Consider the following 72089-nt stretch of genomic DNA (forward strand, 5'->3'; position numbering starts at 1 on the left):
CTTCCCCTTCTTCCCAGTGCAGAAAGAGCTGATGAGAAAGTCCGAGTCTGGAGAGAGGCACCTGGTAGAAGCAGCAGGGCTACATGGGGCTTGGCTCTAGCAATCTACTCAGCCTCTATATCAAGGGTATGGCGGGGTGGGGACCACTTGCCCCAGGCAGATGGCCAGGTGGGGGGGGGTGGAAGGGCATGCATGGACACCTGAGAACAGGTGTAGGGAAGCAAACTGCACAGCACACACCATGTGAGTCTCAGCATCCAGCGAGGCCAGGTCCTTGTCCCACGTCTGCACTATGGAGACAAAATTGGGGGCACCAGCGAGGGTGCCTGCAGGCCACACCCTGCCCAGGTCCAGCCTGCCCTAAAACAAAGTCTTGAACATAAGACCCAAACATGTAAAACTCTCAGAAAAAAAAGAAAAGAAAAAGGAAAAGCTTCATGACATTAGTCTTGGCGGTGATTTCATAAATAGGATGCTAAAGACAGGGCAACAGAAACAAAAATAAACCAGCAGGACTAAATCAAACTAAGCAATCTAACAAGCAATCAACAGAGTGTAAAGCCAAGCCGTAGGGGCACCTGGGCAGTGCAGTCGGTGAAGCGACAGATTCTTGGTGTCAGCTCAGGTTTATGATCTCAGGTCCTACAATCATGGCCCAGGCTCTGTACTTAGTGGGGAGTTTGCTTGAGGACTCTCTCTCTCTCCCTCTCTCTCCCTCAGCCCCTTCTCAAGCTCCTGTGCTCACTCACTTGATCACTCTCTCTCTCTCTAAAATAATAAATAAATCTTTAAAAAAAATTTTAATAAAGTCAAGCTGTACAATAGGAAAAAATATTTGCCATACATCTCATGGTGAGCTAATCTCCAAATTACATAAGGAGCTTGTACAACTCAATAACAAAGAAAACCCAGTAACTCCCTTAAAAAATAGGCTAAGGACTTGAATTAATAACTCTTCTCCAAAGAAGACGGAGAAGACTCTTTGGAAGACTCTTCTCCAAACGGCCAATGGGAGTATGAGGGAATGCTTGTCATCACTTGCCATCAGGGAAATACAGATCAAAACCACAATGAGATGCCACCCCACACCTGTTAGGATGGTATATATGTATGTGTTTGTAGGTTGCAGAGAAACTGGAGCCCTTGTTCTCTGTTGGTGGGACAGCAAAGTGGTGCAGCTGCTATGGAAAACCGCATGAAGGTTCCTCAAAAAATTAAAAATAAAACTACCAAAAAATATAGAACTACCACATTATCCAGGAATCCTACTTCTAGGTATATATCCAAAATAATCAAAAACATGATCTTAATATTGACATTCACATGTTCATTGCAGCACTAATTACCATAACTAATACATGAGAATAATCTAAATGTCTATTGACAGATGGATGAAGAAAATGTGCTATATATATATAATAGAATACGATTTAGCCTTTAAAAAGAAGGAAATTCTAGGGCACCTGGGTGGCTCAGTGGTTGAGTATCTGCCCTTGGCTTGGGCCCTAACCCCAAGGATCCTGGGATCGAGTCTTGCATCAGGTTCCCCAGAGGGACGCTGCTTCTCCCTCTCCCTCTGCCTGTGTCTCTGTCTCGCTCTCTCTCTCTCTCTCTGTGTGTGTCTCTCATGAAGAAATAAAATTTAAAAAAAAGAAGGAAATTCTATAAAATGTGACAACATGGATGGACCTTGAGGAGATTATGTTAAGTGAAATAAGCCAAACACAGAAAAGAACTGCATGATCCCACTTTCACGATGTATCTAAAATAGTCATATTCATAAAATCAAAGATGGGAATAGTGGTTACCAGGGGCTGGGGAAGGGGGGAAACCATAAGTATTCATCAATAGACAAAGTCTCGGTTAAGCAAGATGAATATGCTCTAGAGATCTGCTACACGACATTGTACCTACAGTCAACAATCAAGTATTCTACCCTTAAAAATTGTTAAGAGGATAGAGCGCAGTGTTCAGGGTTCTTATCACACTAAAGGAAAAGAATACTAAATAATCAAAGTTTGCGAGTATCTTCTAATGAAGATTAGAAATTAGAGTTTAGAAATTAGGATGGAAAGTTAATCGTACAAGTACATCATTCTCCTTTTTTTAAAGATTTTATTTGTTCATTTGAGAGAGAGAACAAGCAGAGGAGCAGAAGGAGAGGGAGAAGCAGACTCCCCGCTAAGCAAGGAGCCAAACTCAGGACTCGATCCCAGGACCCCGGGATCACGATCTGAGCCGAAGGCAGGCATTCAACTGACTGAGCCACCCAGGTGCCCCACAGAACATCATTCTCGTTCATTCCAGTATGCTCTCTGGAGTGGAATGGAAAGGAGAGAGCCCCAGCCAACATGCTGGGAATTACATGTAACTCCGGCTAAAAGCTTAAGTGCATCACTGTAGCAAACACGGTCCGATTACATGCCGAGAGGGGAATGCCAAAACCAGTGAAAACTTGGGCTTATTATCAATTTCATCCCTGGAGAGATCTGCATTGTCTTAGCATCAAGAAACAAGGTACATGGCCTGCACTTGTCCTGCGGTTGGATTGCAAAATGTATATGTTGACATGACACCTTTTCAGAGTTTATTGCCAAAATACTTAGAGTCAAGTTTTCGGCCGTCTAAATATACATTAGGGCCGTGTATGCATTTTGTATGTAATTCCACTCCTGGACCCTACACCCTCTTTCCCCATATCCATGTTCCTCCCCAGTTACGTTGTTCAGTCTGGTATGCGTTTATATAAGCCACCCTAAATTCTCTCTGAAAGGCAGGATAAAAACAAACACTAAGATTTGTTTGAAGGTCACGATTTGTATTGTTATTGTGCATAACCATACGTTTTTCACCTTGAGGTGAGTGTTTAACCTGAGATAACTGGAACTGAGTTTTCCTCCAAGGAATATCTTCCTTTTTATTCCTCCCAGGAAGCTGTGCCACATGGTTCTATGTCAGTGTGAACTTACACACATTATCTTCTCAAAGTTCTAAGAAAAGAAAGGACATACTCGATAAGATACATTACAAAGCTAATTTTAAAGCAGTTATGAGTTTCCATTTTGCATACAAATCCCCCGAGATGTGGTAGGATTGCCAAGCTTAGGGGAGATGGTCTCTTTTCTTTACAGATAACACTGCCTGATTCAGCAAGTAAGCAATCAGCAAGGATTTACGGCTCAATAAGTTAATGAGCAAATTCTTTTGACGGAGTTAAAAATATTAACTGTGAGTAACTGCGGCTTTCTACCCAATCCTTTCAAGGATTTGGAATTGCTAGTCGAGCCAAAGGTGGGGAATAAAATTGGAAGGAACTGAGAAAGACAACAGGACCGAGTGTGCAGCTCATTATGGAACATGATGGAGAGACTAGAGTGGGAGGGCAGGGGGGATGATGGGAATGACGGGGGAGGGGGCTGCAGGGCCCAGGGCCCTGAGGACAGAGGTGCCCAACAAAGAGTTTTAGGAACTTCTTGGTGCTGTGTTATATTTTGTTTGAAAAAAATTCCTTTATCCAGTAGCTCTTCAAGAAACTTTAGGAAAACCCTACTTACGTTTAATAAGGATTTTGATGTTGGCATTGCATGCATTTTCTTTGAAATGTGTCGTAAAAAAGCCAAATTATGGCAAGAGCCCAAATATCCATCAACTGATGAATGGACAAATAAGTAGTATATATACACAATGGAAAATACTCGACCATAAAAAAGAATAAAATCTTGCCATTTGCAATGACATGGATGGAACTAGAGAGCATTATGCTAAGCAAAATAAGTCAAAGAATGACAAATACCAGATGACGTCACTCATTTGTGGAATTTAAGAAACAAAACAGGGACGCCTGGGTGGCTCAGCAGTTGAACGCCTGCCTTCAGCCCAGGGCATGATCCCGGTGTGCCGGGATCGAGTCCCACACCGGGCTCCCTGCAGGGAGCCTGCTTCTCCCTCTGCCTATGTCTCTGCCTCTCTCTCTCTCTCTCTCTCTTTCTCTCTCTCTCTCTCTCGTCTCTCATGAATAAAAAAAAAAAGAAAGAAACAAAACAGATGAACATAGGGGGGAAAAAAGAGAGAGAGAGGCAAACCACAAAACAGACTCAACTATAGAGAACAAACCAAGAGTTGCTGGTGGGGAGGTAGGCCAGAGGATGGGTTAGATGAGTGATGGGGATTAAGTGGGCACTTGTGATGAGCACTGGGTATTATACGTAAGTGATGAAGCCCTAAACTCTACTCCTGAAGCCATTATCACATGTATGTTAACTAACTGGAATTTAAATAAAAACCTGAAGAAAAAAAAAATATATATATATATACATATGCTCTCTACCCAATCCCTAAAAAAATAAACAAAAATAAGTGTGTTGTAAGACAAGCCTTATTTTGCATCGTTTTAGGAGGGGTTTTGGAGAACTCTATTGTGAAAGATCTTTGTGCTTTCCTGAGGAACAATTCTTCTTTATTTTTAAAATATTTTTATTGTGGTAAAATATCTATAACATAAAATTTACCACTTGAGCTATTTTCAAGGGCACAAATCAGTGGCCTTAGTTATGTTCACACTGTTTGTACCACCACAGTCTATTTCCAAACATTTTCATCACCCTAAAAGGAAACTATACCTATTAAGTTCTAGTCAACTTTGTGTCCCTTTGAAGGTACCTATCTAAGGTGTCTCTTAAAAGTGAAATCATACAACATTTGTCCTTTTCTTTCTGGCTTATTTCACTTAACATGAAGTTTTTGAGGTTCATCCATGTTGTAGCATACTATCAATAACTTCATTCCCTTTTACATCTAAATAATATTCCACTACAGGTGTATACCACTATCTGCTTATCCATCCTTCTGTTGATGGACATTTGGGTTGTTTCCACCCTGTGGCTATTGTGAATAATGCTGCTGTCGAAAATTGGTGTACAAGTGTTTGTATCCCTGTTTTCAATTTTCTTGGATATATACCTAAGAGGGGGAATTCCTGGGTCTGGTGTAATTCTATGTTTAACTTTTTGAGGAACTGCCATACTGTCACCTGCACCAGCTCCCCGATTTTATATTCCCACCATAATTCTATCCCATCAGTCTATCCTTATGCCACAACCACACTGTTTTGACTACTGTCACTTTGTAATAAGCTTTGAATTCAGGAAGCGGGAGTGCTCCAGCTTTGTTGTTTTTCAAGATTGTCGAGCTCTTTCGAATCTTTCGAAATTTCATATGAATTTTAGGATGGTCTTTCCATCTCTGTAAAAAACACTGATGGAATTTTTTAGGTCTTTCAGTGAATCTGTAGATCACTTTGGGTAGCATTATAATCTTCCCAATATGAAGTTTTCCAAGTCAGGAACATGGGGTGTCTTTCCACTTATTTATGTCTTCTTTAGTTCCTTTCAGCATTGTTTCATATCCTTCAGTATAAAAATCTTGCACTTGTACACTGACTAAATTTATCCCTAAGGCTTTAGTTACTTTTGATGCTGTGGTAAATTGAATTGCTTCTTTAATTTCCTTTTGGGATTTTTTTTTTTTTTTTTTGCTAGTACACAGAAACAAATTTTTTTTCCATTCTTTTTTTTTTTTTTTTATGATAGTCAGAGAGAGAGAGAGAGAGACAGAGAGACAGAGACACAGGCAGAGGGAGAAGCAGGCTCCATGCACCGGGAGCCCGACGTGGGACTCGATCCCGGGTCTCCAGGATCGCGCCCTGGGCCAAAGGCAGGCGCCAAACCACTGCACCACCCAGGGATCCCCATTCTTTTTTTTTTTAATTGGAGTTCAATTTGCCAACATATAGCCCTCCCGAGCATTAAGTGGTCTATTGTAAGTGTCAGTCACAATCTTTGGCCTCAGACAGCTATGGGGCTTTTGATCATCATATAATGTTTTTAATCAACGTCTAACACTTTTCTTCCCTGAGTGGTTCCCAGGTTTGGTGAAACAGAGATGAGTGCCTTGTGTCATCCTTCAGGTAACCTCCAGATAGAACAGAAAAACACAGTAATTTGTAAATAATATCTGCTGTCTTCTCTCTGGAGCCAGGAACATGGGTCACACACTGGAAACAGGCTGTGATCTTCAAGACTATCACCATGCTGGGGAAGTGGTAGGGTAAGTAAAAATGTCACAAAACTTTCATACCATTTTTAAGTTGCCTTTTTTGTTAATTCAGCACACACTTGGTTGATGTAAACTTTTGATTATTTTCCAGAGTTCTGACAGTTTCTGTCAGTTGTTTTTTCAAGGTTCCTTTGGAATGTTGGGAGCTTGGATCTGCCTATGTCACCATTTTGCTGACATTCACCATTACTCCAATGGAACCCTCTTGACTTCCCTGCTCTCAGAGTGAAACTTAACTCTCAATTAGATGCCTCCTACCTAACATGACCAGAACAGAACTCATAGTATTTCCTTCCAACCTACTTCTTCCTTCTGGGTTCCTTGTCTGGAAATCGTTGGGTCATTTCCTTAGTTACTCAAGCCAGGAAGCTTTATCTTTTCCCACTTATTTGGTAGAGTGGCAGTTAGTCCTGTGGATGTGAGGTAGCTTTCTTTCTTTTTTTTTTTTTTTAATAAATTAATTTTTATTGGTGTTCAATTTACCAACATACAGAATAACACCCAGTGCTCATCCCGTCAAGTGTCCCCCTCCGTGCCCGTCACCCATTCACCCCCACCCCCCGCCCTCCTCCCCTTCCACCACCCCTAGTTCATTTCCCAGAGTTAGAAGTCTTTATGTTCTGTGTCCCTTTCTGATATCTCCCACACATTTCTTCTCCCTTCCCTTATATTCCCCTTCACTATTATTCATATTCCCCAAATGAATGAGAACATACACTGTTTGTCCTTCTCCGATTGACTTACTTCACTCAGCATAATACCCTCCAGTTCCATCCACGTTGAAGCAAATGGTGGGTATTTGTCGTTTCTAATGGCTGAGTAATATTCCATTGTATACATAGACCACATCTTCTTTATCCATTCATCTTTCGATGGGCACCGAGGCTCCTTCCACAGTTTGGCTATTGTGGACATGGCTGCTAAAAACATTGGGGTGCAGGTGTCCCGGCGTTTCATTGCATCTGAATCTTTGGGGTAAATCCCCAGCAGCGCAATTGCTGGGTCGTAGGGCAGGTCTATTTTTAATTCTTTGAGGAACCTCCACACAGTTTTCCAGAGTGGCTGCACCAGTTCACATTCCCACCAACAGTGTAAGAGGGTTCCCTTTTCTCCACATCCTCTCCAACATTTGTTGTTTCCTGCCTTGTTAATTTTCCCCATTCTCACTGGTGTGAGGTGGGATCTCATTGTGGTTTTGATTTGTATTTCCCTGATGGCAAGTGATGCAGAGCATTTTCTCATGTGCATGTTGGCCATGTCTATGTCTTCCTCTGTGAGATTTCTCTTCATGTCTTTTGCCCATTTCATGATTGGATTGTTTGTTTCTTTGGTGTTGAGTTTAATAAGTTCTTTATAGATTTTGGAAACTAGCCCTTTATCTGATATGTTATTTGCAAATATCTTCTCCCATTCTGTAGGTTGTCTTTGAGTTTTGTTGACTGTATCCTTTGCTGTGCAAAAGCTTCTTATCTTGATGAAGTCCCAATAGTTCATTTTTGCTTTTGTTTCTTTTGCTTTCGTGGATGTATCTTGCAAGAAGTTACTGTGGCCAAGTTCAAAAAGGGTGTTGCCTGTGTTCTCCTCTAGGATTTTGATGGAGTCTTGTCTCACATTTAAATCTTTCATCCATTTTGAGTTTATCTTTGTGTATGGTGCAAGAGAGTGGTCTAGTTTCATTCTTCTGCATGTGGATGACCAATTTTCCCAGCACCATTTATTGAAGAGACTGTCTTTCTTCCAGTGGATCGTCTTTCCTCCTTTGTCGAATATTAGTTGACCATAAAGTTCAGGTGAGGTAGCTTTCTAAGAATTCTCTCATCATTCCACTTCTCACTAACTCACCATTTCTGTATTAGTTAAGGTTCCTGTAATCTTTCATTTTTATTTCAATGTCTCCAGCCTGGAGAGTTTGCAACTCATTTTCCTTCTCCATCTCCTATATGCATCTGCTCAAAGCACTCTCTGCTTACCCCTAGGAACCTAAAACACATGTTAATTCTCTATCTCCTACCTTTAGAGTTCTAGAGTTTTAGGACAAGAAACAGTCTTGCAAAAATGGTCAGCATATAGCAAGAGCTGAATAAATGATTCTTAAATGTCTGAAACAGACCAACAATACCTTAAAGTGATATGACAAAGTATAGTAGATATAGTATAGTAGTCTTAGTAGGAAACCAGCAATGTGGGCAACTCGGGTGGCTCAGCGGTTTAGCACCGCCTTCGGCCCAGGGTGTGATCCTGGAGACCCGGGATTGAGTCCCACGTCAGGCTTCCTGCATGGGGCCTGCTTCTCCCTGTGCCTGTGTCTCTGCCTCTCTTTCTCTCTCTCTCTCTCTCTCTCTCTCTCTCTCTCTCTCTCTCTCATGAATAAATAAATAAAATCTTAAAAAAAAAGAAACCAGCAATGTGTCCTTATATATAAGCATCAAGCATATATGTATATGATCATTTAGAAACTTTTAAAAGGACTTCTCTTTCTTGCTTCCTTATCCCTGATTTTGAAAATCCTATTTTTCCAGATTGATTTCATTCCTTACCTTCTCCAGCTCCTAACCATCAAACATACACCTATCAGTTCAGCACTTAATTATACACTAATTTGAAATCCCCTAGATTATTCATAATGCTCCCCATCAAAGAAAGGAAGGATACACAGATGCTAGCATAGATCTACTCCATATTGCTAACTGATGGTATAAACAGAATGTAGTTCCACTCACTTCCCTCCCCACTAGTCATGCATCACTGACATGATTAATAATGTACTGTCTCATACTGATTATAATTACATCTTGCCTCTTTAAGTTTTGTCTTCCCCTTTGATTTGCACTTTTCTGAAGGTAAAAACCACCATTCGGCCATTTTTGTATTCATCAAGAACCTACAGTTCAAGCAGACACAAAATACATATTTTCCCAACATAAATATGTAGATTGGTTTTGCACTCATGCTTTGGTCTATAATTGAGTGAGACTTATGAAATGAGCTGCACTATGCCCAAATTTATCTTTATTTTATGCACCTAATATTTTGGCACAATGTTCTTATACCTGGAGAAATATAGCCTAAGTGAGAATATTAAGGGAACAAGGTACTCTTCTCTCTTCTGGGAACCTGGTTGGATGTAGAGTGGTTTCCCCATTTAATATTGCTTTCTCATTATGCTCTGGATACTGATTCTCAGTTTGGTTCATCCAAGTGGGGACAACACTCCACATGTGAAGAGGCTCTATTCCAGTCAGCCATATACCATACAGGTGCACATTTGTGAGCCTGCTCTTTGAAATAAGGAAGGAAGGTAGGTTTGATGGGAAAAGTCATCTAGCTTATGCTCTGTCTCCCACATTGCCCAGGACAGAAAAGTTTCCAAACTTTCTATCAACAGTTAAGTAAACTCAATCCATATACATATTATGTAGCTTCAAGGCTGGTATGGAACAGCACAGAGTGTCTGGCAGGAAATAGTTTGATTCACAGATATAGATATGGGGAAAGTTCTGGCCTTTCTGGGACAGTCTTGTCCTGGGCTCAGGCTTAGCCACAGTAATAAGCAAAGAAAAGAAAACAACAATTAAACAGGTACTATACTTTAGTTTCCCTCATGATTCTCAGGAATGAAGTCTTCAAACATTCTACTAATGGTCTCCATTGCTTCATAGATAGTAGATGATCCGTGGACAGCATTTTTCAAAGTACTTCTTCCAAAATGGGCTCGGATAGAGTCTGGGGACAGTAGTTTTGCCTCATCTGGGTCTGTGGGACCCATCAATCGTCTCCAGTCCGAAACAGCATTCCACTTAGTCAGAACCATGACCAAAGATGGACCCCTGCAAATAATAATAATTTCAGAAGATTTGGGCTATTTACACCAATAGAGATTACATATCCAGCTAAAGACAGAATGCCATGCTTTGTCTTTATTCTTTGTCCTTATCAATGTGATTTTGTGCTTTCATTTTGTTTTTCCACTTCTCCCCCTTCCATCAGGTTGTTGTGCTAGAAGAGTGCTGTAGTTTAATTCTAAAGATATATGCCAATCACTATTCCAAGTATTTTCAACGTATCAGTTATGTTACCCTCACAACAAACCAAGAGATAGATACTATTATTATCTCCACTTTACAGATAAGGCTACTGAGGCACATATTAAATATGCTGACAGAGCAGGGATCTAAAAGCAGAGATTTGAAACCAGATCATCTCTATATCAATGTGAAGACCTAAAGATATGAAGGGAGGAAGAAAGGAAGGAAGGAGAGGAAGAGAGAAGATAGGGAAGGAAGGAAATAGAAAAGAAATTAACCCCAAATATTAATTGGATGTCTTTCAATGAATGAAGTTAGATGGAATGTTTCAATTACATTTTGTTTTTTTCAGTTTCTATAGTGAATATTTCCTACTTTTATAATGTAGAGAACTATATATCAGAAACTTACTCAGACAACACTTGCAATACATCCTCATAAAAGTCTCTTCCTTTTATTTTTGAATAAATTTTTTCTGCTTCTTCTTCATTTAGGACTACTTCCTTCATCTGTGTTATTTCAAATCCAGTCTCTCTAATAAGTTTCAAGATCTCCTCTAGGGAAAACAGATATGGTAATCTTGTAGCAGGTCTTCACTCTTGTTTCAGATTCAAGTAGATTGAAATAACTAAGGGAAATAATCATTTTACTTGCGTACTGTGGCTTGAAAAGCTAGAACTGGGCAGCCCGGGTGGCTCAGCAGTTTAGTGCCCAGGGTGTGATCCTGGAAACCCAAGATCAAATCCCACGTCAGGCTCCCCGCATGGAGCCTGCTTCTCCCTCTGCCTGTGTCTCTGCCTCTCTCTCTCTGTCTCTCACGAATAAATAAAATCTTAAAAAAAAAAAGCTAAAACTATGCTAAGTGAAATTGAAATGAAAAGCACCAGATTGACATTCAGAACAATGTTAAGATGTGAATGCAGATGTTCAGTCTCTGAGACACAACTTTCTAGAGCCCACCGGAAACATCTCATAAACCATAAGGAAGGTGGCAGGGGTGTGCTTCTGGGCTAAAAGTGAAGGCATGTTTTCATCTCCATGCTGCAAATGTCAAGAAGTCCTTGCTAGATATGGACTGAAGGGGAGAGCCAATCTGGACGCTTCTCCCTTAAGTAGCAAGGCAATATTTGAGGGGATTAAATAAAGTTCATCTTGTAAAAGCTCACCAACAGCCTACACTTTAAAGGCTATATTCAGTGAACCAAATGAGGGATTAGGAGCTTTCTGGTAAAACAGTCTTTTCTTTGGTCCAGATCAATAGTGCTTAGAAGTGTTGTGCTGCCATCCTAGTCCCAAAAGGTGAAGCATAAGCATAACCCATAGAAAGCCTGAAGAAGGCTGGACTTCTCTTCCTATAAAGGGGGCAGCCCAGGCTCTGTCCTACAAGAGGTGCTGTGAGAACAAATGTGCATGGAACATTAAATGCTTCTTCCAGATCTTGTCTGCTCAGGGGGCCTGGCCTAGAAACATAGCTTGAAAAGGTGGTCATTATTATAAAGAGCAATGTAAAAGGTTCCCAGAACCACAGGCAAGTAAACTATTAACTCTCTGGGAAGTTTAGAGATGACTTCCAGAAAAAGGCCAACCTCTGCGTTTGGTACAGAAAAAATAAGATATGATCACCAAGCAGAAAAGTAGAGAAAGACCATTGCAGGCACAGTCAAAATTTCTAAGAACAACAATAATAATATTAATGAAAACACTATGCATTAAAATCTATGGGGTAATCAGAAGAAATTAAAGCAGGAATTGAGGAAAATACACTTCAAAATTTATATTGACAAAAATAAAAGAATGAAATAAATGAATTAAATGTCCAATTTAAAAAGCTGAAAGAACATTTTAAAAACCTACTAGAGGGGCAGCCTCAGTGGTTGAGCATCTGTCTTTGGCTCAGGTCGTGATCTCAGGGTCCTGGGATCAAATCTCGCATCAGGCTCCCCATGGGGAGCCTGCTTCTCCCTCTGCCTATGTCTCTGCCTCTCTCTCTCTCTGTGTGTCTCTCATGAATAAATAAATAAAATCTTTTTTAAAAATTAAATAAATAAATAAACTACTAGAGAATTGAAGGCAAAATTTTTAAAAATACAGAAAGTAATGAGTGTGAAAACAAAATAAAACATAAATAAAACATGTTTTTTTGAAAAACAACAAATGAAGAAATGTCAGGGTGGAAATAACCATTGAAAATGAGTAAATTAAACATGATAATAAGAGACCATGAACTCTATGTAGACGAAATGTATAACATCCTAAGAATACACAACTTAGCAAGATTAACTCTAATTTACTATAGTGGAGGTAAAAAGTTTAAATAGATCAATTTTCATAGAAGAAGCAGAGAAAGTAGTCAAAGAATTGTCCTACCAAAAGATAAAAATAGAAAAGCAACAGGCCCAGATGTTTTCACAGGAAAGCTCTACCAAATCTTCAAATACCAATCCCACTTCTGCTTAAACTCCTCTGAGCACCACAAATGAAGACATGTGCATTCTTTATGAAGTATTACATTGTTATCTAAACCTTGTACCAAAAATGAAAAGGACAGACCAATTTCATTATCTTAATTTTTTAAAAATCCCAAATAAAATACAATCAAATAGAATCCAAAAGCACATTTAAAAAAATACCTCATGACTAAGTGAAGTTTATACAAAAACGGGAGAATTGCTGAATATTAAACATATCATTAGCATGATCTTTCCTATTAATATATCTATGGAAATATTTCTTTTGATTTTTTGAATTTTTAGTGTCAAGAGTTTTATAAAATGTGAAGTGAGTCATTATTTTATTTATGTCTTTATTACTACGGACAAATATTTCATTTATGTGAAAATCCAGAATGCAGTGGAAGAAATTTTGTAACACTGAGAACTTTCAGAGTAAATATTCATTTTTCATTTACTGGTGCATTATATCCATTCAAATATATAACACAAACATGTTTTAATCAACATTAGATCTTTATTTTGTACAGCTGGATATCATTGAAATAAAGATATGAAACACTTTTGACTGAGTTCTTTTTAAATAAATAAATAAATAAATAAATAAATAAATAAATAAATAAATTATCTATGGAGAAAAACATTGTCACCTCCATCAACTCTGAAAAGAACTTCAACAAAACTCAGTTTAATTTTGATTATAAGAGAGACAGAGAGAAGGAAGAAGGGAAGGAGGGTGAGAGAACAATAATGACAGAAGTTCATTGTTAAATCTATATTGAGCCACGTGGGCGTTCATTGCCTTATTCTTCTAACTTTTCCATAGTTTAAAAATTTTCACAAAACCTGAAGGAAATGTACACAACAATTTTTATTTCTAAATATTTACCTCTTTGTTCATGTGTTATGTGAGGCTTAATCAGTGCTAAAGTATCTTGAGAAGGAAAGAAATACTGTATTTCCTTTTCAGCTTCCTCTAATGAGTCACTTCCATACAACTGGTTGACAGGCAAATCTTCCATTGCAAAACGCACGCATAAACTTTGAAAAAGAAGTCAAGAGCTGTTAGAGCATAACGTACTGTAGTATAAACTACTGCAACAGAACACTATATAAATTGTCCAAAAGTCATCAAGCAACTCATTCTTGATCGAGCCATTATGCAAAAGGCAGTAACTATAGAGCAGCTTGGAGCACACTACTTCCTTACTAGGAGGGAATGGTCGTTGGGAAGAAAGAACCATGAAATAATCATGATGTGACCACTGACAGATAACTCTGAAAGAAGGAAAGGTGCCTTGGTGCAGGCAACAAGCAGCCTGTAGAACCCTGTTCACACTGCTTGCTAGCTATGTGTCACCGGGCAATTACTTCATTTCTCTATGCTTTTAATCATCTCAAATATCAATAAGATAATGAAACTGCTCTGGAAGGAGATTTTGAGAATCAGATGATATATTTGAAATATATGGTGCATATTAAGCTCTCAATAAATATTCCTTTCCCGCCCTTCATCACTAAATGTTATTAAGCACTAGAGATGGTATTGGACTCTATGCCAAAGCCTCCAAATTACACTGAATCCAGGAGGCACTGCTATGGAATCCTCCAGCAGAGCAAGTGCTATGATAAAAGAGGAATATGCAGGATGGCTTCATGTAAAGAAGCAGGAATGAGGTTGATGGTACTAGACATGTTCAGTTAGGCAGGCTTCTTTTTAGAAATTTTATTTATTTATTTATTTATTTATTTATTTATTTATTTATTTATTTGGAGTGTGTGTGTATTCGTGTGTGTGTGTGTGTGTGTGTGTGTGTGAGAGAGAGAGAGAGAGAGTAGGGGGAGGGACAGAGGGAAAGGGAGAGATAATCCCAAGCACACTCCATGTTGAATGCAGAGCCCCACACAAGGCTCAAAACCAGGACCCTGAGATCATGACCTGAGCCAAACACACAAGAGTTGGACACTCAACTGGCTGCACCACCCAGTGCCCCTAGGTCAGGCAGTTTATCCTGGTTCTGCTTCCTCTGCAATAGATGAATGCATATACCTAAATCAATTGCTGTTCCTTGATGTTTTTCTTTTTTCAGTTGCCCTTTTTCCTGTCTCGTTATCTACATATATTTCAGTAGAGGATACTCTCTGCTCATTTCATTTTCTACCTTTTACACATAGTCCTGAACTGCCAACCCACAAAATTCAGTCATAGTGAATAACATCCTTTCCTATTAATAAACTGACTTCACTTGGCTTCTGTCCTTACACCGTCTTCTTACCTCTTTGCTTTTGGTGATGCATTCAGATTTCCTTTTTTTGCCTTATCCAATTTGACCTTCCCACTTGACCTTTGGCAGTTCTCACATCCCTGATTTGAAGTCCCTTGGAACCCAATACCCTTGGAGCCTGTGATTACCAGGGGTGGAGGATTTGCACAATTAATGATGAAAAGAGCCTATGGTATCACCAAGCAGCCCCTCTGTGGCGCTACTGGACATAATTATTGGGGAAAGTATGTGTGTGAGGGGAAGGATGGGATAGAGGGAGTAGGTGATGAATGAGGGGTTGCTGTGCTTCTCCCTTCTGCAAGGTGACCATATTTCGGATTAAGCAATGCAGTGCAGAATCTGATACCCGAGTGCAGGGAAGGGCAGAGCTCTGCTGAGTTATTTCAAAAGCAACCCTAAAGAACTGAGTAGAGCCAAGGAAACTAGAAAGGGAGGAACCAATAAAAAAAATAACAGTCAAGACTAGCTGTGAACTTGTACTAACATAGGGATCATAAAGGCTCTGGTTGGAATCCTCACTGTAATAGTGAGGTAGAGAGGGGCAGTCACTGAGTGCCTTCACCTGGAGAAAATGTGTCTGTACTGCTATCTTCACGTTTGAAACCATAATTCTAGAACAGTATGGCTATAAGCATAGGCCTTGTGTCAACAGGAATCTCCATCTCTCAGATGGCATGCCTTGCATTCTATGCTACACTTCATTAAGAGGTTCCATGGCATGCGGCTCATACTACTCACAGACTGTCCAACCTCTCTTATCCTTTATAATAATTGTAGGGCTAAGTAAAGGGTAAAATATGTCCATGCAGAACAAGTCAGATTCCAGATTATTCTACCCCAAAGAAAACATTTCAGTGTTTCTATGTGATACTTCATTAGTACTGCTATTTATTATACCCACATGTATGTCAAGCTTGCTGTATCCAATAGAGCATCTCTGTTCTTGCCCATTTGAAGGGAGGGCTTTTCTTCTGCTGAATCAATTCCTACCAAGGCCAAGAGATGGCCTTGTGGCTGGGCACCCACCAGTAACTTCCCAGCCCCACACCAAGCATCCCACAACCTTCTTCTGCAAAGCCTTGGCCTTACTCAGCTGCCACTGGGCTGGACCTCTGGTCATAATTAGGAAAAGTAGTTTTCCTAAGAGCCTCCCTTAGACTAGAGCTGTGGTTCCTGTATCTGCATCCAAAAAGAAATTAAAGAAGATGTGGTTTATGTATACGATAGAATATTACTCAGCCAATAGAAATGACAAATACCCACATTTGGTTCAACATGGATGGAACTGGAGGGTATTATGCTGAGTGAAGTAAGTCAATCGGAGAAGGACAAACATTATATGTTCTCATTCATTTGGGGAATGTAAATAATAGTGAAAGGGAATAGAAGGGAAGGGAGAAGAAATGTGTGGGAAATAGAAAGGGAGACAGAACATGAAGACTCCTAACTCTGGGAAACGAACTAGGGGTGGTGGAAGGGGAGGAGGGCGGGGGGTGGGGGTGACTGGTTGGCGGGCACTGAGGGGGGCACTTGACGGGATGAGCCCTGGGTGTTATTCTGTATGTTGGCAAATTGAACACCAGTAAAAAAATAAATTTATTATTAAAAAAAAGAAATTAAAATGTCTCCTGTGAAAAGTTTGGGACCTGTCATATCAATCCTACCTCTCTGGCAGATGTTCCTTGGCTTTTTCAACACTACTTGGCCCAATTAAGTTTTTCCAGTGTTGTAAACCACAGTCTCTTAATAAGACAAGGGCTAGAGATGGACCACTGTTAGAACAAAAAAAAAAAAAGTTATGACTCAGTAGCTAAATCCATATATATAATACAAGTAGATCATCCTTTTATCAAGATGAGGGATGCCTGGGCGGCTCAGCAGTTGAACATCTGCCTTCCGCCCAGGGTGTGATCCTGGAGACCCGGGATCAAGTCCCACATCACTCTCCCTGCATAGAGCCCGCTCCTCCCTCTGCCTCTGTCTCTGCCTCTTTCTCTCTGTGTCTCTCATGAATAAATAGATAAAATCTTAAAAAAAAAGAAGAGTCTAAGGTGAATTTCCACTGGTGTTCTCTCAAGAGTACACCGAACATCTTACAAAAGGATGATCCCAGATTCCAGCTAACTTATATACCGTTGGTGTCACGGCTATTTCACTTATTCTTCTAGAAATAACTTCTTTTTTTTTTTAATATATATATATATTTTTTTTAATTTTTATTTATTTATGATAGTCACAGAGAGAGAGAGAGAGAGAGAGAGGCAGAGACCAGGCAGAGGGAGAAGCAGGCTCCATGCACCGGGAGCCTGACGTGGGATTCGATCCTGGGTCTCCAGGATCGCGCCCTGGGCCAAAGGCAGGCGCTAAACCGCTGCGCCACCCAGGGATCCCTAGAAATAACTTCTGACAGAGTTCTAGTATCTCATTCTTTTCCTAGGACTAGTGATCTTCAGGATTACCAAAACCCCTGAGAGTCAGTATGTTCTCTGCTTGGATTTAATGCTATACACCTTTGATTTCTGGCATTAGACTTGATGGACTCCAGTAACTTCACCGGGGCCTTGCTATTGCTCCAGTAACATTCCAGGAGGATGAGAGAAGAAGGGCAGTTGAGCAGAGAATTGAGATAGGAATGAGATTGGCGAAGAAGTAGATTTAGCATATGTTTACAGAACTGAGAGGTGCAGCAACACGACCAGGGCAGGGTCAAAAGAAGATTTAAATGATTCAAGACTAAATCAGACTGTGCCTTCTAAGCCTAAAATCAACTTTACCTGGTCATTTGTTCTATAACATTTTCAAAATAATCCTCATTTTCATATTCCCTGCACAGTGTTTGTGCTTCTTCTTCTGATAATACAATTTGTCTTTGCATCAGTATTTTAAAGCCTTCATCTTCAATAATCTTCAAAACATGCTCTAAATAAAAAGTCACATAAAAAGTGTTAAATCAATAGGTTATTGGCTATACATACCATAGAGAATGTTTTATTATGAAGGCATATAATAGCACTTCATCCTCATTTGAAATTTAGACGTTTGCAAAAATAGCTTACTAGATTTTAAGGTGAGTAATATTCTTAACATACAAATTATGATTTATAATTCTCTTTCCAATTTTCCATTACACAAGAATCATATACATGCAAGGTGTATAAAACTGGAAAACACTACAACTGAAATAAAATATTCACTGGATGGGCTGAATGTCAACAAGGAAATCACAGAATTCCGTTTTACAGCTAACACAATTGAAATGATCCAATTGAACTACATACAGAATATAAATTTAAAAGTGGCCAAAGGGCAGCCCAGGTGGCTCAGCGGTTTAGCGCTGCCTTCAGCCCAGGGCCTGATCCTGGAGACCAGGGATCGAGTCCCACGTCGGGCTCCGTGCATGGAGCCTGCTTCTCCCTCTGCCTGTGTCTCTGCCTCTCTGTGTGTGTGTCTCTCATGAATAAATAAATAAAATCTAAATAAATAAATAAATAAAATAAAAGTGGCCAAAGCCTTGGGAATCTGGGGAACTATGTCAAAATATCTAACACTTATATTTTTGGAGTCCCAGACAGAGTGGAGAAAGAGTTGGCACAGAAGGAATAAAGAAATAATGGTGAGAAATTCCTCAAATTTGGTGAAGGATATTAATTTATGGATTCAAGAAGTTCAAGGAACCGCAAACTCAAAGATAAGCTTAAAGAAAAGTATACTCGGGGTGCCTGGGTAGCACAGTTGGTTGAGCATCTTGTTTTCCAGCTCAGGTGGTGATCTCCATCCTGGGATAAAGCCCTGCATCAGGCTCCACGCACAAGGTAGAGTCTGCTTGAGATTCTCTCTCTCTCTCAGCCTCTGCCCCTCCCACTCACTCTCTGTCTCTCTCTCTCTCTCTCTCTCTCTGTCTCTCTCTCTCCAATAAATACAATAAATCTTAAAAAAAAATAAGGATACTGAGGCACCTGGGTGGCTCAGTCAGATAAGCATCTCCCTTTGGTTCAGGACATGATCCTAGGGTCCTGGGATGGAGCCCCACACTGGGCTCCCTGCTCATCAAGGTGTCTGCTTCTCTCTCTCCCTCTGCCCCTCCCTCTGCTCGTGTTCTCTATCTCTCTCTCTCAAAAAAAATCTAAAAAAAAAAGATATTCATAGAAACAAAATTGCACAAAACCAAAGGTAAGAAAAAAACCTTGAAAGCAACCTCCTCAAATAAATAAACAAATAGGAAGGTACATGACATACAAGGGGAAAAAGGCTTTAAATGACTCTGGATTTTTAATGAGACACTAATAAATCCAGAAGGCAGTGGCACAACATTTTTAGAGCATTAAAGGAAAAAAGTGGCAAACCAGAATTCTCTATCAGTACAATATCCTTCACGAATGAAAATAAAGACATCATTTTTTTCTTAAAGATTTTATTTATTTATTCATGAGAGACACACAGAGAGAGGCAGAGACACAGGCAGAGGGAGAAGCAGGCTCCCTGCGGGGAGCCCGATGTGGGACTTGATCCTGGGACCCCGGGATCATGCCCTGGGCTGAAGACAGGCGCTCAACCGCTGAGCCACCCAGGAGCCCCTAAAGACATTATTTGATGAAAGGAAAATAACTGAGTTTGTTGCCAGCAGATCTGCTCTTTAAAAAAGTACAAAAGGGGACACCTCTTAAGTTTTTAAAAAATTCATCACTGTTGAAAAGCAAAAAATTACAGTATGGTTTGGTGGAGCACTTGATACATGCATCTGTATTAGACATAGTGACTACAATAGGTAGGGAAAAGGGGAAAGGATGTGTGGGGCTATAAGGTGAAGTGGTAAAATAGTAACCTGAAAGAGTTTTAAGTTAGGCATATAGGGCAGCCCCAGTGGCTCAGCAGTTTAGCGCCACCTTCACCCCAGGGCATGATCCTGGAGTCCTGGGATCGAGTCCCCATCAGGCTCCCCTGCATGGAGCCTGCTTCTCCCTCTGTCTGTGTCTCCACCTCTCTCTGTGTGTCCATCATGAATAAATGAATAAAATCTTAAAAAAAAAAACCCAAAAAGTTAGGCACATATATTTTAACCCATAGCACCACTAAAATAAATGGACAAAATACATATAATCAAGAAGTCAACAGAGGGGCACCTGGATGGCTTGGTGGTTGAGTGTCTGCCTTCAGCCCAGGTGGTAATCCTGGGGTCCTGGGATTGATTCCCACATCAGGCTCCCTGCAGGGAGCCTGCTTCTCCCTCTGCCTATGTTCTCTGCCTCTCTCTGTGTCTCTCACAAATAAATAAATAAAACCTTAAAAAAATTCCTTAGAAGAAAACTTCAGGCCCAGGTAGTTTCACTGGTAAATTCTAATAAATATTTCAGAAAGATGCAATATGAATTTTACACTACCTCTTCAGGGAAATAAGAGTGACTACTTCTCATCTCATTTTATAAGGCCTATATGGCCCTGACACACACCAAAACCAGAGAAAGACATTACAATGAAAAGAATACAACAAATATTTCTGATGACTATAGACACAAAAGGCAACAAAATATTAAAAAATCAAACCCAGGAGCAGTAGGATTGTCTGGTGGACAGTGGCAGCAACGATGGGTAATTCAGTGTCTAAGGGGTCCAAAGACTCTCTGCCCATGTCTCATCGCCTCTGGGCTGTTTAAACTCACTGTGCCCAGCATAGATTAGGGCCTTTCTCCTCTACAGAATGACCTTATGAGAGCAATTAGCTGGCATCCTTAGAGAAAGATGAGTTTGTAGCAAAAATATTTTTCACCATAAAACTACTATAAAGAGTAAGAGAAGGAGGGGCAAGATGGCGGAAGAGTAGGGTCCCCAAATCGCCTGTCCCCACCAAATTACCTAGATAACCTTCAAACCATCCTGAAAATCTACGAATTCGGCCTGAGATTTAAAGAGAGACCAGCTGGAACGCTACAGTGAGAAGAGTCCGCGCTTCTATCAAGGTAGGAAGTCGGGGAAAGAGAAATAAAGGAACAAAAGGCCTCCGAGGGGGAGGGGACCCCGCGAGGAGCCGGGCTGAGGCCGGGGCGAGTGTCCCCAGGACAGGAGAGCCCCGTCCCGGAGGAGCAGGAGCTGCACCAACCTTCCCGGGCGGGCGGAAAGGGGCTCGCAGGGAGTTGGAGCAGGACCCAGGAGAGCGGGGATGCCCTCGGGCTCCCGGGGACACTAACAGACACCTGCGCCCGGGAGAGTGCGCCGAGCTCCCTAAGGGCTGCAGCGCGCACGGCGGGACCCGGAGCAGCTCGGAGGGGCTCGGGAGCGGCTCCAGGGAGGGGGCTGCGGGGCGGGAGCGCGAATCCAACAGCGCAGGCCCCGGAGCACAGGGCGCCGGGACACAGCCCAGGATCCGGCCTCCCCCGGGACAGGCAGAGGCCGGGAGGGCCCAGGACAGCAAGGACGCTCCTGCCCGGAGCTGAGCAGATCAGCGGCCCCGCCCCGGAGCCTCCAGGCCCTGCAGATGGAGAACCGAGAGCCCCAAGCCCCGTAGTTCCTGCGGAGGCTGAATCCAGGCTTCCAGAGTTGCCATAGCAACTGCGACTGTTCCTCCTGGGGCCCCACGGGGTAAACAACCCCCGCTGAGCCCTGCAGCAGGCAGGGGCAGAGCAGCTCCCCCAAGTGCTAACACCTGAAAATCAGCGCAACAGGCCCCTCCCCCAGAAGACCAGCTGGACGGACCAGTTCCAGGGGAAGTCAAGGGACTTAAAGTCTACAGAAATACTCCCCCGTGGTTTTTTTTTTTTTCTTTTTTCTTTTCTTTTTGATTTCTGATTGCTTCCCCCACCCCTTTTTTTTCACCTTTCTTTCTTTTTCTTTACCTTTTTCTTCTCTTCTTTCCTTTTACTTTTCTTTTTCTTTTTTCTTTTTCTCTTTTCTTTCCTTCTCTCTCTTTCTCTCCTTTTCCCAATACAACTTGTTTTTGGCCACTCTGCACTGAGCAAAATGACTAGAAGGAAAACCTCACCTCAAAAGAAAGAATCAGAAACAGCCCTCTCTCCCACAGAGCTACAAAATCTGGATTACAATTCAATGTCAGAAAGCCAATTCAGAAGCACTATTATACAGCTACTGGTGGCTCTAGAAAAAAGCATTAAGGACTCACGAGACTTCATGACTGCAGAATTTAGATCCAATCAGGCAGAAATTAAAAATCAACTGAATGAGATGCAATCCAAACTAGAAGTCCTAACGACGAGGGTTAACGAGGTGGAAGAACGAGTGAGTGACATAGAAGACAAGTTAATGGCAAAGAGGGAAACTGAGGAAAAAAGAGATAAACAATTAAAGAACCATGAAGACAGATTAAGGGAAATAAATGACACTCTAAGGAAGAAAAACCTACGTTTAATTGGGGTTCCCGAGGGCGCCGAAAGGGACAGAGGGCCAGAATATGTATTTGAACAAATCCTAGCTGAAAACTTTCCCAATCTGGGAAGGGAAACAGGCATTCAGATCCAGGAAATAGAGAGATCCCCCCCTAAAATCAATAAAAACCGTTCAACACCTCGACATCTAATAGTGAAGCTTGCAAATTCCAAAGATAAAGAGAAGATCCTTAAAGCAGCAAGAGACAAGAAGTCCCTGACTTTCATGGGGAGGAATATTAGGGTAACAGCAGACCTCTCCACAGAGACGTGGCAGGCCAGAAAGGGCTGGCAGGATATATTCAGGGTCCTAAATGAGAAGAACATGCAACCAAGAATACTTTATCCAGCAAGGCTCTCATTCAAAATGGAAGGAGAGATAAAGAGCTTCCAAGACAGGCAGGAACTGAAAGAATATGTGACCTCCAAACCAGCTCTGCAAGAAATTTTAAGGGGGACTCTTAAAACTCCCCTTTAAGAAGAAGTTCAGTGGAACAATCCACAAAAACAAGGACTAAATAGATATCATGATGACACTAAACTCATATCTGTCAATAGTAACTCTGAACGTGAACGGGCTTAATGACCCCATCAAAAGGCGCAGGGTTTCAGACTGGATAAAAAAGCAGGACCCATCTATTTGCTGTCTACAAGAGACTCATTTTAGACAGAAGGACACCTACAACCTGAAAATAAAAGGTTGGAGAACCATTTACCATTCAAATGGTTCTCAAAAGAAAGCAGGGGTAGCCATCCTTATATCAGATAAACTAAAATTCACTCCGAAGACAGTAGTGAGAGACGAAGAGGGACACTATATAATACTTAAAGGATCTATCCAACAAGAGGACTTAACAATCCTCAATATATATGCCCCGAATGTGGGAGCTGCCAAATACTTAAACGAATTATTAACCAAAGTAAAGAAATACTTAGATAATAATACACTTATACTTGGTGACTTCAATCTAGCTCTCTCTACCCTTGATAGGTCTTCTAAACACAACATCTCCAAAGAAACGAGAGCTTTAAATGATACACTGGACCAGATAGATTTCACAGATATCTACAGAACTTTACATCCAAACTCAACTGAATACACATTCTTCTCAAGTGCACATGGAACTTTTTCCAGAATAGACCACATACTGGGTCACAAATCGGGTCTGAACCGATACCAAAAGATTGGGATCGTCCCCTGCATATTCTCAGACCATAACGCCTTGAAATTAGAACTCAATCACAAGAAGAAGTTTGGAAGGACCTCAAACACGTGGAGGTTAAGGACCATCCTGCTAAAAGATAAAAGGGTCAACCAGGAAATTAAGGAAGAATTAAAAAGATTCATGGAAACTAATGAGAATGAAGATACAACTGTTCAAAATCTTTGGGATGCAGCAAAAGCAGTCCTGAGGGGGAAATACATCGCAATACAAGCATCCATTCAAAAACTGGAAAGAACTCAAATACAAAAGCTAACCTTACACATAAAGGAGCTAGAGAAGAAGCAGCAAATCGACCCGACGCCCAGCAGAAGAAGAGAGTTAATTAAAATTCGAGCAGAACTCAATGAAATTGAGACCAGAAGAACTGTGGAACAGATCAATAGAACCAGGAGTTGGTTCTTTGAAAGAATTAATAAGATAGATAAACCATTAGCCAACCTTATTAAAAAGAAGAGAGAGAAGACTCAAATTAATAAAATCATGAATGAGAAAGGAGAGATCACTACCAACACCAAGGAAATACAAACGATTTTAAAAACATATTATGAACAGCTCTACGCCAATAAATTAGGCAATCTAGAAGAAATGGACGCATTCCTGGAAAGCCACAAACTACCAAAACTGGAGCAGGAAGAAATAGAAAACCTGAACAGGCCAATAACCAGGGAGGAAATTGAAGAAGTCATCAAAAACCTCCCAAGACACAAGAGTCCAGGGCCAGATGGCTTCCCAGGGGAATTCTATCAAACGTTTAAAGAAGAAATCATACCTATTCTACTAAAGCTGTTTGGAAAGATAGAAAGAGATGGAGTACTTCCAAATTCATTCTATGAGGCCAGCATCACCTTAATTCCAAAACCAGACAAAGACCCCACCAAAAAGGAGAATTACAGACCAATATCCCTGATGAACATGGATGCAAAAATTCTCAACAAGATACTAGCCAATAGGATCCAACAACACATTAAGAAAATTATTCACCATGACCAAGTAGGATTTATCCCCGGGATGCAAGGCTGGTTCAACACTCGTAAAACAATCAATGTGATTCATCATATCAGCAAGAGAAAAACCAAGAACCATATGATCCTCTCATTAGATGCAGAGAAAGCATTTGACAAAATACAGCATCCATTCCTGATCAAAACTCTTCAGAGTGTAGGGATAGAGGGAACTTTCCTCGATATCTTAAAAGCCATCTACGAAAAGCCCACAGCAAATATCATTCTCAATGGGGAAGCACTGGGAGCCTTTCCCCTAAGATCAGGAACCAGACAGGGATGTCCACTCTCACCACTGCTATTCAACATAGTATTGGAAGTCCTAGCCTCAGCAATCAGACAACAAAAAGACATTAAAGGCATTCAAATTGGCAAAGAAGAAGTCAAACTCTCCCTCTTCGCCGATGACATGATACTCTACATAGAAAACCCAAAAGCCTCCACCCCAAGATTGCTAGAACTCATACAGCAATTTGGTAGCATGGCAGGATACAAAATCAATGCCCAGAAATCAATGGCATTCCTATACACTAACAATGAGACTGAAGAAAGAGAAATTAAGGAGTCAATCCCATTTACAATTGCACCCAAAAGCATAAGATACCTAGGAATAAACCTAACCAAAGAGGTAAAGGATCTATACCCTAAAAACTATAGAACACTTCTGAAAGAAATTGAGGAAGACACAAAGAGATGGAAAAATATTCCATGCTCATGGATTGGCAGAATTAATATTGTGAAAATGTCAATGCTACCCAGGGCAATTTACACGTTCAATGCAATCCCTATCAAAATACCATGGACTTTTTTCAGAGACTTAGAACAAATTATTTTAAGATTTGTGTGGAATCAGAAAAGACCCCGAATAGCCAGGGGAATTTTAGAAAAGAAAACCATAGCTGGGGGCATCACAATGCCAGATTTCAGGTTGTACTACAAAGCTGTGGTCATCAAGACAGTGTGGTACTGGCACAAAAACAGACACATAGACCAATGGAACAGAATAGAGAATCCAGAAATGGACCCTGAACTTTATGGTCAACTAATATTCGACAAAGGAGGAAAGACGATCCACTGGAAGAAAGACAGTCTCTTCAATAAATGGTGCTGGGAAAATTGGTCATCCACATGCAGAAGAATGAAACTAGACCACCTGACGGGATGAGCACTGGGTGTTATTCTGTATGTTGGTAAATTGAACACCAATAAAAATTAATGTATAAAAAAAAAATCAAACCCAGCTATATGTAAATATACAACCAAATGTAGCTTATCTGAAGGATGGTCCAATACTCAAAAATCAAAGAAATTGCCATATTATCAAACTCAAGCCTATAAAACATAATTGTATCAGTAGATACAGAAAAAAAAAGATGAGAAAATACAATATCTATTCATGACTTTTAAAAAACTTAAAAAACACCTCCCCAAACTAGAAATAGGTGGACATTTTTAAAAGTAGGTAAAGGTTGGGATGCCTGGGTGGCTCAGCGGTTGAGAGTTTGTCTTTGGCTCAGGTCGTGATCCCAGGTCTGGGGATCCAGTCCCCTACTGGGCTCCCTGCAAGGAGTCTGCTTCTCCCTCTGCCTGTGTCTCTGCCTCTCTGTGTCTCTCATGAATAAACAAAATCTTTTTAAAAATAAAAATTAAAAAAAAATAAAAGTAGATAAAGGTCTATAGAGCTAATATTGTACTTACCAGTAAAAGACTGAATGCTTTTGCTGTGAGGTCAAGGACAAAGTAACCATGTCACCTCTCCTAATCAGCATCATACAGGAAGTTCTAACTAGTTCAGTAAGGCAAGCAGAAGAAATAAAATCCATACCAATTTGAAAGAAAGAGGTAAAACTGTCTCAATTTGCAGATGATATTATTATCTTATCACTAGCTCTCATCCTGACATTTTGTCCTGCAAGTGTGCATCAGACAACGTCTGGAGATATTTTTGGTGTCACACTGAGGGTGGGGAGGATGCTACTGGCATAGTGGGTAGAGGCCAAGGATGTTATGAACATTTTGCAATGCGCATGATACTGCCTCTTTTTTGAGGGGGAGGGGGCACAAGGGAAACGGAGAGAAAGAATTATAAGCACACAGCCCATCACGGAGCTCGATCTCAAAACCCTGAGATCATGCTCTAAGTCGAAATCAAGAGTCAGTTGCTTAACTTACTGCGCCACCCAGGCACCCCAGATACAGCCTCTTTCAACACAGAATTACCTAGTCCCAAATGCAAGTAGGTCTGAAGTTGAGAAACTCTGGTCTGCATAAAAATCCCAAGGAAACTACACCAAACATTCTAGAACAAAGTGTGTTCAGCATGTCAAAGAATATAAAGTCAATATACAAATATTGATTGCATTTCCATATACTAACTATAAAAAAGAATCAATAATACAAATTTAAGGTCTGTATTCTTGTTCCGTCACCGTCTGCCATGTGAATATGGGAAAAGGTTAAGAAAAACTAGCACCCTCTAGGTGCCAGGCACTTTATTTATGTTTTTTCTCATTTTTTTTTTAAGTAAGCTCTATTTCCTAACATAGGGCTCAAACTCACCACCCCAAGATCAAGAGTCACACACTCCACCACTGACTGAGCCAGCCAGGCGCCCTTCATTTTAATCTTCTGAATTCTACACACGAAGAAATAGGTGTTTTTTTCCTCTAATGTTAAATTTAAAATAACATATTTTAATGTAATTATTGTAGAGTTTATTTATATTTATTCCTTACCTCTCTTTTCTTGAAAGAGCCTCGGTCGAAGTAATGCCAGGGTCTTCTCTAATTTGAGGTTTTTCATATTTTTAAAATCAGGAAATAAGATATCAATGAAATGATTAACATCAGTTAGATTCTCCTCAATATCACAAAACTGAGATACATGTTGTCTTTCCAGATATTCCTGTAAACTGTAGAAATCCAATATATAATTTAAGATCATCATACACTGGAACTTAATAATCATGTCCGAAAATTGAAAGTGGTAACAAGTTCACAAATATTTTGTGGTTCAATAAAACAAATAACAACTGAATGTCATGTAAAGAAAAGTTGTATCTTTCTATCAAATCAGAGTTATATTTTAATTCAACTTTTTGTTGAACCAATCCAAAGATCAACTACGTGAAAGCATGTGTGTTTGACTTCATGAGAGGATAATGAAGATCAACATAAAATATGGCTAAAAATGTTTTCTTAATAAAATGTTTAATTAAAAAAATAAATAATAAAATGTTTTAATTAATTAATTAATTATTTTTTAAAAGTGTCTTTCCAAAAAAAAAAACAAGTGTTTTTCTTGGGATGCCTGGGTGACTCAGTCAGCTAAGCGTCTGACTCTTGATTCCTGCTCAGGTTATGATCCCAGAGTTCGGAGAGCGAGCCCCATGTCAGGCTCCTGGCTGGGCGTGGAGCCTGCTTAAGATTCTCTCTCCTTCTCCCTTTGTCCCTTCCCCTACCTCCCTCTCTCTCTTAAAAAAAAAAAAAAAATTCCTTTTTTTTTTTTTTTTAATGTAAAGTTTTCCTGGTAGTTTCTACTTTTCCTTTTAAGGTTGTTTTTGAGTCAAGGGTTATGTAAGAGTACATGATATATTCTCAAATACATAAGATAGTTTGGTTACCTCTTTATTGCTTATTTCCAATTTTATTAGATCATAATCATCAAATGCACATGATGACATCTTAATTTTTAAAAATGCATTAAGGTTTTCTCTGCAAAATAATGTATTGTGGGATTTAAGGCTATGTATATCTATACTGTATATATGATTATAACAGGGCACTTTTAGACTACTGTACCTTCTTCATAAATGTTGCTTTCAACATCATGTCCTCCTTTATTAAATTTAGCACTTTTAAAAGATTTATTTAGTCTGCCTTTGGCTCAGGGTCATGATCCCGGGGTCCTGGGATCGAGTCCCACATCGGGCTCCATGCAGGGAGCCTGCTTCTCCCTCTGCCTGTGTCTCTGCCTCTCTCCCTGTGTCTCTCATGAATAAATAAATAAAACCTTTAAAAAAAATTTAGGACAGTTTACACTGATGTAAAACTATTGTCTCATAAATAGTTCATATTCAAATTTTACCAATCCTACAATACTGTCCCATTAATATTAAATTCTTAAATCCTGGACCATACATTGCCTGTAACTGTCCTATCTCTCTGGTCTCCTTTAATCTCTAACAATGCCTCAGCCTCTTCATCTTTCATGATACTGACATTTTAAAGAGTCCAAGTTAGCTGTTTTGTAGACTCTTCTCCATTTAGGATTTTTTTTAAGATTTTATTTATTTATTCATGATAGATCAGAGAGAGAGACAGAGACACAGGCAGAGGGAGAAGCAGGCTCCATGCAGGGAGCCCCATGCAGGACTCGATCCCGGGACCCCAGGATCACGCCCTGGGCCGAAGGCAAGCACTAAACCACTGAGCCACCCAGGGATCCCCCACTTAAGATGGTTTCAAACTATTGGGTGGATCAGTAGTTTCCTATTACTTATAGGATTTGGATCTTTGGCAGGAATATTATATAAGTGATGCTGTGTCCTTCATACACCACAATATGATGTACACGATGTAAGTTTTTCCCATTGTCGTTGGTATTAATGTGGTTAATGTGGTATCTTCCTGGGGCACCCGGGTGGCTCAGTGGTTGAGTGTCTCTGCCTTTGGCTCAGGGCGTGATCCCAGGGTCCTGGGATGGAGTCCTGCATGGGTCTCCCCACAGGGAGCCTGCTTCTCCCTCTGCCTGTGTCTCTGCCTCTCTCTGTGTGTCTCTTATGAGTAAATAGATAAAATCTTTAAAAACTAAGAGTAAAAAAATAATAAAGTGGTATCTTCTTGTATTCTCCACTGAAGACTGACAATTTCCACTGTGTAAATAATAATAAATCTGTGAGGACACTGTTTATTTTTCCATGCAATGGTTGTAGTACCCATTGATGATTCTTGTCTGCATCGATTATTACTATAATGGTTTTTAATGTAGCTTTTTTTTTAACCTTAACCTTGTAATCTCTGTATTTAATGAGATAATCTTTTCATATTTAGTATAATAGCCATAAACTTAACTACCTTCCTTCCATCTTACTTTACATATACTATTTACTCTAAATTGTACTTTCTTGGGTGCCTGAGGGGCTCAGTCTGTTAAGTGTCTGCCTTCAGCTCAGGTCATGATCCCAGGGCCCTGGGATTGAGCCTCACATCTGGCTCCCTGCTCAGCGGGGAGCCTGCTTCTCCCTCTGTGCCTCCCTCCTGCTCATGATTTCTCTCTCTCTCTTTCATGCTTTCTTTCTCTCAAATAAACAAATCTTTAAAAAATAATAAATTACAGTTTCTTCTTTTTTTCTTTCCCTTATTTGGCTGGTCTGAGCCAGTTGCTATCCGTTCCGAGTTTTTCCCTTGTGAATATAGAGGTTCCCTCTTACTTATCCACTACACTGATGTTCACCCTTTTACCTGCTTCCGTAAGCAAACATATATGTTCCAAATTTTTCATACGTTGCGACACACTATTTCTCTAACATCCATCCCCACTTCTGTAAACTTGAAAAAGAACCTGAAAAATACTGTGTTCCTTCTTCATGTCAGCTTCCCTCTCTCCTCTCTGAGGAGAACATTTTCTCCCTTATATCAAAGTGCTCTTTCCATTTTTTGTTTAAGTCTTCCCTCAAACATTTCTCAAGTGATATATCCCAAAGCATGCCCTGAGCATCTCCCTTTGCTTCTCCAGGTAAAGGATATCCTGGCTCCATGAAGATCGGGGGGTGGGGTGCTGTTTCTCTCAGTGGTCTGATGACAAGTCCCATGCCGCTCAGAGATTTTTCCCTTTTAACGAACTTGGTCTCCAGTTGCTGCCAAATATGCAGTTGGTGGAAGGGGACCACCTAAAGTGCAAGTCACTGAGGGAAGCACCGTCTCTAACAAATTTTAAACCAATTTTAAGCTAAAGGTTGGGCTGTTTTTCTTAGCATCACCATGCACCAGCGATTCTAAACGATGTTCGTGGTAAATCACTCCTCCTTGAAAAAAAATCTTTTGTCTACATTCTAAATAATTGCTGTGGTGAGTGTTAAATTTTAACAATATATGTGTAGGCTTCAGGTTCGCTTATTTTTATTACTTATCTTTAATAAACAGTGTACTCTAGCTGGTACTCTGCATGTAAGAATCAATTCTAAAATAACAAAGATATTGGAGAGAACGCAATTTCTGGAATTTTCTGTGAAACAGGAATTTTATGTATCTCCACTTAACATACAGTAAAGATCCTTTTTTTTTTCATGTTACAAAAACAACAAGCTTTAAGATTTATTTTTGTAATTTTTTTTTTACAGAGAAAAACGACACACCCCTTGGGGGGAAGGTGAGGGATTAAGACAGGCCCTGGGTAAAAATGATCAAGACAGGGCAGCCCCAGTGGTGCAGCGGTTTAGTGCCACCTGCAGCCTGGGGTGTGATCCTGGAGAACCGGGATTGAGTTCCACATCGGGCTCCCTGCACGGGGCCTGCTTCTCCCTCTGCCTGTGTCTCTGCCTCTCTCTCGCTCTCTCTGAATGAATAAATAAATAAATCTTTTTTTAAAAAATGATCATGACAGCACCTGGAGTTGCTAGGCCTGCCTAGGAGAGACACGGGCACTTCCACATGGACAGTAACCATCTGAGGCTCAGCAGACCAGTTCACATGCCACGCAAAGATCCAAGTCATAAAAATCTTCCAGCTCATCATGAAATAGGTCCCACAGGTCTTCAAAGTCTGTCAGGTTGTCGTCCCCACCTGTAGCCAAAAGCATAAGCAACATCTCGACCAGCTCAAAGGTGACAACCTCCTCTCCTTCATTGTCAGAGGGGTTGCTGTTCTCTTTCCTCAGTGAGCTCCCAGAAGTGGTTCCTTCGTTGGGCGCGGTGCCTGCTTGATGTTCCCACTTAGTCTCTGCAGCTCCTCTCTACGGCCATCAGGGTACACATGCTTGTAAAACTAGTTGCCTCCAAACGGGCAGCTCCCACGATTTCATCAAAATACCTACACGCCTTGATGCTCATTGCCTCCTTGTATCTCTGAATGAGTTTCTGCTTCTCTTCTTTCTCCTCCACCCAGTACTCACTTGGAATGACACAGTTAGATGGGATCCGGCATTGGGGGCAGGACTTTATGATCTCGCTCTCCAATTGCTTAGCACTCCTCCACTTGTGAATACACTTGAGACAGTAAGTGGGGTTGCAGTTGGAGACAATCCCAAAGCGACACTCACTGGGGTTGGCTTTCTCATAGACCACCTCCATGCAGATCCCATACACCACGTCCTTGCTGTGCTGGACAGCAAATGAGAGCTCTACATCCTTCCCGTGGGCCTCAATGCAAAATCTTCTATGTTGTGATCTCTGGGCAGCATCCATCAGATGGAGGACCCGCAGCCCACACCGGTCACATGAGTCTCCGTGGAGATACACACGGTTCTCCCTGTACGGGCACTCTCCCCCTGCAGCAGAGGGCCAAAGCTGCTTCTTTGTTCCTGTTGCTGTCTGCTCTTTCTCTGATACTTCCTTGGTCACTGAGCCCTGTGGGGGTGCTCCTGTCCAGGAAGGGGCAGGATGGCCACAGTAAGGCTGCCGGGCACAGGCTCAATGGCATTCACCCAGTCTTCTGAGCCTGCGCCGACAATTGCAAAGTTTGAATTTCTGGACTTGGCTTCGCCCGTATTCATTTCAACAACTGGTCCAGCTCCCGATGAGAGACTTGAGGAAGGAGCAAGGGATGATTTTGCAGTTAGATCCGCAGCAGGCACGTCTTCCTGTTTCAGTGGCTTGCCGTGTTCATCTCTGCTGCGGTCTCGTAAATACAGCATCCTCGCTGAAAACGCCTGCACGCTACCCCATAAGGACAGTCAGAGAGGTCACGCGAATAGCGACAGTTATCTCCTTCCTACAAACCCCAGGCATGAAATACCTTAGCTCGTAGCTTTTCTTCTTGCTTTTGGTATGAAGTGATGGACTCAGAGTGGATGGCCAAGAAAGAATTCTTGAGATGGCTTCAGTTCAAAAAAAGGTGGTTTTATCAGAACAAAGGGCCTGTGTTCCTGGGCTGAAAGGGCTGCCAGTAAAGACCAATTTTCAGGATGTCATTGACAAATCTTCAAATCTTAAGGCTTACAAACAAAATTTGCTCTTTATTCCTGTGGTAGACTAATATATACATATTAGCATATACTAATACATACTATATGAATATATACTAATACATGCTATATGAACATGGAATATATTCATATATTTATGGAGTTTTTTCCTTTCTAAGAAAACACATTAATATAATTGAGCAGTATTAACCTGTTGCTTCTTTTTTTGGTATTACAATACTCTATTTTTTTTGCTTATGTGTTCATATAGACACAAAATTTCCTAAAGGATAATTTTCACTATTTATGTTTTTTTATTTATTTATTTTATGTTTTTTTCTGGCCATTATTATTTGTCTTGCTCAATAATTAGTACTAAACATAATATTATCATATAGAGGAGAGGGGTGCTAAGAAAATTATCTACTTGGGGTTTCAAACATACTAAGCACATCACTGTCTGTTCTTTCCTTTTTCAATGGCATATGGTGTTGTTGTTGTTGTTTTTTCCCCCAGGATATTCTGTATCTGTATTTTTCTGCATTGGTCGAGGCTGGGCCACTAAGCCCTTTCAAACTAGATGTGTGGAGTTTCTTCATTTCAGGGAATCTTGTTCTCTATTCTTTGTTGAAGTCTAGCTTGTTCTTCTGAATGGATGTATGTAATTTCTTCTCTGTATGTAATTTCTCGTACTAGCACGATGGTTTCCTCAGTATATTCTCGACATCGCTTAAAGTCTTGCTTTCATAACGTCTGTCTCATTTTATTTCTGTACTTTGAGCTATTTCTTTCATCTGATTTGCCAAGTTATTAATTCGAGTCTCAAATGACTATCACACTCTCCAATTCTCCTCTGAATTTACAGTTCAGATCACAATTTATTTTATAGTTCAAATTTGAAAATCTCTTTTTATGTAGCACTTGAATCTCAAGCATTATTATTATTAGTACTACTACTACTATTACTATTTTATTTAAAGATTTTTCTAGTCCTAGCAGTTCTTTTTCACTAGATTTATGTTTTGATTTTTGTGTAGATCTTCCTTTCTCTGACCTCCTTTCTCTGAGGCTCCCTTAGTTGTTAAGTCATTTTTCTTGGTTGATCTACTGGGGCTTGCATCTGGGTTTTAGAACGTTAGGTGCTAGAAACTCTAGAACTGGAAGGCAAAAATGGCCTCTAGGCTACAAGGAAGCAGGCTGTCATTCCCCTGTGGGAACAAATGATAAGAGCCTTTATAGATCTGGTCCTCAAAGGCAGGCAATTTTGGTAATCCTGCTCAACTCCATGTTGGGCTTTTGTGGGGGTCAGGAAGGCCTAGGGAAGTCCAGTATGAACCTGGCCCTGGGGAGTCACAAGTCTATGTTTGTTCTTCCCAAGACCAACGGCTGTCCCCAGGTTCCTGTCTCCTGTGACCGCGCTCAGGCACTCCCCAAGGTGTCGGTGGAGAAAGCACCACACCACCTTCCCCTTCTCTTTAGTTCTGGACCACCAGAACTCCAGGTCTCACCTATGTCCAGATGCTTATTAGCACAGGTTCCCCTTGATTCTAGAGAGGCAGAAAAGGTCTGGAGATGAGAGTAGACAGTAAAGGTATAGAATTCAGACTGCTCTGATCCCAGAAATCTTTGTAAGGATTATTTTAGGAATTGTACCTATCATCTTCAATTTAAATGAGAGTTTTACAAAAGAAAAACTTACTCTCTATAGCTATGACACGTGTAGAGATAAAGAGGTCACCAAGAATAGAAGAGACACTTTGTATGGACAGAAAAATACACGAGATTATAGGAGGTAGGAACTAACATCTTCACTTAGTCATAAAGATTTGGGACAGAAAAGGACTTTAGAGATCAATTCATTTCCTGCCATCTTTGTATCCCGAGGGCTTGGCACATAGTAGAACTTTAATAAATACTAGATAAATGGAAGGATACATAACAGAGTGAATGAATGAGTGAGTAACTAATTAGTTACTGCCAGTAACTAATTCTATGACTCTGGATAACGTAGCTAATAGAACCACACCTTCCTCTTCTATAGAATGACTGGAAAGCAAAGGTAAACGACTCTGACCTTTGAGTTCTTAACACACAGGCTGATTAAGGAGATAGACACTGCAAACAGATAACATGGTATGGGCTGAGCAGGGAGCCTGTCTCCCTCTCCCTCTGCCCTTCCCCCCACTTGTGATCTCTATCTCTCTCTCAAATAAGTAAAATCTTTTTTTAAATGGGTACTCTTAGATTTTGAGGTATTTGGATATTACACTTCATTGCCTACTATACAACATATAATTGTAAGTTTTCTGGTTTCGAGCTACCTGTCATGCTTCTTTTTCACTGGAGTCCTGATTTCCTCATGGTGATCCTCATCTGCTTCTTTAGCTTCCATCTCAGGATCGGGTTCAGTTTCCTTCAGGTCAGGCTGCTCTTCATCTCCTTGAGATATAACTAGAATATGGCTTACTCCACTTGTCATAAAAAGGACAAAATCTTCAAAGTCAGGCTACAAAATAAGATGATAAACTGCTTACTTCTGAAATGGATAGACGAAAAAGACAGCCACTCCCCAACTCAAGCAACGTCACTCCCTTCCCAGTCACTAGGCAAGGGAGTGTTATCTCTGTAAGCCCCCTCTTTTTTTTTTTAAGATTGTATTTTATTTATTCATGAGAGGCAAAGAGAGAGGCAAAGACACAGGCAGAGGGAGAAGCAGGCTCCATGCAGGAAGCCCGATGTGGGATTCGATCCCAGGACCGAATCACACCCTGAGCCGAAGCAGACGCTCAACTGCTGAGCCCCCCAGGTGTCCCATGTAAGCCCCCTCTTAACAAACACATCTTTGAAGGATGGAAGTTCACAAATAACAGGGGTTGATCTTAAAGATGGTCTAATTACCATTCTCAAGCTTCAGGATGCTTCCAAATCATCAGATGGGCTTGCTAAAACACGATTTGGAGGGCAGCCCGGGTGGCTCAGTGGTTTAGTGTCGCCTTCAGCCCAGGGCATGATTCTGGAGACCTGGGATCGAGTCCCACATCGGGCTCCCTGCATGGAGCCTGCTTCTCCCTCTGTCTGTGTCTCTGCCTCTCTCTCTCTCTCTCTCTTTCTGTGTGTGTGCATGTGTCTCTCATGAATAAATAAATAAGATCTTGGAAAAAAAAAAAAACACAATTTGGAAAGCCCAATCTGAGTTCATAACTCAGTCAGTTGAGGACGGTCTTTGGAATCGGATTGTCTCAAAAGTTCCCACGTGATGCTGAGGCAGCTGGTCCAACCTTTCCCTGGGGCCAGGAAAGGTGGTTTAGAATGTCACAGCCAGGTGACAAAGTGCTATTCACTAGAACTTTCTCTGATTACAAACACGTTCTTCTGTGCTCTCCAATACGTGTAGCCACATGCAGCTACTGAGCACTTGAAATGTGGCCAGTGCAACCTGAGACTCTGAATTTCTTAATTGATTCGATTTTCATGAATTTAAATTCAAATGGCCACATGTGGCTGATGGCCACTAGGCTGAACAGCACATTTCCAGAAGTGATGTCCTCTAACCCCCAAGCCACTGCACTTTCCAATACACAGCACTGCCTTTCTTAAACTCCCCTGGGGCAAAAGAGAAAATAGCCTGAGACTTAGGCCTTTAGGTAGTGAAAGGATTAAAGCTTCCCTGTGAGGTTTATGACAAGGAGCCTTCAACCTGGGATAAAAATCTCTAGGAAAGGCCTGGATGCTCATTTCAAACAGGTCTTCACTCCAACAAAGTATAATCGGACCATCTGCTGTTGCTCAGCTGCCACTGTTTTGACCAAAGACTTCTCCGTCATTGGCTTCCGTGGCCTTACCATAATATGGACACCAACGGGGACAATGGGATGTCATTTGGATGGTCAGACTTATTCAGTTGCTTTACTAAAATGAGAGGTCAAAACTTAGAGGAATCCACGGTATCTGAAAACACAGTGGCTTTTTTTGTTTGTTTGCTTTTGACTTTCTTACCTCCTCCGCTTTGCGACTATAGAACTCCCTTGCTTGTTGTTCTGTGAGCACTCTCTTGTCCTCAATTTCCAAGACGTACCCTGCCTCGATAATCTTCATGTAGAGAGTAAGGTGAGATCCAGATGCACCACGGGACAACATGTAAAACAAGTCAAGGACATTTGTTCCTTGCGTCTAAAAAACCACCTGGATTTGAACGCATTTCAGCTGAAGACCTCAAAAAAGGATCCATAGGGCAGTAGGTTTGAAGAGGCTCAAAAATACATAAACAGAGAAGGTCCTTTGCATGCCTCCTGGTATGTAAGTTTGCAAGGCTTGAACCAGAGACTCCACAGAATTTCTGTTATTTAAATGACTTACCCCAAAATGTGGGGCAAGTCATTTAAATAATAACTAAATTAATAATTTAAACTAAATAATTACCTAAATTCCAAGGGAAGAATCGTGCTTTCTTGAATCATTCGTAAAAACATAAATCGATAAGCACTTTTAACCATCTACTTCAAAATTGGTTTGACATTTTTTAAAAAGCTTTTCAATCAATCAATTGAATTTAAATTAAAAATTAATTACATTTAAGTGTAAAAATTAAATTTAAAAAATAAAAAATAGGGACACCTGAGTGGCTCGGTGGTCAGGTGTCTGCCTTCGGCTCAGAGAGCGATCCTGGGGTCCTGGGATTGAGTCCCACATCGGGCTCCCTGCATGGAACCTGCTTCTCCCTCTGTCTGTGTCTCTGCCTCTCTCTGTGTCTCTCATGAATAAATAAATAAAATCTTAAAAAAAAATAAAATGAAATAAAATAAAAAATAGAAGTCTTTCCTTTGTTAAGGCTATAACTCATAATCTAGTATATTTTACACTTTATAGGAAAATCAAAAACAAAACTATCCAAATTACGGGGAAGTATAGAATTTGGGATTTTGCCAAGCTTTGTCTTAAAAAAAAACTTTAATGACAAATCCAGTTTGCATGTCACTCAAGTATAGTAAAATGTAAGAGTTTTGAAGCAAATATGACAAGTCTAATGAGGTACTAAACGATGAAATAGAAGTATAATCTGGGTTCAAAGCAACCCAGTAATTACATTGTTTGGTGGGAGTATCTAGCACCAGGTACCTTCTGCTTCTATTATGAAAGTAAACACCTTACTGGTTCCCTTGGTATTTTGACATGGAAAAGCACTACTTAAATCTCTCTGAACCCTCACCTAACCGATAGTCCAATTTAAATAATTTCTAAATACTCAGATCATGTCTTTGTTACCTTGCTTAGGGCCTGACAGCAGAAAGTAAAATCCAAGCAATATTTAAACTTGGTAACTTTTCCATTACTATAATTGAAAAATGCAGTGTGTCCTTTTTTTGTCCATTCAAAACATTCTCTAGCTTTTTTGTCCTGTTTTTTTTTTTATGTAGCCCTTTACCATATTCCAGAGAGATGAAGTATTTAGGAATATTCATAATTTACATCTCTGACATGTTATTTACTATATCAAAACAAAACCAAAAAAAATGGTGATGAACTCATAATTCAAAGTAATGCCACAACTAAAAGAACTAAAAAAAAACATATAATTTTGAAAATGTTTAATGTCCTAGCCATTTAAACCTACTCTAATAAGGAACAGTAAAACCATGTAAATATGTGATATTACTTTTTTAAACTTTCTGAAGTATAAGTAATTTATGTACGGAGGATGGGGGTACAGTTTGATGCCCCGCCCTTTCATACACTTCAAAATCTGGAAGAAAAATGCTATCTTTAGAGAGCAATATTATTAAATCAATGAACAAATGAAAGAGACCATACAACCCAAGATCACGGATCTTTGACTCTCGTAGTACAATCAGTGATAATGCTGCGGTAGCTAAAGAGGGCATGATGGGAAGTTCATCAAGAGAAGGCCAACCCCTTGAGGTAGTTCCTCCTCAATGACCTCCTCTATTCCCCAAACAAAATTCTTCCAAATTTCAATTTACTGTTGCTGTGTTATCACAGTCATTGTTATGGAGTTAGCAAAGTACAGCCTGCAGTCAACATCAGGCCCACCACTTGTGTTTGGAAATAAAGCTTTACTGGGGCACGGCCACATCCATTTGTTTACCTACTACCAATGGGTGTTTCTCAAAGTGATGGCAGAGGTAAGCAGTGGTGTTAGAGACCATCTGCCCCACAAACATGAAAATAGTAACTCTCTGGGCTTTATATGAAAAGTGCGCTGACCTATGAATTAGAACTCAGTTTTCCTCTTAAAAAAAAAAAAAACTTATTTTGGGGCAGTCTGGGTGGCTCAGTGGTTTACTGCCGCCTTCAGCTCAGGGCATGATCCTGGAGACCCAGGATTGAGTCCCGCATCAGGTTCCCAGCATGGAGCTTGCTTCTCCCTCTGCCTCTGTGTGTCTCTCATGAATAAATAAATAGAATCTTTAAAAAAAAAAAGTAAAAATTAAAAAACTTATTTTAGCTCTAAGGCAAAACAATAAATGCTTCCTTATTCTATCTTGCATCTAAGAAAGTCCATACATTTATGACAACATCAAGAAAATAAAACAAGCCAATGTGAGCTTATAACAAGTCTATGTTGATAAAAACTAAACAGGAAGAACATTTGTTATCATCCAATATAAGAACTGCATTTTTATCACTATTTATATTGGATGCTGGTAGAGCAGAGTTCTTTAAATAAAGATGCTTGAGGGACGCCTGGGTGGTTCAACGGTTAAGCGTCTGCCTTTGGCCCAGGATGTGATCCTGGGGTCCTGGGATCAAGTGATCAAGTCCTGCATCGGGCTCCCTGCATGGAGCCTGCTTCTCCTCCCTCTTCCTGTGTCTCTGCCTCTCTGTGTCTCTCATGAATAAATGCATAAAATCTTATAAAATAAAATAAAATAAAATAAAATAAAATAAAATAAAATAAAATAAAATAAAATAAAATAAAATAAAATATGCTTGAGGGATGCCTGAGTGCCTCAGTGGTTGAGCATCTGCCTTTGGCTTAGATGTGATCCCAGAGTCCCAAGATCAAGTCCCACATCGGGCTCCCTGCATGAGCTTGCTTCTCCCTCTACCTGTGTCTGCCTCTCTCTCTCTCTCTGTGTTTCTCATGAATAAATAAATAAAATCTTTAAAAAAAAAAAAAGATGCTTGAGTAGATCTAACCTTTGTTAAGACAAAACATTCAAAGCCTTCGGAGGTACCTAGCACCAGAAATTTGTTATGTTCTATTTCACTCTAAATGATAAGCTTGTCTCCAAATTGACAGTTTAGAAGTTGTTACGTTGCAATCAGTTTAAAGCATTTTTGGGAAATATCACTTACTTTTCCTTTAATCTCTAGAGATTTTCTAGTCATCACAGCATCAGGTTTGATAATAACAATAATGTATAGTTGTTCTAGGAAAAAATAGGAGAATTTCATTTTCCTGGTACAAAGTCTAGATAATGAAGGATTTGCCAATTATAAATGTAAATTATTAATGTTTAGTGAATTTTTGTCCATTGAAAGCTTTGTTCTTATTATGACGTGCCAACTACCAAGGAGTTTCTACTTAGAATCAAAGTGCAGTTCCTGTATGTGCATGCAGGAGAAATATTCACAAGAATTGGTGGTTCACAGGCAAAAATAAATAAATAAATAAAAATGAAAAACCTGTTAGGTGCGCACTAGTTATTTTAATACAATTCACATGCATTAAAATCACACCCTTGATCAGTATCACTGATCAGTGGAGTTTCGATGCAAGCAAACATTACAGACTGATGAATTTTATCATCTAGAGATTTATCCACATTTATCCACACATTCTCATGATGAGCTTTTAGTGCACAATAGCTCACTGAGCACACTGTTGGTCTCTGCTCCCTCCAAAGCGTGAATGCACACTCACACACCTGTACAGACAATCCAGGAGGGAAACTGTTAACTGTAAAGTAAACTGGCCCATGGGTCATGGAAGAAGAAATTACTTTCACAAGGTTCTGGAAGATGATGAAGGATAAAATAAGAGGAGGCTGCTGTCTAGGGAGTCATAAGGGAGCCTCTGGGCCCGAGTAACCTCTAAGGGTTGTGCCCACAGAGACCAAAGGAAAGGCAAAGGGAGCAAAAAAGTTTTCTTGCTAACAGCTAAGTCTAATATTATCCTACTAAGCCCTTACAAGTAACGTTGAGGTCACCACTACCTTTTTGCTCTTACATGTAGTGCTATAATTAACATCCATGTACACAAATTCCTTGCCATTACTCTGAAGGAAATTTACTCACCAGCACTTTCATATTGTGCTTCCCCAGCATCTTCCACATCTGAGTCTACAAACACAATTTCACGATACTGTGTAAGAGGAATGCAAATCAAAGTTATGTCTTAATATGACAGGAAAGGTTTTTAGAAATGTTTCTAATAAATACTTACAATCCAAAGGATAGAGGGTAAAGTGGGAATCTGCCTACATTTATCTAATACTCCTTTTTCCTGTCTTCCGACTGAAATAAAAAGAGGAATCTTTAGAATGATTGAGGTGGGAAGACTATCAGAAATAATACATATGGGAAATGGTTAAAAACCAAAAACCTTAAAACTTAAGAAGGGTACAAGGAATAAAATAAGAAAGAAGCAGAAATTAATAAGTAAGAAAGCAATAAATTAGGGACACCTCAGTGGCTCAGTGAGTTGAGCATCCAACTCTTGGTTTGGGCTCAGGTCATGATCTCAGGGTCAACAGCATAGAGACCTGCATCAGGCTCCATGCTCAGCGAGAGTCTGCTTGAGATTTTCTCTCTCCCTCTCCTTTGCTCTTCCCCTCCTTGCTCTCTCTCGCTCGCTCTCAAATAAATAGAAAGAAAGAAAGAAAGAAAGAAAGAAAGAAAGAAAGAAAAAGTGAGCAACAGATACATAATTATGTTAAAGATCAAAGGACATTTGATGAGTTTCAAGATCTTAGTAAACTAAAAACAGAAAAATACCTTCTTAACTTCTAAAAAATCATCTTGCTCAAAACAATAACCAATTTTCTACTTTAGAGTAAAATACTAGGAAGGATGGGGATGAGGGTTCCTTAATTTTTTGAGAAGCCCTTAAAAAGCTTCTTTTTTAACTATCTGAAAGGTTTATATATTTGCATATATACATTTTCTTGGCAAGAGAATGCATAATTTCAGAGTCTCAAAAAAAAGATCCCAGAATGTATGGAAATGACTATCCAGGAAGCTCTCATTCTTATTATAATCAAGAATAAGATAATTATACCAGCTATAACTTCAAATTGATCTGACTTTATATTTGCTGGACATGTGCAGCTACTAACCACATAAGGCCATTTCCAGCTCTTGAAAATGAAGTTAGTCCAAATTAAGATGTGCTGTGATAGCTACATAGCATATTCATAGCATATTCTAAAGATTTAGTATGAAAAAATGATGCCGAATACCTTATTTTTTATATTGAGAACATATTTAAATGAGAATCTTTTTAACATATAGGATTTAATTTTTTTCACTTTTTTCTAAAAAAAGAGGAAAAGAAACCATAAAAGACTCTTAACAATAGAGAACAACTGAGGGTTGATGGAGGGTGATGGGTGAGGGATGGGCTAGATGGGTGTGAGCATTAAGGAGGGTACTTGTGATGAGCACTGGGTGTTGTATGTAAGTGATGAATCACTGAATTCTACTCTTGAAACCAATATTACACTATATGTTAGCTAACTAGAATTTAAATAAAAATTTGAAAAGAGGGGATATCCCTGGGTGGCTCAGCAGTTTAGTGCCTGCCTTTGGCTCAGGGCATGATTCTGGAGTCCCCGGATCGAGTCCCACATTAGGTTTCCTGCATGGAGCCTGCTTCTCCCTCTGCCTGTGTCTCTGCCCCTCTCTCTCTCTCTGTGTGTCTCTCATGAATGAATAAATAAATAAATAAAATCTTAAAAAAAAAAAAAAGACTGTGTTTAGACGTCACTCTGTCTGACATCAAACAATTCTGGTTTCAACACCGGCTAGCTAGCTGCTTCTGCAGAAATGACTTCATGCTTTTACGTGCTGTCTTACCATTTGTAACTATCTCAAGATTTCTTGAGGCTCCCATTCAAGATGGCAACGTAAAAGGTTCCTGAACTTACCTCCTCCCATAAACACATCAAATCTACAGCTCTATACAAAAAAAGTTGTCTCTGAAAGAAATCCAGAGAAAGGCTCAGCAACTACATGTCAGGCAAATGAGGAAAAAAAACAAAACAAAACACCTATATTGAAATGCGTAGGAGAGTAGGAGGGTTTGAGACACAACTTGACCATAAATTTCACCCCCACCACCGGGACACACAATTGGGAGGGAACAGCCAGCATGTCCCTGAGGACACGTGCCAAAAAAACATATAATATGCCAAATTTTAAGACTTCCAATTGAGAGAAAGATCCCCCCAAATACCTAGCTCTGAAAGCCAGAAAGTCCCCCAAATCCCTAGCTCTGAAAGCCAGCAGAGGCTAGAGGAAACCAACAGTTCCTACCAGGCTGGTAAGGACTGGCTGTGGCTATCCTATCAGTGCTCAGAGCACAGGCAGCTCACGGACATGCCCAGTTTTTCTCTGGAAGAAGCCTACTTGAAACTCTTAAAAGTGGTAGCCTGTGAGTCAAGCTCCCAAATTAACACGGATCTAGGGGTTGACTGCAGTGCTCTCCAGAGACAGGGAGGTTGGCAGGTGCCATCTCTGCACTTTCCTACTCCAGGTGGTGGATGTCCACGTGAAGATGGCTTGAGCACATCTCATACCCCACCCTAGATTTTGTGGCTGCTCCCAAAGGACACATCCCTGGATGGCCTGACTATGGCGGCCAGCAGAGACAGCGTTGGTGGGTTCAGTGCAACCAGCTATGTTTGGATAAATCATCCATACAGAAAATCAGTATGAAAACACGACTTCAAACTATATGCTAGGCCAGATGGACTTAACATTTACAAAACATTCTATCTAAAAGCAGTAGAATACACATTCTTCCCAAGTGCATGTGGAACATGCTCCAGGAAAGATCATATGTTAGGCCATATCAAGCATCTTTTCCCACAACAATAGTATGAAACCAAGAAATCCACTACAAGAAGAAAACTGAAAAATTCACAAATCTGTGAAGATTAAACATGCTACCAAACAACCAGTGGGTCAAAGAAGAAATCAAAAGAGAAATCTTAAAATACCTGAGACAAATGAAAATGGAAATACAACATACCAAAACTAAAAGGGAAGTTTATAATGATAAATGCCTACATTAAGAAAAAAAGGTCACAAATTATATCCTAACTTTTCACTTTTAATAAGCTAGTAAAAGAGAACAAATGAAGCCAAAATTAGTAGATGAAGGCAATAACAGAGATCAGAGGAGAAATAAATAAAATAGATACTACCTAGACAATAGAAAAATCAATGAAACTGAAAGCTAGTTTCATTAAAAAAATAAAATGACAATTATTTAGCTAGACTCTCAAGAAAAATGACAGAGGACTCAATAAAATTAGAAATGCAAGAGGGAACATTATTACAAATACTACATGAATACAAAGAATCTTAGGAGACTATTATGACCAACTATGAAATCACTATCTCAGAAAGTTACATGCAAGGGCACCTGGGTGGTCAGCTGGTTGAGCATCTGGCTCTTGATTTCAGGTCAGCTCATGATCTCAGGGTCGCAGGATAGAGTCCCGTGTCGGGTTCTAGGCTGCAGAGCAGAGACTCTCTCTCTCTCTCTTTCTTTTTTTTTTTTTTTTAAATTTTTTTTTTTATTTTTATTTATGATAGTCACACACACACAGAGAGAGAGAGAGAGGCAGAGACACAGGCAGAGGGAGAAGCAGGCTCCATGCACCGGGAGCCCGACGTGGGATTCGATCCCGGGTCTCCAGGATCGTGCCCTGGGCCAAAGGCAGGCGCTAAACCGCTGCGCCACCCAGGGATCCCCTCTCTCTCTCTTTCTTTCTCTCTCTCTACCCCTCCTCTCCCTCTCTCACTCAAAAAAAAAAAAAGTTATGTCCATGCCCATGTTAACTGCACTATTCACAATAGCCAAGACATGCAGACAACCTAAATGTCTATCAATGGAAGAAAGGATAAAGACAATGTGATACACACACACACACACACACACACACACACACACACACCATGGAATATTATTCATACAAAAAAAAAAAGAAATCCTACCATTTAGGACAACATAGATGGACCTTGAGGGCGATATAATTAAATGAAATCAGTCAGACAGAGAAAGACAAATACTATATGATCTCACTTATACATTGAATCTAAAGAAACTAAACTTAAAAACACAGAGAACAGAATGGTGGTTACCAACAGAATGGTGGGAAGTGGGGGAATTGTATAAAGGTGCCCAAAAGGCAAAAACTACCAGTTATAAGATAAATAAGTTCCGAGGGTACAATATACAGCATGGTGACTCTACGTGACACTACTGTATGGTATACTTGAAAGTTGCCAAGAGAGTAGACCTTGAAAGTCCTCATCACAACAAAAAAAAATTGTAACTACAGGAGGTGACAGATGTTAAACTTAGTGAGGTGATCATTTCATGATATGTACAGATATTAAATCGTTGTTATACACTTTCACTTCATACAATGTTAATTTGTCAGTTATATATCAATAAAACTAGGAAGGAAAAAGATTTTTATCAAAATTAAATGCAGATATCTGCTGGAAAGTCTTAACAAAGAAAAATTCCTCAATAATTCCTGGTTATTATAGTTTTCACCAACAAGTGGGGGGGGGGGGTATGAGAGACACAGATAGAAAGAAGGGAAAGGAGAAGATTCCCTGACAAATAAGTAAACTTGAAAAGTAAAGAAAAACGTCTTTGGATGAGAAAAATCACTATTGTAAACGTAAATTCCCCATATCTGTCATTTGTCCATCTTCCATCAAATTGTTCATTTTTTTCTTAATGCTCATAAAGTACTTTGTGTGTGCTGTGGATATTAGCACAGTGACACAGAGTATAAGGATTTTTCCCAGATTGCAGCTTTCCTTTTACGTTTTAGGATGCACTTCAAAGTTTTAAATGAATCTATCAATTTTTCCTTTTTTGATATCTCTGTTTCGTGTTATGTTTACAATGCCTTCCTCAACTTATGACAATACAGACATTTGCCAGTATTTTCTTCTAATACGTTTATGCTTTGTTTCTTTGTATTCGGCTCTTTAATTCACCTGAAATTTATATATAAAATATGAGGAGATGATACAAATTTCTTATACAAATAGTTAACCCAATATTCCTAGGCCTGTTTATCAAAGTTTTTATCCTTTCCTGATTTAAACTGATATTTTTTTATTAGCAAATGCTCCATATAAGCTTGAACTTCCCTTTATTTAAATTTTTCAATACTTCTCGGCTGGCCTCTACATACTGTTTTAAAATTCATGCTTGTTGTTCTTGTTGTTGGTTTAATGCGCATGGATGTATTGTGTGTCGATGTATTGCGTGTGCTCATGTGCACCTGTGCATATGCTCGTGTGGGAGGTCTTGCGTGTGCATTTCAATGAACACCCGTAGCTCTTCTTTATCTGCCAGTATTTCTGATCACTTTCCTCTGTGGCTTCCTTTCTTATGCTATTATGTTCATACCTGCACATGCTTTGTAGTTTATTTCTCAATTTTTAAATAGTTCATCTATCATTACACAGATGAAACATTTCACACGCAGGATCTTATTCTAAGTACTCCACCAAAGTGTACTCTTGTTTCCCTTTGTCAGTCAATCTTGGTCTCCTTTCCATATCAGTTAAGTACAGAGCTACAACATACTAAATAATATCCTGCTGTATGGATTTGTATAATTTATGACCAAAATTACAGACATTTTATGGAACCTGTTTGGCATTGCTCGACATTTAAATGGATTCCAAATTTTTAATAACAGACAACCCTGCTATAAATGCCCTTTTCTGTATTTGTCTTATTATCTTTGCAGGGAAAATTATTGCAGTGTAATTGCTAAGTCAAAGGATACATGCATTTTTTAAGGCTTTTGATTCCCCTTGCCAAAATACTTCCCAGAAAGTCTGTACCACTTATACACCAAGATGCTTGGGGAAATTCCTTAGGAAAGCAACAGAAAAGATGTAATGCATTTTTTTAAGAATAAAATAATAAAGTATTACCTGAGGGCGAACCATTTCACCTGCTGCAATTTTCTTCTCCTCATTTATCAAGTTAGTAATTTTTTTATTAACAAGTGGTGCATTTGCACCATTGATCCTTGCGATAATTTTGCCATTCTATAAAGGAAAGGAAACCATGAAGGAAACTTCCATTTTCAGGATAACTCTGAAATTCAACTTAAGAAAGTCACCCCTACTCTGTCCCACCCTCTCTCAATCCTTTTTTAGCTATTGTAATTAACCATTTTAAAATAAAGTATTAATGGCTGAGTAATACTCCATTGTATACATAAACCACATCTTCTTTATCCATTCATCTTTCGATGGACACCGAGGCTCCTTCCACAGTTTGGCTACTGTGGACATTGCTGCTAGAAACATCGGGGTTACTCAGCCATTAGAAACGACAAATACCCACCATTTGCTTCAACGTGGATGGAACTGGAGGGTATTATGCTGAGTGAAGTAAGTCAATTGGAGAAGGACAAACAGTGTATGTTCTCATTCATTTGGGGAATATGAAAGGGAATATAAGGGAAGGGAGAAGAAATGTGTGGGAAATATAAGAAAGGGAGACAGAACATAAAGACTCCTAACTCTGGGAAACGAACTAGGGGTGGTGGAAGGGGAGGAGGGCAGGGGGTGGGGGTGAATGGGTGACGGGCACTAAGGGGGACACTTGACGGGATGAGCACTGGGTGTTATTCTGTATGTTGGTAAATTGAACACCAATAAAAATTAATTTATTAAAAAAATAATAATAAAGTATTAATGATGTGAAAGTATGCCTTGATTCGAAAAACCCAGCTCTTGGAGTTTTATCTCCACATTGTCTGTCCTACAACCAAAGGCAAGGCATTCCTGCATTACGTTCAGTGATTCTTTACAGGCCTCCCAACACACTACCTTCCCTAATTATTCTTCATACTACGCCTCCTTTCGCTCATCTTTCAACATAGATTTTCAAAAAACCTGTTTATTGGCACAGTACCAGGCATGATGGTACAGAACAACAGTCCCAGTATGTGGTCTAATTAAATTATTAAAAAGGAGGGGGAAAAAAAGCCCACAGGCAAACATATGTAATGTAACAACCATGACAAGTACCACCAAGTACAAAGCACTGGGAGCATCTACAAGAATCTGTCCTGGTCAAAGAGATCAGCAAAGTTGTTTATCAATATCAGCAAGGGATTCTTGGGTTAAAATATGTATAATGGGGGACCCCTGGATGGCTCAGCATTTGAGTGTCTGCCTTCGGCTCAGGGCGTGATCCCAGAGTCCCAGGATCGGGTCCCACATTGGGCTCTCTGCATGGAGCCTGCTTCTCCTCCCTCTTCCCATGTCTCTGCCTCTCTCTGTGTGTCTCTCATGAATAAACGAATGAAATCTTGAAAAAATACTTATGTATGATGGGTAAGAGATAACTAGGCAAAATGGAGAAGAAAGAGCATTCTAGGCAAAAGGAGTAGAGATGCAAAGGTCCTGAAGCCAGAAGGTGATGTGGCAAATAAGAAGACCAGCCAAGAAAGTGAGGGGATGCTTGGTATGAGATGAAGCCTAACAGTGAGGGGAGCCAGACATTGCAGAGCCTTGTGGGTCATGGAACAACACAGCCTTCCTTTAACCTAAGTGCAGTGGGAGGCCTTAGGCATGTTTAAGCAGAGTCAGTGACCACAATTTGAACTGTTATTTGTAAAGACCATTTCACCTACCATATTTAGAAAGAGTTATAAGGGAGCAGAAGATGTTTGTATACATACTAAGGGCTATTCTAGAGGTGATGGTGAGAGAGATGGTTGCTCAGTCAGGCACTGGTGATGGACATGGAAAGAATGGAAAGACACAGATGAGTGTGAGGAGACTTGAATGGTGAAATTGACAGGTCCAAGGAATGGATTGGGTGTGATGTCACTAAGCTGAGTTTTCTGTTTCTGTCAACAAAGTGGATAAATTAAGATGTCAATCACCCAGTGAGGTGACACTTAGAAGATCACATTTCCTTGGGATTGGGAGTCTGCTATTCGAACAGTCCCTTGTGAGATGTCCTTCAGACAACATGGAGGGGAAGTCAAAGCACTGTTTGAATACACAAATATGGAGCTCAAAGTATAGAAAATGGCTGAACTTGAGTTCTTGATATATGAGTGGTAACAACTCAAACTGTATATGGAGGAAATTTTCCAAGGAGGGTATACAGCATGATAAGATAATATTTAATGGCTGGATAAAGAAACGTAAACCTGCAAAGGAGACGGAGGGGAGTAGTATCTACATAGGCAAAAGGAAACCCAAGTAACAAAGCCAAAAGAAGCCCATGTTTCAAAAAAGGAGGGCATGGCTACCACATTCAATACGTTTGAGAGGTACAGCATGATGAGCCTAAAAGTGGCCAGATAGTTAACAATCAGATACACTAGCAACAGCAAATCTGCTTGAATAATCAGACAGAAGGCAGATTGAATGAGTTGAGGAATTAATGGAGTGTGAAAAAAAATTGAGTAAAAATAAATATGCAAACTCTTCTGAGAAATTTAGTGGTAAGATAAAGAAGAGAGATGGGTGATAGCTGGAGAGGGGCGTGGCATCAAATAAAGTATTATTTTTTAATTGGAAAAATTTAATTATCTTCAAAGGGCAATGAGAAGGATCCAGTTGAGAAAGGTTTAAATAAATACTGACACTCTGGTTCCCATTTCCTGCTAAAAGGGACCTTACAACCATTCTGGGGACTTTCAAGGGACTGTCTTTGAAAAAGCTCTTCCTGCTGAAACTTGCTAGAATGAACTTATCAGCTAAGTGTGCTAAGCAATACAAAAAGCCCCTGTGGGAATATCTGTATAAACAAGGGATGACTTGGTGAGGGTTTTGTGGGCACAGACTGAGATTCTTAGAGGAATGAGTATGGCTATAGAGGAATGAGTGATAACAAACTCTGAGGCATGACTGCACCAGCAACTGGCTGAGGTGCACTGGAGAAAAGGTCATTAGCAGCAGATGTCAGGAATTGAGAGGCCAGGATGTAGGTGGATGGCCAATGTGGATACTGAAGTCCCAAGAGGGATGGCAGGACAGGGGTTTGAAACAGGTTTGAGCTGCAGGCTCAAAGTTCTCAGTCAGAGACAAGAACTGATTTGAAGATCAGTAAATGACAGGGGCGAGGTGGGGGGAGAGAAGGAGGTTTTAGCCAATTACCTAAGTTGGCATGGAAAAGACCTCTAATTAGCAAGGGAAAGAAAGTCATTGAAGTAAGAAGTAAAGGGAATATCAACTCTATTCCTGGGCTTAAGTCAGGTAATCTGATAAAACAGTCACACTCTGGGCTGCAAAGAAGTGTGTCCTAAGTAAGGAGACAGATTTAAGGAAAGTCAAGGAAATAGAGTGGAGGTTCAGAGCCATGATGAAAAATCTTAGAAAGTATGCTGATTGCTTATATCGATTCCAGATGTCACACAGTGAAAGTGTTTGCAAGATGTCAGGAAACTGGAGACCTGGGTTAGGAAAAGAATATTCTGAACATGACAGGGAACCTGGGTGGCTCACTTGGTTAAGCATCCAACTCTTTTGACTTTGGCTCAGGTCAAGATCTCAGGATCCTGGGATGGAGCCCAGCATTGGGCTCCACACTTAGTGGGGAGTCCTCTTGTCCCTCTGCCCTTCTCCCAGTTCGTGCTCACTCTCTCTCAAATAAATAAATAAAATCTTATTTAAAAACACAAAGGAATATTGTGAGCATTGAAGGATGAACTATGCAGGGCTGGGAGGAAACTATCAAGAAAAAAAATTAAATATTGCATCCTTCTCCCATACATAAAAAGCTACTAGTGACAAGTAGGTGAATGTGCTTCCTGTCTTCTTTCTACACATTTGTACATACAGAGATAAGAGAACATATTTATTACATAATAGTGGTCAGACAGATGTGTCCTCATAGTAGTACATGTGAATCCTTGGAACCAATTCTCTGCTACTGGATATCTAAGAAATTTCAATATTTCACTCCTGTAAATAACAATTCCTCAAACAAACCTCTGGTTATTTCCTCAGGAAAGGTAAATGCCATCTTATTTGTCTTTCCCACCCCACCCCCCATTAACTCAGCTTGTGGTAGTCTAACCTCCCCAACTCACTACATGCTCCTAGAGGTCAGGTAATAAAATATATTAATAGACAAGCAAAGATTAGGCAACTATAATCAGAAAATAGTTCCATGGTAATTTTACAATGCTACTTGCTATTTAACTGTAAATTGGAATCTGATCATATATTTGAGATGATAAATCTTATACTTACAACACTAAAGAGAAAAACAGGTTCGCATTTATCTCTAAATGGCTGTAAAGTCACAATGTTGTCAGCTTCTGCCTGAAAAAAAAATATAAACATTTCGTATAATAATAAAGGAAACCGTATCCAAGTCATGAGATACACAATGCTAAAAAAACACAGACATACAAAATTTTTCTTATGTTTACTACAGCATTTGCTGAATATGTTATAGTTGTCCTAAGGATCAAATTGCATCATTTGGCCGCAGTCTGACTTCTCATCGCTCACCTTTGTGGTACCCAACCTGCAGCTAACCTCACCTACATCCAGTTTGCACATCACTCCTCCAAGAATCCTATCTTGCTTCCTCCTGCTGCAAATCCTCTCCCACTCCACACGAAACTTTACTGCCCTTCCCTCACAGGCTCCATTGTCCCTTTCAGGATCGTACCACCATCCTATGGGCCTATCTCACTTCTTCTTCTTCTTCTTTTTTTTTTATAAGTAGGTTCCACACCCAGCATGGAGCCCAACACAGGGCTTAAACTCACAACCCTGAAATCAAGACCTGATCTGAGATCAAGAGTTGGACATTTAACCGACTGAGACACCCAGGCACCCACCATCTCACTTCTTTTGATCAGAATTATGATGTTTCATATACCCCTTTGCATGTCACTTTCCTTCGGCATCCATTATGGGGCCATACTTAAAAAGGAGCTTACTTTCTCTTAAATTTTTATTTAAGAGAAAGTAAGCTCTTGGGCAGCCCGGGTGGCTCAGCAGTTTAGCGCCGCCTTCAGCCCAGGGCCTGATCCTGGAGACCCGGGATCGAGTCCCACATCTGGCTCCCTGCATGGACCCTGCTTCTCCACTCTGCCTGTGTCTCTGCCTCTGTGTGTGTGTGTGTGTGTGTGTCATTAATAAATAAGTAAAATCTTTAAAAAGAGAGAGAGAGAAAGAAAGTAAGCTCTTTAAGAAAAAATGGTGGTATTGCCTCTCCCAGAACATACAAACAGAAGAGGCAGCAGACACTATTTCCGTCCCCCACCCATCAGCATAGGTACAGAGACATCTGCTGAGGGCAGCTAACATGGACCCTGGCTCTTCTCTGGGCTTTGCCCCAAACCCTCAGCTCCTGCACCCTGGTGCACCTTTCCTTCAGTGTCAGACCTGTATCAATTCCAGTGTGGCAAGACCCTCACCCAGAGCAATTTCCCATCACAACAGGTCCCTAAGGTTTGGAGTTTTATTTTTTTTAAGATTTTATTTATTTATTCATGACAGACAGAGGGGGAGAGAGAGAGAGAGAGAGAGGGAAAGAGAGAGAGACAGGCAGAGGAAGAAGCAGGCGACGTGGGACTTGATCCCGGGACTCCAGGACCACGCCCTGGGCCAAAGGCAGATGGCTCAACCACTGAGCCACCCAGGGATCCCCAGGTTTGGAGTTTTAAAATTCAGCCAGCCTGGGTGGGATAGAGCCCAAAGTGCACTGTGCTGGTCCAGGCAGGCAAGCAACCGGACGGACCCAGACTGTGTAAGCAATGATCTCAAAAATACCTAGGATGCCTGAGGAGGGGAAGTTATTCGCTCTTCTGGGAAGGCTTCCCTGACAGCAGTGAGCATGAACTCCCCTCCGCAGGGATAAAGGAGCTGGCTGGCTCCCCTATCCTCAGCATAACCTGACATCGGTAAACAGCACAGTGCCAGCACTGGCTGCCTAGATTGCAGTAATCGATGGTAGCCCACTTTAACACCCCACTTACATCAATGGACAGATAATCTAAGCAGAAAATCAACAAGGAAACAATGGCTTTGAATGACACACTGGACCAGATGGACTTCACTGATGTAGTCAGAACATTTCATCCTAAAGCAGCAGAATGCACATTCCTTTCAAGTGCACATGGGACATTCTCCAGAATAGATCACATACTAGGTCACAAATCAGCCCTCAACAAGTACAGAACGATAGAGATCATAGCATGCATATTTTCTGACCACCACGATGAAACTTGAAGTTACAAGAAAAAATTTGGAAAGACCACAAGTACATGGACGTTAAAGTACATGGGTTAACCAGGAAATTCAGGAAGAAATTTAAAAAACACATGGAAGCAAATGAAAACACAATGGTCCAAAACCTTTGGGATGCAGCAAAAGAGGTCATAAGAGGAAATATATAGGACTATAGACTACCTCAAGAAGCAAGAAAAATCTCAAATCACAGTCTAACCTTACACTTGAAGGAGCTAGAAAAAGAACAGCAGGGATCCCTGGGTGGCTCAGCGGTTTAGCACCTGCCTTCAGCCCAGGACATGGTCCGGGAGTCCTGGGATCAAGTCCCACATCAGGCTCCCTGCATGGAGCCTGCTTCTCTCTCTACCTCTCTCTCTCTCTCTCTCTCTCTCTCTCTCTCTCATTCTCTCTCTCATGAATGAATAAATAAAATCTTCAAAAAAAAAAAAAGAACAGCAAATTAAGCCTGAAGTCAGCAGAAGAAGGAAAATAATAAAGATTAGAGCAGAAATAAACAATATAGAAACAAAAAACCAGTAGAACAGATCAACAAAACCAGGAGCTGGTTCTTTGAAAAAATTAATAAAGTTGATAATCCCCTAGCCAAATTCATCAAAAAGAAAAAATAAAGGACTCAAATAAATAAAATCATGAATGAGAGAGGAGAAATCAGAACCAACACTATAGAAATACAAACAGGGGATCCCTGGGTGGCTCAGCGGTTTGGCACCTGCCTTTGGCCCAGGGCGCGATCCTGGAGTCCCGGGATCGAGTCCCGCGTCGGGCTCCTGGTGTGGAGCCTGCTTCTCCATCCTCCTATGTCTCTGCCTCTCTCTTTCTCTCTCTACATCTATCATGAATAAATAAATAAATAAATCTTTAAAAAAAAAAAGAAATACAAACAACCATAAAAGAATATTATGAAAAAGTATATGCCAACAAATTGGGCAATCTAGAAGAAAAGGATAAATTCCTAGAAACATATAAACTAACAAAACTGAAATAGGAAGAAATAGAAAATTTGAACAGATCCATAACTAGCAAAGAAATTGAATCAATAATCAAAAATCTCCTAACAAACAAAAAAGTCCAGATGTCTTCACAGGGGAGTTCTACCAAACATTTAAAGAGTTCATACCAAAAAATAAAAAATAAAAATAAAGAGTTCATACCTATTCTTCTCAAACCATTCCAAAAAACAGAAATGAAAACTTCCAAACTCATTCTCTGAAGCCAGCATTACCCTGATTCCAAAACCAGACAAAGACTCCACTAAAAAAAGATTTTGGGACGTCTGCATGACTCAGTGGTTGAGCATCCAGCTTCGGCTCAGGGAGTGACCCCGGGGGTCCTGGGATGGAGTCCTGCATCTGGCTCCCCACAGGGCGCCTGCTTCTCCCTCTGCCTGTGGCTTTGCCTCTCTCTGTGTGTCTCTCATGAATAAATAAATGAAATCTTTTAAAAGGCAAGGGGGATTAGAGGCCAATATCCCTGATGAACATGTATGCAAATATTCTCAACAAAACACTAGCAAACTGAATCTAACACCACATTAAAAGAATCATTTACCACAATCAAGGGGTTGATTGAACCCTTGAATAAAGGGATTTATTCCTGGGTTGCAGGCCTGGTTCAATATTCACAAATCAATCAATGTGATATATTAATATTAATAAAAGAAAGGATAAGAACCATATGATCCTCTCAACAGATGCAGAAAAAGCATTTGACAAAGTACAGCATCCATTCTTGATAAAAATGCTCAATAAAGTAGGGATAAAGACCTATCAAAATCATAAAAGCCATAAACAAAAAATTAAAATGTCTATATTACACACTACAGTTTTAAAGCAATCTCTATCAAAATACCACCAGCATTTTTCATGGATCTAGAACAATTCTAAAAGTTGTATGGAACCACAATAGAAGACCCCAAATAGCCAAAACAATCTTGAAAAAAGAAAAGCAAAGCTGAAGGCATTAAGACAGTGTGGTACTGGCACAAAACAGACACGTGGGTCAATAGAACAGAATAGAGAACCCAGAAATGGATTCACAACTATATGGGCAACTAATCTTCAACAAAACAGGAAAGAATATCTGATGGAAAAAAGACAAATCTCTTCAACAAATGGTGTTGGGAAAACTGGACAGCAACATGCAGAAGAATGAAACTGGACCACTTTCTTACACCACACACAAAAATAAATTCAGAATGGATGAAAGATTTAAATGTGAGACAGGAAACCATCAAAATCCTAGAGGAAAACACAGGCAGCAACTTCATTGTCATTGGCTGTAGCAACTTCCTATGAGATACATCTCCAGAGGTAAGAGAAATGAAAGCAAAAATGATTATGACTTCATCAAGACAAAAAGTTTCTGCATAGTGAAGGAAATAATCAACAAAACTAAAAGGCAACCTACGGAATGGGAGAAGATATTTGCAAATCACATATCTGATAAAGGGTTAGTATCCAAAATCTACAAAGAATTTATCAAATCTACACCCAAAAAACATATAATCTTGTTAAGAAACGGACAGAAGACGTGAATAGACATTTTTCCAAAGAAGACATACAGATAAGTGACACATGAAAAGATGTTCAACATCACTCATCATCAGGGAAATACACATTAAAACTACAATGAGATATCGCCTCATACTTGTCAGAACAGCTAGGACTAGGAAGCGACAGATGTTGGCGAGGATGTTGAGAAAGGGGAACCCTCCGTACGGAGGTTCCTGAAAAGTTAAAACTAGAACTACCCTACAATCCAGCAATTTCACTACTAGGTATTTACCCAAAAGATACAAAAATACTGATCTGAAGGTATACATACACCCTGATGCCCTGATGTTTACAGCAGTATTATCAACAGTAGATAAATTCTGGAAAGAATCAAATGTCCAGCATCTGATTAATAGATAAAGAAGTTATCTCTGTGGGAAATGGGCAAGATGGGTGACAGGTATTGAGGAGGGCACTCGTGAGGAGCAGGGCATGTTGTATGTACATGATGACTCACTAAACCCTACACCTGAAACTACTATTACACTGTATGTTAGCTAACTAGAACTTAAATAAAAACTTGGGAGGAAAAAACAAATTTCAAGTTGTCCTACATTGATTATAATCAATTATATATTTAACAATAGTTGGTTCCTCTATATTAACATCGCATCCCTTGCGCCGGCTGGTCAGGAGACCATTTGGTAGGGTCTTCTCTCCAAGATGGGTTTTGCAACCTAAGGCGATTGTTTACAAACTGGGATTTCTGGAGGGTCTTCAATTACTGTGAAGAAGCCAAGAGAGGGTCCCTCAGCCCTGTCAGCCAGAGGAGCTGTGTTGTAATCTACACATGAAAACATGCAACGAAAAAAAAAAGAAAACTTGCAATGAGTTGAGGTTTCATGTTTGCTTCGGGGGACTATGCATTTTAGGTGTAAAGAGTAAAGATACGAAATCAGTTATGTGCTTCTGCACCTTAGGTCTAGGGTGGTTTGGACTTGTTTCTGTCCAGTAGAAATAGAATGTGGCCACACATATATTTTTAAATTCTCTAGTAACCACACTTAAAGACGAAAGAAAAACAAGGAAGAATAATGTAAAAATGTATTTTACTTAATCCAAATTATGATCACTTCAACATGTACTCAGTGCAGAAATATTAATATTTCATTTTCCTTTTTCCATACTAAGTCTCCAAAATCTTGTGTGTATTTTCCATGCAGAGTACATCGCAATTTGCATGCTAAATTTGAGTCAGAAATCATTGATTTATAATTCGATTTCATAAAATGTATAGTCAAAAAGAGTCAATGTGCATGCCGACGTTGTCCCGCACAATTTAAAAAGTTCTATAATTTCTGAATTGATTATCAGTTTTTTAATTTAAATTCAAATTAATTTAAAAAAATTTCAAATTAATTGATGGGCACTGAGGGGGGCACTTGACGGGATGAGCACTGGGTGTTATTCTGTATGTTGGCAAATTGAACACCAATAAAAAATAAATTTATTATTAAAAATAAATAAATAAATAAATTCAAATTAATTAAAATTAAACATTCAGTTCCTCAGTCACACAAGCCACATTTTCAAGTGCTCAAAAGCCACTTGTGTCGAGTGGCCATCATATTAGACAACAAAACTCTATGTAGCTGATAACCCGATGTGGGACAAATTGAATAAGTGAGGGTGATAAGTGAGGGGAAAATCACTACTTCTGGAAAATCAGTAACTGGGTTAAGTGCCCAGAGACCTTCCCAACGCAAACCAGAACAGCACCTGCAGCCCTTATTCTAAAAGACACACACTGAACACACAGTCAGATGAAAAGAAACAGGTCAATAGACACACATCGTATGTATCCTTTCTGGTGTTCGCAACCATGGTAAACAACCTCAACACTACAGGAACTGGGATAAAAATCCTCATTCTCAGATCCACTAGAACTAAATTATACAGTAAAACTGCCAAGTAAATATGGTCTTTTTTCTGAAGAGTTGGCAGGCTGTTTAAGACCATCCTTAAAGGGGATCCCTGGGTGGCTCAGCGGTTTGGCCCCTGCCTTCAGCCCAAGTGTGGTCCTGGGGTCCCGGATATTGAGTCCCACGTTGGGCTCCCTGCCTGGAGCCTGCTTCTCCCTCTGCCTGTGTCTTTGCCTCTCTCTCTCTGTCTCTCATGAATGAATAAATTTTTAAAAATCTTAAAAAAAAAAGACCATCCTTAAAGACAATACTTAAACATTTGGAAGTATCAAGAAAATAACTGTTTAATGGAAATGAAATCCTTACTACAACAAAATGCAGAAGTTCATCTTCGTTCAGCTCATTTTTCAACTTCCTGAATAAAGGTTGCATTGCTTTGCAAGGTCCACACCAGGCTTGGTAAACATCGATCACTAGAAGATGATAATGTTTAGGAAAAAACACAGTCAAAAGAATCGAATGAATGAATGAATCAATCAATCAATCAATAAATCGAATCGAATAGCAGCTTATCCCGATACTAGGGCGGGGACACTGATGGAGCGGGTTTTTTCACTGTTAGTGGGGAGATGCACTCTGTGTTGGGGTGCCCCGGGGTGCCCTGGGCCCAACTCGGAACTGCTGCACAACCAGGTGAGCCTCAGTACCTGTTAAGCCTTTGTTCTGCAACATCTCATCCCACAGGCTCTGACTATTCACGACTGCCTGCAAAAAGGCCCGCACTGTACAGGGGTGTTTAAGGACCAACGCCCCCAAGTAAAGACTGTTGATAGGTCATACTCACCTGTAGCTGGATCTCTCGCTTTTTGCCTGCCATTTTGGCTAAATGGACATGAAAAAGGGAAGAAAAGCAGAAAACGTTTGCAAGAAAATGTAAATGATGTTAATCCCTGGGCGTTCAAGCAGTATCTTCAAGTCCTGTAGAAATTTTCCCTGCGGGCTCCATGCAGGGAGCCCGACGTGGGACTCGATTCCAGGACTCTGGGATCACGTCCTGAGTTGAAGGCAGGTACCAAACCGCTGAGCTACCAGGGCATCCCGAATTAATGCATTTTTTTATTTTTATTTATTTATTCACGCGAGACAGAGAGAGAGAGAGAGAGAGAGAGAGGCAGACACAGGCAGAGGGAGAAGCAGGCTCCACGCAGGGAGCCCGACGTGGGACTCGATCCCGGGTCTCCAGGGTCACGCCGTGGGCTGAAGGCGGCCTAAACCGCTGAGCCCCCCGGGCTGCCCCGGGGTTTCTATTTTCTTTGTTCGGGACGTGCTAACCGCCTATGGCCACGCTCCCGGGCGCCCGAGGTCCCATTCTTACAAGACCCTAGTGCGTCCCTGGGCACAGCATGCAGCACGCGCGGCGCGAAATCAGCTGAACCCCAGACCGCCCGCCCCGCGGGGACAGGGGCGCTCGGCGTGGGTGCGCCCGCGCGTGACAGCGGACCCAGCGCAAGACCGAGGAGCGGTTCGCGACCCGGCAGCCACATGCAGCGGGGGTGCCGAGGCTCCAGCAAGCCCGGGCGCAGCAGGTGAGGACCTGCTAAGCTACCCGGGACCAGAAGGCACAGCCCCGAGCATCCAAACAGCCCCCTGGACCAGGCCCGTGGCCTTGGTGCGCTCGCCGCAACCGCGGCGACTACCTGGGCGCCCAGCAGGTGCCTGCCCAGCGGAGGAGGCGGGACCACGACGCGGAGACCCGCCGGCCGCAGGAGGGGGGAGGGGGAGGGGCCAACGTCTGCGGCCGCCCCTCCGGCGCTGCGGGGGCGGGGCCTCGAGGCTCCCCGGCCCCAGTGCGCAGGCGCAGAAGCGCGAGGAGCCCCGGGCCTGGGAACCGACAGTCCCGGCGCCTGCGCAGTCCGGCCGGCGCCCGCGGGCTTGCCCGCCGCTCCCCGGGGCTCCGCGCCGGCACCGCCCGCCCACCTACCGCCGCAGGTGGATGCGCCCCGGGCTGCGGGGGCTCGCGGAAGCCCGGCGCAGCCTGCCCGCGGCCTCTGCCCCGACCCTCCTCCTCCTCCTCCTCCTCCTCTTTGCCTTCTCCTCCTTCTGTTATTTAGAAATAATAATTCTAAGAGCTCGCGCACGCCCTTCCCTGAGCTTCCGCCACGGTCGCCATCGTCCAGGAGGACCACAGTCCAGGGATCCTCGGAGCCGGGACACCAAGGTTACGGAACTACTCTGGAGGCCTCGTCCCAGCTTCCTTTTCCCCTGAACGCCCTTTTTCTGGCCGAGGACCCAACGCAGAGTCCCTGCCCTATTACACTCAGCTGTCAGGTCTCGGTCTCCTCCAGCCTGCGAGTTTCTCCGGACCGTCTTTCCTTGTCTTCCCTAACGTCGGCGTGCAAGGCTTTTTTATTTCAAGATGTAGAATTTCATTCGTAGAATTTGTATCAGGAATATTCTTTTAGGGCAGCCCCGGGTGGCTCCGCGGTTTAGCAGCCGCCTTCGCCCCAGGTCGTGACCCCGGGGTGCCAGGATCCAGTCCCGCGTCGGGCTCCCTGCCTGGAGCCTGCTTCTCCCAATGCCTGCGTCTCTGCCTCTGTCTCTCTCTGTGTCTCTTACGAATAAATAATGTTTTTAAATGCATTAATTTGGGATGCCCGGGTGGCTCAGCGGTTTAGCGCCTGTCTTCAGCTCAGGGCGTGACCCCGGGGTCTCGGGATCGAGTCCCGCGTCAGGCACCTTGCATGGAGCCTGCTTCTCCCTCTGCCTGTCTCTCCCTCTCTCTCTTTCTTTCTGTCTCTCTCTTGGATAAATAAATCTTTAAAAAAAAAAAAAAAGGAATATTTTTTAGGGCAGCCTGGGTGGGCTCAGCGGTTGAGCGTCTACTTTGGGCTCAGGTGGTAATACTGGGGTCCTGGGACTAGGTCCTGCATGGGGATCCCCACGGGAGCCTGCTTCTCCCTCTGCCTGTGCCTTTCCTCTCTCTGTGTGACTCTCATGTATAAATAAATAAAATCTTTAAATATATATACATATATACATATATACATACATATAAAGTAACTTTTTCAAAAAAAAAAAAAAGATTTTATTTGAGAGAGAGACCTGGGGGGTGGGCCAAGGAGAAAGAGGCTCTCCCCTGAGCAGGGAGCCCACCTCCAGCTCCACTCTAGGACCCGGGGATCATTACATCAGCCCAAGGCAGACAGACAGACTCATGTTTGTTTGTTTGTTTTTCTTAAATTTTTATTTATTCGTGAGAGACACAGAGAGACAGAGAGAGGCAGAGACACAGGCAGAGGGAGAAGCAGGCTCCATGCAGGGAGCCCGACGCGGGACTCGATCCCGGGACTCGATCCCGGGACCCCAGGGTCACGCCCGGGACGGAAGCAGACGCTAAACCGCTGAGCCAGCCAGAGATGCAACTCTTAACAGACTGAGCCACCAAGGCTCAGTAACTTTTTCTTAAAGCATATTCTTTTTTTTGGCATATGAATTCTGTCCTTTACACATAACATCTTTTTCAACTTGCTCTATTTTCTCTTAGTCTTAGGATACAATTTGCTGGGTCAGCTGGCTATCCTTGGTGATCTTTTTTCTTTTCCTGTTGTCACTTTTGACTATGAGCTCATGTTTTGGAGGGATCACTTTTCCTGTGAGCCCCTGTGCCAGGGCTGTAGAAGCATACCTGCTTCCCATATGCCTTTGCTTGGCCCCAACAGTATTTAGGGTACCAGATACGTTGAATATTCATTAATTTCTTAGCTTGTATTTCCTATCTTACTTAGCTGAAAATCTAAATCCACATCTAAGGATAGCACAATTCTGGAACCTGAATTTCTTATCAGTTTTTTTTTTTTTTTTTTTTTTTTAAATAGAACTCCTAAGGGTCAGTTTGCCCAGGTGGTTCAGTTGGTTCAGTGCCTGCCTTCTGCCCAGGTCAGGATCCTGGGATCCAGCCCCATATCAGTCTCCCTGCTCAGTGGGGGGGAGGGGGGTCTGCTTCTCTCTCTTCCTTTGCCCTTCCCTACCGCTCACTCTCTCTCTCTCTATCATGTGCACTCTCTCTCTCTCTCTCAAATAAATACATAAAATCTTTTTTAAAAACTAAAATAAAGAATTCCCATGGATGGCCAGCATCCTTGCTCCTGCCACTAAGCCCATGGAGGGGGGAGGTGGATATAATCCCATTTCAGAAATGAGCCAGCCCATCTTTATTTCCAGCAGCATACAGGTAGTTGCAGCTAACTTTGAATATGGACGTTGAAACCTGGACACTGAGGCCCTAGTGTGTGGACACCTATTAAGGCTTGTTCTACATTCTTCTTTTTTTTTAAGATTTTATTTATTTATTCATGAGAGAGAGAGAGAGGCAAAGATATATGCAGAGGGAAAAGCAGGCTCCGTGCAGGGAGCCTGATGTGGGACTGGATCCCAGGACCCCGGGATCACACCCTGAGCAAAGGCAGATACCCAACCACTGAGCCACCCAGACATCACTTGTTCTCCATTCTAACACTCCAAAATGAATCCTCGTTTCAAGTGTGCTCACCTCTATGAATTCAGATTTGCCTTTTGTCTTTTCTTTCCTGTATATTTCTTTCACTTAGTTTTCAACTAAATTAAAAATTGTTGTATTTTTAATTGCATTATTTTATTCAGTATTTCTACATGTTTAGACCTACACTAGACAACTTTCTGCACTAGCTTGCTCAATCGTGTTGGCTGGAAATTAATCTGCTGACTTTTCATCTCATGCCTCCCCTGTGAATTTATGATTTTTAACTTCACTTAAAAATCAAACTTTGCTCAAGTTTTCTTACTTTCTGCAGTAAATAATTATCAGAGGTGATGCTTGTGAGCCATCCTTAGCCACTGCCACTCCAGTGGCCTTACTTATTTTTCCCACTGCCCCCAGAATGAGGTTCTCTCTCTTTTTAAATATTTTATTTATGTATTTATTCATGAGAGACACAGATAGAGAAGAGGGGGGCAGAGACACAGGCAGAGGGAGAAGCAGGCTCCATGCAGGGAGCCCGACATGGGACTGGATCCCAGGTCCCCAGGATCACACCCTGGGCTGAAGGCAGCGCTAAACTACTGAGCCACCCAAGCTGCCCACAGATTTCATTTTAAACGAACTATTTCTTTTTTTCTTTTTTTTTTTTTTTTTGGTTCACATTGGCAGCTTCCTTTTTTTTATATATAAATTTATTTTTTATTGGTGTTCAATTTGTCAACATATAGAATAACACCCAGTGCTCATCCCATCAAGTGCCCACCTCAGTGCCTAAATGGAACTATTTCTGTGCAGAAATAAAGCTGCTCTGTCTGGGATTAGCCTCTGAAAATCTGAGTGGTGTCTCAGGCTCCCACCCCCCGAGGGGGTTTCAGTTCAAGGATATGGACCCTTCTTGAGTTGCTGTTCATCTTGCAATAAGCTTGTTTGGTCTTCCTGTTGAGGAGAATCAGGAAGGCACTTCTAGAATCAAAACGTCCTGAGCCCAGGAGGGCTGGAAGCCTGTGCTCGAGCCAGTGAGGAGGACTCAGTCAACCCCAACCTGGTATTAGTCATAACTACATTATTGTTTTAAGTTTCATGTTGAAAACCAAATGGTGTGTGTGTGTGTTTTTTTTTATCAGATTTCATTTTATTTATTTTTTAAAGATTTTATTTATTCATGGGGGTGGGGGGAGGGAGAGAGGCAGAGACACAGGCAGAGGGAGAAGCAGACTCCATGCAGGGAGCCCGACGTGGGACTCGATCCCGGGTCACAGGATCACACCCTGTTCCCCTGTGGGAATCCCCCCAATGTGGGACTAGATCCCAGGACCCTTGGATCTCAACCCAAACCCAAGGCAGATGCTCAACCACTGAGCCACCCAGGTGTCTCCCCCATAATGAAGTTCCTTCTGTTAACCTTGGAGTGAGACTGGCTCTATTTTTATAGACAGGGTGAGTGGCTGGCTTAATCTGGGAAATTTTTTTGTGTTCACTTTTACTGGGGAAGAATTCTCTAATAACATACAAAACTCTTATTTTTTTTTAATTCAAGCAATCTGGTCCAAGTAGACTATAAAGTAGTCTGTAATTAGGTAGACTATAAAGAAAATAAATAGTTTAAGGACTTACTTTAATTCATCACTTTAGCTAGTGATAGAATCAAACTAGTCTATCTAGGATAAATTTATGCAAATTTTAATTTATTTATCCTGTCTTTTTTTAGATAAAAAATTCCAGATTCTGAATTCCAATTTTAAATGTCATCTAGTAATAGTGAAGCGTACATTCTCTTTTCCCATGACAAAATTAAGAATCTGAGAATAATGAAAACTCAGTATTAAAAACTCAGATTGAAAGAACGTATTATTACTATAACCGACTGGGAACTGCAAGATTGGTAGGTCTGGATTGGGAAACTCATTCTGTGCAGCCTTTAAATCCGAACTAATCTGCTTTCTTAAAATTAATCAGGATGAGTCTTTGAATATCCCTTCTTCCGCCTGGCTCAAAGACTCAGAGAGTCTCAATAAAACCACAATGCTTACTATTCCTCTGCAGTTCAGGCACTGATTTTTAAGGCAATTGCAATTTTATTTTCCACACATCATATTTCTTGCTATAGTCACTTAAAGTTATGTTTCTTAAGTAAGACGAGGAAGGAAAGGCAGGTTGGGAGAGTGGAAGAACTAGCTAGTGGCATCTGAGTCATAATGAGTGGTGGTGTGCTGGTAAATATTAACAAGCTCTCTTGGAAATGATCACAAATTATTATACATTTTACGCCATAAATAAAAATAATGTGTAGCAACAAGTAACAAATAATTACAGAGTATACAATACTCTATTGAAAATTCCACATAGCCAATAGATTTTTACAAAATGTTTTCACTGATTTTTGCCAGACTCACATTCATGGCCAATTTATAGTTGCAATTCATTCACAACTTGCCAGACACCAAATATGAGTGAATGCTTGGCCACTTTTACCATTAAAATCATGTTAAATAGGGTTGCCTGGGTGGCTCAGTGGTTGAGCAACTGCCTGTGGCTCAGGGCATGATCCTGGGGTCCGGGATCGAGTCCGGGTTGGAGTCCCACGTTGGGATCCCTGCATGGAGCCTGCTTCTCCCTCTGCTTATGTCTCTGCCTCTCTCTGTGTCTCTCATGAATAAATATAATCTTTTTAAAAAAAAAAAATCATGTTAAATAGAGAAGCATGTCAAAATACCAGTTTTTTTTTTTTAAGATTTTAATTTTTACTCATGAGAGATATATAGAGAGAGGCAGAGACATAGGCAGAAGGAGAAGCAGGCTCCATGCAGGGGCCTGATGCAGGACTCCATCCTGGATTCCCGGGTCACCTCCTGAACCAAAGGCAGATGCTCAACCACTGAGCCACCCAGGCGTCCCTAAATACCAGTTTTCATGCACTTTTATCTCCGTATCATAAAGTGTTTTGAGAAGTAGTAATCTTCCCACTGTTCCAAACTATCACACTATTCTTGAACAGATAATGTTGGTTATGTTTTAAAATATATCTGTTAGATAGCAAAATACTGATGAGCACGTGTTTTCAAATTTGAAACACTTTCCTTTTGCAAAATGAAAAAAAGCTTTCCCATGAGATAACCAGTGAAAGTCTATATGGAAAAAAATATTTTCATAGGTACCCTCTATGCTACAAAAGGCACTGCAAAGATTATACTCTTTTATGGTCATCATTCTTTTGTTATTTTTCAATGAAATTAACAGCTTGGGTAATAATGTGACAGGTATAGAATGGCCTAATCTCAGCTGGTCTGGATTGATAACACGCTGTGTCCCAAGCCACTTGGAGCACTGTGGTAACTCCTGGCCAACACTATGGAATATATTAAGTAAAGATAAATGATATTCTGCAACTATACGTCCATGAGTTGTTTTAAAGATTTTATTTATTTATTCATGAGAGACACAGAGAGAGGCAGAGACACAGGCAGAGGGAGAAGCAGACTCCCTGCGGGGTGCCTGATACAGGACACAATCTCAAGACTCCAGGATCACGACCTGAGCCAGAGACAGACGCTCAAACCCTGAGCCACTCAGGCGTCCCCGGGAGTTGTTTTAGAGTGGACATATGAGCCTGCCACCATCATTCAGGAATAATAATCAGATTTAGGATTTGTCGAAGCTCAGGAGTGAAGGGTGAAAGGTGAGAGGGGAATCAAGGGCCACACATAGCTGGGATGTGCCCATGTGTGACCATCTCTCTATAAGAAATACTCAGCAGAACTTGAGCTTCTCTATGCCTTTGCATCTATGTGGGTGGTTGGAACCTAGAGATAAAGCATGTACTTTGCAACACAGAAATGAGAAGACAAAGAAGCCACTGAGGACACTGCTGATAATGAATATACAAATATTAACAAAGCATAATATCTTTATTTTTCAGATGAGAAAATAAATGCAATTAGCAATACCTAACTTTTTCTCCTGGAACTATATACATTTTTTTTTTGCATACCTCAAGGAAGGTGTGCATAACACATTAGAGACTACTGGATAGAAAATCAAGATATCCACAAAATATCCGGGCAGGAGCTAGAGATGTGCAGACAACTGGCATATTGAGAATATTGGAAGGACGCCTGGGTGGCTCAGAGGTCGAGTGTCTGCCTTTGGCTCAGGACATGATCCTGGGGTCCTGGGATCAAGTTCCGCATCAGAATCCTTGCAGGGAGGCTAGGCTGCTTCTCCCTCAGCCTGTGTCTCTGCCTCTCTCTGTGTGTCTCTCGTAAATAAATAAATTAAATATTAAAAAAAAAAGAAAGAAAAAGGACATTGGACATTGGAGTAGAATTAATGGTCCAGGAAAGTATGGCATTTGAGGAAGTGAAGCCCCAAAGGGGTACACTAGGAACATTAACATATAGGAAAAGAAAAGGGAAGCTAAAGAAGGAAATTGAGAAAGCATAGCTAAAATGGTAGAAAAACCAAAAGCAGGTGCTATCATAGAAATCAAAGGATGAGACAAGGTAAAGCCAACATTTGTCTATATTGTGAAATGCTATAAAGTGGTCAAATAAAACAAAACAAAATGGTCAAATTAAATGCTGCTCACTATGACTGAACAACAAAGAAGTCAATGTGGATGACAGTGTTTTCAGTGGAGTGATCTGGGGAAAGTCACTTGAAGAGAGAATGTCAAGTCGGAAAGTGGAGGCCAAGAGAACCAACAGCTCTTTGCAGAAACTTAAGGATGAAGTGAAGGGACAGTCGCCAAAGGAATGTGGGTGGTGGAGGGCCGGTTTCTTTTCAATAAAATGGAAGTTTACTACACTGTATTTAAATGGTGATTTTTAAACATCAGGACAGCAGGGGGCACCTGGGTGGCTCAGTCAGGTAAGCACCTGCCTTTGGCTCAGGTCCTGATCCTGGGATCCAGGGATCTAGTCCCGCATCAGGCTCCCTATTCAGCAGGGAGTCTGCATCTCCCTCTCCCTCTGCCCCTACTGTGGCTCATGCGCGCACACTCTCTTGTCAGATAAATAAAATCTTTGAAAATGAATTTTAAAAATAAGTAAAATTCAGAAGAGCAAAGGTCGAAGAAGTAATAGCCCTTGAAGAGGTGAGAGGGCACAGAGAAAGGGAACAAGCCTCAGATGGGAGGAGCTGAAGAGCTGCATTCCTTCCAGCGTGGCCTAAAGAAATATTACAATATTTCTATATCCTGTTCTTCTCTAGTTTATAAATTTATTCAATATCTTATGTTTTTGGTGACTTTTCTGGTGTGTTTTCACAACTTATTTCTCTCTCTCTCTCTCTCTTTTTAAAGATTTTATTTACTTATTTGAGAGAGAGAAAAAAATAATGAGCAGGGAGAGGGAGAAGCAGGCTCCCCTCAGGTCAGGGAGCCCAAGGTGGGCCTCAATCCCAGAACTCTGGGATCATGACCCGAGCTGAAGGTGGACGCTTAAGCCACTGAACCACCCAGGTACCCCCGCAAATTATTTCTATTTCAAGTATCTTGAAGTTTCCCTGGTGTCTAAAACCATTAACATTCAAAAGTCTCTATCTGTAACCTATAGGTTTACCCAATCTGTCCCCTACCCCCAAGACGGACCTTTCCTGCTCATCTGCTTGTACTCACTGACCTTTGTCACACATTGTTCCTTAAGATCTTCTTTCCAGCTTAGCTCTTAACTCAAGGCACAGGGAAGGCAAAATCCCCTCGAGCAAAACCAACTGCTCTGACAAGACCTGCAGCCCGTCCAGCCTGTCCACCCTTCCAGACCAGTCAGAGCTGAACTCCTGACTCAGGCCTGCATAGAAGGACGGGAGAGTGACCTCTGGAAAGCCCACAACTACCTTTACCTCATTATAATGCTAAAATACATAACATGCGGGAGATCCCACAGCTCAGTAATGCCTGTGGCTTTATGGGAAAACTGTGAAACTTCCCCACATTGAAAATGGGAAGATTTACAACAGATGGAGGACTTAAAAAGGTTTCAATTCTAAAACAAACAAACAAACAAAAAACTCAGAAAACCAGTGTGACAATTGGAGTAAAAGTGGTTGGGGATGTGAAGCCAGAGATAAGGATGCAGTTTTAGAATATTATAGGTGAGGTTTGGTGGGGTGAGATCTGGAGCCAAGGACCAAGAAAGAATTGTTTGTTTTTTTAATTTTATTTATTCATGAGAGACAGAGAGGCAGAAACACAAGCAGGCTCCATGCAAGGAACCCGACGTGGGACTCGATCCCAGGTCTCCAGGATCACGCCCTGGGACGAAGGGAGGCGCCAAACCGCTGCGCTACCCAGGGATCCCAAATCTTTTCTTTCATGAGAAGGGGAGGAGGACGTCTTGAAGTGGGGGAGCTAGACTCTTGTCTCATGGAGTCGAAGAATGAATCTCACAGACAAAGGTGAGTAAGTAAAGGGAGAGAAGTTTATTAAGCGGGATCCAGAGAAGGCTCTCGGGGTGAGAGGGTCCCGACAGGTTGCCACCGGGGGCTGGGAGTGGCAGGCTTCTACTGGGAGCTGACTGGGAAGCTCCTGGCCCTGAGATTCTGGTGTTGTCATGGTTTGAGCAAGGACTATTGATAACAGCCTTAATGACTGACTTCTTTGTGGTCTGGCTATTTTCCGTGGTTACGTTGTAGCCACCAAAGAAAAATATTCCCTAACATCAGGGACCAGGTGGTCTGCTCTACTCCCTTATCTCTGGTTTCCTTACATCTCAGCATTTTGGGGATTTCTCTGAGCCTGACCACATAGCCCCCTGTCTATCTCTCCCTACCTAGCCTTGCCTGTCCCTTACTCAGTTGGAGTCAGGGTAGCCCAAGAAAATGAGAAGGGAAGGTTACCCTCCCACTCTGCCCTAAAGAATGGATTCAAGTTCTTATGGAATATTAATCAGCTTCCTTTTTTTTAAGATTATTTATTTATTTATTCATGAGAGACACAGAGAAAGACATAGGCAGAGGGAGAAGCAGGCTCCCCATGTGGCCCAACATGGGACTTGAACCCAGGACCCCGGGATCATGACCTGAGCTCAACCACTGAGCCACCCAGATGTCCCATCTTCCAGCTTCTTTGCAGGAAAGAGAATGCAACTTAGATGGAGAAACTGAAGAGACATTAATGAAAGGACACCTTCCAGAGCTGTGAGCAGATATGAGGAAGCCAACAAGGGATACTGATATAAGTAGACACTAGTAGCACCAAGCCCAGCCCTGAAGGGACTAAGGGAAGAAAAGACCTTGGAACTCCCCATCGAAGGCAGGGAGAGCAGGGCCATGCAGCTGGAGCCTGGAAGGGCTGTAGGCCATGCTGGAACTGTGATGACCAAGTAGGGAAGGGGCAGAGAATAAATGCTTCATCCTCACACCTCCCTCTGGATGGATCTTCTGCTGGTAACTCCCAGTGGTCAAATCCAACCAGGAGCCCAATAAAAAGAAAACCCAAAGCACAGCGCATCAGGGCCCATTTCCTGGTGCTCAGAGCAGGGCAAGGTAGAGAAGAACAGCAAATGGAACAACATACAGGGTTAGAGAAAAAGATCAGAAACATATAGGGAAGTTTATCCAGAGACTTAAAAGATTCTAGACATGGAATGAAAGACGGAGCTAACAGAAGTCTGAAAGACCGTTTTAGACACTCTGGGCCTAGGCAGAGATGCTCTGCAGGTCAGCCAAGGATGTGTGGCTGGATTTGGAGAGGGGACCATTCATTCTGTCCAGCCCTGGCCCTGGAGCCCAGCAGAGCTCTCGTGTTTCAATGGCTGTAAACCCTGGAAGAATCAGAGGATCTGGGGCATGGACACTGGAAGTCTTGTGCCACTTTGTGGGGAGACGACTTTGCCACAACCAGGAGCATGGGCAAGAGAGGAAGGACAGGGCGGATCCATGTGGTGGTGCAGCTGGTGGTCCTGTGTGTGGATTTGCAAGAGGAAGGCTTCCTGGTCCTCAGGGCTGTAGGCTGGAGCAATAATAAGTTGCTTAATAAAAATATGACATGACATTTTTCTATAACCAAACGCCGATGGTATCTGGGGTATCTTGTGTCACTAATATATATTAGTCAAGGTTCTCCATAGAAATGGAACCAATATGTATGGAGAGAGAGAGAGATACTGTACTTGCTGTGCGCTGCTATTTGCAACTTCTGCAACACCAATTGATTTTATATCGGCTCTCTGAAGTAGGTTCTATTGTTCCCATTTTACATATGAGGAAAGTGAATTTCAGAGTGATACAAGGCCAGTCTCATAAAAAAAAAGGGTCCTCAGGTACATGTCTAGATAATCTCTGAATGATCCCCATCTGTGCTAATATATTAGCTAATATATTAACCATGAGCCACGTGTGGCTACTGAAATGTGGCCACTCAGAATTAGGATGTGCTACAAACAAATACCAGATTTTGAAGACCTCAATAAGAATAAAAGAATGCAAAGAATCTCATTTTTTTTTTTAAGATTTTATTCATCTGTTTGACAGACACAGTGAACACAGCAGGGAGAGCAGTAGGCAGAGGCAGAAGGAGAAGCAGGCTTCCCACTGAGCAGGGAGCCCGACTCTGGGCCCTATCCCAGGACCCCAGAACCATGACCTGAGCCACAGGCAGATGCTCAACTGACTGAGCCAGCTAGGCACCCCTCATTAATAATTTTTTTTCATTAATAATTTTTATATATTTCTTTAAATGATAATATTTTGGATACAATGGGTTACATAAAGCTTGTTATTAAATTCAATTTCACCTTTTTATTTTTATTTTTTTAATATGACAACTAGAAAATTTTAAATGACATGTAGCTCACGTTTGTGACTTCTGTGTTATATTTCTATTAGGCAGCACTGATCTGCCCAAATTTCATTTGTGGTGAGTCACTAATTGTTCCAAGTTGCATAACAAGTCGCCTCCCAAATCCAGTGGTTTAACACAATCATTTCACTATACCTCTCAATTGTATGGATCAAGAATTCAGGCAGGATTGGGTGGGCAATTTCTCTGCACCAGGTGATGTAGACTGGGATCACTTGGTGGTATCCACATGGCAACTGGATGGTCTGATGAACCCAAGCAGCTTCCTTCACATGCATGGTGCTAGGCTGGAAATCTGTGCTTCTCTGGGCTCATCTTCCCCCTCATCTCCAGTTGTTCATTGCAGACATCTCCAGGTGTTCTCCCCAGCAAGGAAGTCAAACTTCTTCCATGACAGTACAGGCTCCAAGAGCAACTGTTCCAAGGGACAGGAAATGGAGGTTTCCAGTCTCCTAAGGCCCACTCCTGGACATTAGTAGTGTCATTTCTCCTGTGTTCTGTTGGTTGGAGCAGTCACAGATTCCAGTCACAGTGAAAGGTAAAGGATATAGATGCCATCTCACGTCAAAGAATTTGTGTCCATTTTTAATCTATCAAGTTAATCTGGAGCACTGATTCTCATACCTTAGCCCACATCAGCAGCGCCTAGAGGGCTTGTTGAAACAAGGCTTATCATTAGGTTCCACATCCAGAATTTCTGAATCAATAGGTCTCAGGTGGAGTTCAAGAATTTGCATTTTAATAAGATCCCAGATGCTGCTCCTGCTGGTCGTGGTCTAGGAACCACACTCGGAGCACCAGTAATCCATACATCAATATGACTAACAAAGAGTAATTCTTTGGTTTTTTTTTTGTTTGTTTGTTTGTTTGGTTTTTTACAAAGAGTAATTCTTAACCCCTCCCCAAATGTCCCCTTTGCAATCTTTTTTTGTTAAGATTTTTATTTATTTATTCATGAGAGACACAGAGAGAGGCAGAGACACAGGCAGGGGGAGAAGCAGACTCCCTATGGGGAGCCCAATGCGGGAATGGGAATCCATCCCAGGACACCAGGCTCACACCCTGAGCTGAAGGCAGACTCTCAACCACTGAGCCTCAGCCAGGTGCCCCTCCCCTTTACAGTCGTCACTGTAAACCACCCCAGGGCATTTCCATGTAATATCAGGTATTCCTACTCCCGTTCTTCAGGGATAGAAGCAAAGTTTATACAATACCATACACAATTCTTATTGACTCGGAGAACTGGCAAGGATGTGCTTGTTACCATGAACAGCTGGTGCAGGCAGGAACTAGCA

The 72089-nt window shown here is 41.2% G+C and overlaps 1 protein-coding gene and 1 pseudogene across 1 annotated transcript; both read right to left on the reverse strand.

Annotated features, from left to right (window-relative positions):
* Nucleotides 1-2926: 2926 nt before the first annotated feature.
* On the reverse strand, nt 2927-59220 carry NME8 (NME/NM23 family member 8). The gene is made up of 17 exons (XM_055301193.1): nt 59179-59220; nt 58326-58363; nt 58189-58246; nt 57848-57954; nt 51052-51123; nt 46759-46875; nt 40855-40921; nt 39913-39986; nt 36592-36684; nt 34917-35101; nt 27210-27385; nt 17649-17793; nt 16539-16646; nt 13479-13630; nt 10551-10695; nt 9703-9941; nt 2927-2990 (listed from the first exon to the last, which is right to left on the reverse strand). Exons 2-16 carry the CDS (start codon nt 58356-58358, stop codon nt 9704-9706), a joined length of 1770 nt encoding a protein of 589 aa, XP_055157168.1. The 5' UTR covers nt 58359-58363; nt 59179-59220; the 3' UTR covers nt 2927-2990; nt 9703.
* Nucleotides 31147-33049, reverse strand: LOC129494075 (E3 ubiquitin-protein ligase makorin-1-like; annotated as a pseudogene).
* Nucleotides 59221-72089: the final 12869 nt, after the last annotated feature.

The sequence above is a fragment of the Nyctereutes procyonoides genome, unplaced genomic scaffold (assembly GCF_905146905.1).
Source record: "Nyctereutes procyonoides isolate TBG_1078 unplaced genomic scaffold, NYPRO_anot_genome, whole genome shotgun sequence".
NCBI classification, from domain to species: Eukaryota; Metazoa; Chordata; class Mammalia; order Carnivora; family Canidae; genus Nyctereutes; species Nyctereutes procyonoides.

Bases quoted from the DNA above. Each gene is read 5' to 3' on its own strand.
- NME8 (XM_055301193.1), bottom strand. From the start codon at position 58,358: ATGGCAGGCAAAAAGCGAGAGATCCAGCTACAG. The intron at 51,124-57,847 runs GTAAGGATTTCA...TTTTTTTTTCAG, and splicing joins AACTTCTGCATTTTGTTGTA to GCAGAAGCTGACAACATTGT. The intron at 39,987-40,854 runs GTGAGTAAATTT...ATTTTTTCCTAG, and splicing joins AGCACAATATGAAAGTGCTG to AACAACTATACATTATTGTT.